The sequence below is a fragment of the Xenopus tropicalis genome, chromosome 9 (genome assembly GCF_000004195.4).
Source record: "Xenopus tropicalis strain Nigerian chromosome 9, UCB_Xtro_10.0, whole genome shotgun sequence".
In the NCBI taxonomy this organism is placed as follows: Eukaryota; Metazoa; Chordata; class Amphibia; order Anura; family Pipidae; genus Xenopus; species Xenopus tropicalis.
The window spans coordinates 32756109-32828197 of NC_030685.2; the positions used below are offsets into that span (position 1 = coordinate 32756109).

The 72089-nt window shown below is 40.0% G+C and overlaps 4 protein-coding genes across 5 annotated transcripts in view; 1 reads left to right on the forward strand and 3 right to left on the reverse strand.

The window, feature by feature from the left end:
- Positions 1 to 1781, reverse strand: part of itpripl2 (ITPRIP like 2) — a 2067-nt gene extending 286 nt beyond the window's left edge. Inside the window, exon 1 of the mRNA XM_002932220.5 lies at positions 1 to 1781. This exon is cut by the window's left edge and continues 286 nt beyond it. Within this exon, the coding sequence (XP_002932266.2) occupies positions 76 to 1578 (1503 nt within the window). The 5' untranslated portion in view covers positions 1579 to 1781 and the 3' untranslated portion in view covers positions 1 to 75.
- A 13449-nt stretch (positions 1782 to 15230) lies between these two features.
- Positions 15231 to 29939, reverse strand: LOC100493204 (palmitoleoyl-protein carboxylesterase notum2). 2 transcript variants are annotated; one of them, XM_031893632.1, is made up of 12 exons: positions 29610 to 29939; positions 27362 to 27676; positions 27225 to 27277; positions 26460 to 26555; positions 25482 to 25542; positions 24653 to 24711; positions 24262 to 24361; positions 22287 to 22478; positions 22002 to 22102; positions 19941 to 20088; positions 18559 to 18606; positions 15231 to 16158 (listed from the first exon to the last, which is right to left on the reverse strand). In XM_031893632.1, the coding sequence occupies exons 2-12, from the start codon at positions 27658 to 27660 to the stop codon at positions 15855 to 15857; spliced, it is 1461 nt and encodes a 486-aa protein (XP_031749492.1). In that variant the 5' UTR covers positions 27661 to 27676; positions 29610 to 29939; the 3' UTR covers positions 15231 to 15854. The 2 variants fall into 2 exon arrangements, with proteins under 2 accessions (XP_031749492.1, XP_017953147.2); XM_018097658.2 differs by having other exon boundaries at positions 29599 to 29939.
- An 18490-nt stretch (positions 29940 to 48429) lies between these two features.
- On the reverse strand, positions 48430 to 55788 carry coq7 (coenzyme Q7 homolog, ubiquinone; the record flags this gene model as incomplete). The annotated part of the gene is given in 6 exon segments (NM_001016068.3): positions 48430 to 48969; positions 49172 to 49240; positions 49408 to 49547; positions 49619 to 49733; positions 50425 to 50621; positions 55708 to 55788. Coding segments are annotated over 6 exon segments (669 nt in total). The 3' UTR covers positions 48430 to 48891.
- An 8271-nt stretch (positions 55789 to 64059) lies between these two features.
- arl6ip1 (ADP ribosylation factor like GTPase 6 interacting protein 1) overlaps positions 64060 to 72089 on the forward strand; it is a 10373-nt gene continuing 2343 nt past the window's right edge. The window contains 5 exon segments of the mRNA NM_001016131.5: positions 64060 to 64197; positions 68223 to 68356; positions 69728 to 69847; positions 70646 to 70763; positions 71128 to 71212. Coding sequence (NP_001016131.1) covers positions 64162 to 64197; positions 68223 to 68356; positions 69728 to 69847; positions 70646 to 70763; positions 71128 to 71212 — 493 coding nt within the window. The 5' untranslated portion in view covers positions 64060 to 64161.

Genomic DNA, 72089 nt, shown 5'->3' on the forward strand with positions numbered 1-72089 from the left:
AGATACACCAAGCTTTATCAGTCAGTGACAGAATGGGTTGCAGCAGTGCCTGGTAGGCCTTCTATCACTGATTAGCTAATTAAAGACTGCATGTTTGCATCGGGGTAGCTCTCTGGGTATATTTCTAGGGCTGGGATTTATCCTTAGAATGTGAGGCATTTGAATCCACAAGTTAAGAAGCTGGAAAGAAGTGTGGTCCAAAATATCAGGGCCATAACCCTCTAACAAGTTAACTGGTTGGGCTTCTTTGAACATTTTTGGAAGAGAGATAAAGCTTGGGATGTTAATATTTCCCAGAAAGAAGTGCATCAGCCTTTGTTTCTGCAAGCATTCCTTCAAGAACAAAACAAGATCCTCCATTCTCTCCATGAGTAAGGAACCATCCCACTTTTCCACAGGGATTTTAAGAAGAAGGTAGAAAAGTGCAGTCTTCAAAACATAAGAAGAGAGAATGGCTTTCCACTGAGTGCAAACAAACGGCCTCAATGTTTTCCCATTTAGATCTCTTAGGCCCTTCATAATCTGCAAGCACTTCAGATGGCAGGAGTTTGCTGGTGCTTGATCCTTGAACCAGCTCATAAACCTTTGCTCTTGTTTAGAGAAGTTGATGCCCCAGTAGTTATCCAGGTTTATAGAATCCTGATTGAATGCTTTATTCCAGGGTTGGGCGGTCAGGAATACAGAGTCCCCCAGATGAAAAGCAGGGATAAGCCTTACAGACATAGAAATGTGGCAACACACGTAATCTGATCTGGGCAGAATTTTAAGGATGAGTTTTTCCTCACACACACACAGTGTGATGTGGCACCTTTCCTCAAAATGGTACCTGATGACATTAAGACACCTTTGTATCTTCCAGTGGAACCACTTTAGCACTAGAGCCGATGATAGTTGATGCTTTTGGCCTATCTCTGCACAGAAGCATTCACCGAAATGCTTGTAGGTTTTCGCCCACTCAGACTTTTTGGGTGCCGCCACCTGGCACATGACACCGCAGTGCAAAATGGGTTCAACGGACTCCTTGTTGTGTTCTTTAAAAAGGGGTTCTAACTTAAGACTTTGAGGTATCTTGAGGGGAACTAGGATGTCAAAGCAATCTGGGCTGTTAATTTTGTGCTGCTCATAAGCGCTGCCCACTTGCACAAAGTCTCCTCTGAATGTGACACTGCCATCATGCTGCTTGGCTTTGCCCACCTTAATCAACTCCCCCACAATCTGGCTGACATGTGCCTTGCTATGCCCCAGGACATGGGGGGAGAGCCTGATGTGCTGCTCATAGTAGGTTTCCAGCAGGTTTCTCCGGTGCTGTTGCTGATGGTGGTGCCCATCCAGGCTGCAGGGGGGACCATAGTGGCGGCGGGGGACGGAGCTGCACCACCTCAGGATGATGTAACAGAGTAGGAACAGCAGGCAAAACTTAAACCCCACTTGTAAGTGGTTGAATCCATTTTCCGGGCAGCTGCCCTCCTCTTGAGCCGCGCCATCTCTCCTCCAAGCCACAAACAAGCACCATATGCCTGTAAATAGGAAGGCGATCAGCAGCCAGAATACTTTCAAATTGAGGGAATAGACAGGCATTCTGTCAGGGATCAGTACATAGGTTGTCCATTTTAGGACATCTGTGTGCAGACAGTGCGTCCCGCTCCTTCCCCAGTATCTCCGTGTTATAGAAAAATCTTTATCGTGCCTCCCCCAGTTAGAGAAGTCCCACTACGTGTAACCGGCTGCAGCTTACTTTCTCTGTCCTACTCCCTACTCCCTCCCCCCCACCTCCCTTGGTTCTGCTCCCTTCTCTCTCCACCCACCTCCCCCTGTCCTGCTCCCTGCTTCCTCCCCCGAACTGTCCTATTCTCTGCTTTATCTGACTCCTCCCTCCACTCAGTTTCCTGATTCCTCCGGTGCTGCAAAGGGATTGTACCGGCTGCACTATACTTTCTCTTTTTGCTCCCTGATTCCTCCATTCTGTAGCATTATACTCGCTCTCTGATTCATTCCTGCTGCAACATTTTACCTGCTCTCTACTCCCTGATTCATTCCTGCTGCAGCATTACCTGCTCTCTACTCCCTGATTCAGTCCTGCTGCAGCATTACCTGCTCTCTACTCCCTGATTCATTCCTGCTGCAGCATTACCTGCTCTCTACTCCCTGATTCATTCCTGCTGCAGCATTACCTGCTCTCTACTCCCTGATTCATTCCTTCTGCAGCATTACCTGCTCTCTATTCCATGATTCATTCCTGCTGCAGCATTACCTGCTCTCTACTCCCTGATTCATTCCTGCTGCAGCATTACCTGCTCTCTACTCCCTGATTCATTCCTTCTGCAGCATTACCTGCTCTCTATTCCATGATTCATTCCTGCTGCAGCATTACCTGCACTCTACTCCCTGATTCATTCCTTCTGCAGCATTACCTGCTCTCTATTCCATGATTCATTCCTGCTGCAGCATTCTACCTACCCTCTGATTCATTCCTGCTGCAGCATTACCTGCACTCTACTCCCTCATTCATTCCTGCTGCAGCATTCTACCTGCTCTCTACTCCCTGATTCATTCCTTCTGCAGCATTACCTGCTCTCTATTCCATGATTCATTCCTGCTGCAGCATTACCTGCTCTCTATTCCATAATTCATTCCTGCTGCAGCATTACCTGCACTCTACTCCCTGATTCATTCCTTCTGCAGCATTACCTGTTCTCTATTCCATGATTCATTCCTGCTGCAGCATTACCTGCACTCTACTCCCTGATTCATTCCTGCTGCAGCAGTCTGCCTGCTCCCTGATAACCCTGGCCTGTCACGTCCTCCCCTGCAATATCATGTCCATAGCCCTTGCATTTTAGCTTTTAAACATACAGAGTCATTGAGCACAATCATACTGTATTTTCCTTTTTCCTTAAGTGTCAGTGGGCACCAGTGATTAATCTCCCATCACCTAACTTGACAGGAAATGAAAAAGCAATCAATTAATCTGGCTCCCTGAGCAACCACACCTTTCATGTGAGCTCACCCCAATATCCAGCAGGGTCTCTGGCCTCTACAAGCTGAATATCCGGTAGCCTTTACTGAGGTATAGATAGTAACCCGATGACCTGCAGTGTAGTTTAGAGATGTAGGGGCATGACAGAGTTGGAGGAGACTTAAGCCTCTCCTAGCTCCAGGTTTTAAATTGGTCATTTCAAAAAAATTCTTGGGCAGTGACTTTAACTAGGCATATAAATGATGCAGAGAATTTTCCCACCTATGCAGGTTTAGGGAGTACAGTAAAATAGGTGGTTGTATCCAGGAAACAATGGGTATATTAGGATGGTAGTTACATGATTAATGGGTGGCTTTCGGTATAACCCATTGGGGCCCGCTGTCATGTAAAGGCACAAGAAAACAGAAAATCATATGATATAATTACAAAGATTTTTTTCCTGGAATGTAACATTGCAGTGGGCACAGGTTTCTTATCACTAGTGAGGACAGCTCTTTTCTTACAGTAAATTAAGGATGGTGTGGAGTGAAATGTATTGATAGCTTTGTCATTTCCTATCATTCCTAACCCATTAGTACCCAAAATAAAAGTTAGAGGTACATTTTAATAATAAATAAAAATAAAAAATAATGATATCCTTATTAAAAGCAAAAAGATCTGTTTATTCCCAAACCCTAGAGTACACAAAACAGGTGGTGGGGAGCATCGCTTAATCAGGGATTAGGGAAAGGGTAGCAGGTAAAATATTGCAGCATGAACAAATCAGGAAGGGTGGAGGGAGCAGAGAACAGGTCAGATGTGATATGAGGGAGCAGGACGGGGAGGGAGGAAGTAGCAGGGTGGAAAAAGTATGCTGCAACCCAAATCTCTTATATGTAGGGGGAGAGCAAAGAGCCAAACTGCGAGGGAAGCAATAAAGATTTATTAGTAACATAGGGATTTTAGACTGAGTAGGCAACAGGATGCTCTTTCATTTTGTACACGTCTTAAAATGGACACAGAAAGCTCAAGCTCAGTGCAGAAGTATAGGGTGGCTGGGCCTAGACAACCGTTAACTCTGAGCTAAAAGACTAAAAAACTTTCCTAGCTCTTACTATGATATTCTGTGTGTGTGTGTGTGTGTGTGAAACTTCCTGTGTCGAGGGGGAATGGGGGCTGCATCACATTTTCTATGAGCTAAGAGGAAATTCCAAAGTGTGTGGTACCAGAACAGCTGGAGCAGGGCCGCTGTCTTGGGAGAGGGCCAGGCAGATCCCCAGGGAGGTTCCTCAGCGCCATGCTGCTGTGCAAAGGGACCTGCTTGTCTAACAGCAAATTAATCCTTAACTCTTTGGGGACTGCATCTGTTGCATGTGTGTGTTGTACACATGGGACTGTGTTTACTAAACACACTTTAGCTGCCGGTGTAGTTCTGGGTGCAGCACATAACATTTAGGTGTGCTGTGAGGAAGATAGCTATAAAGCCAGCCAACATTTGGTCGCAGGAAAGATCGTTACTACCCTCAACTAACATTCAGGGTTGATATGGAGGTGGAAACAGTAGGAATTCTACCCCTATCTCACAATGCAGCCCTAAATGCAGCTTGGGGGACAAAGGATTTTGATCAGGCGCCGTTGAAGCACCTGATCAAAATTTTTTGTTCCGCACAAATGATGAAACGACCGATATCCGAGGCTTTCGCAATATCGGTCGCCTCGTCAATCCACCATACATGCACCAATATTTTACGTAACCTAGTTTCGTACAATAATATCAGTGTGTGTATGGCCAGCTTTAGTCAGTAACATGGTGGGAGCTTTGATGGGGCTTTATGTTGTTTCTATGCTTGTCCGTGTTAAACATATTACTGACACAGGAAGGGCTGAAGTGCTGTAACACATAAATATTTCCATACTGGGGAGAATTCTGAGCTCTTGGTCCTGGTCACATCCTGTTTCACGGAATCCCAATAGGAGACTTATAATTACACAAGGATTTGCTGAGTGCTGTTTGGCTGCTGTACCTCGGGCAACTGTCCTTGATTGTAAGGACAGTTTGTGGCTAAATAGTCTGTTCCATAAAAATAAGTGTGTAACTGATAACTGAAGGTTTGAGGGCTTTAAATTTTGCTTCAGCAATTGGCTCTGTTAATGTAGGATAGTTCAAAAAATAAATTTATATATAGGTTTCTGTGCTGCACGGTAAAGTACACACTGTGTACTTGCCAACAGTAAATTCTGATGGTCACTTGTAGAGGAAGTTGCAATACCTGGGCCTAGCATACCCCTTCGTCGGGCCCGCCCTATGCAGAATCAGACAAATCAGACAATGGGCTGAACAGATGGGCATCATACAGTGTATGGCTGCCTTTGTATTATTCCTCTCATTAAGGCCAACATCAAGAACTAAAGAGGCGCTACCACAACCCACCCCAGAGTAAGGGTAGTTCCTGGGTTCCACAGCAATATGTGGATATGTAAGGAGAGTGTTTGGCTGGAAGCAGGCCTGAACTTGCTGGATTCTGTGGATTCTGGGGACTTTTATAAGATGCCATAGAGAGTAATTATTTATTGTTCTGGTGCACTAGTGCAATTAAACAACATAACTGATACGATCTTTACTTTTATTTTGTGACTGCAATAAAGTAATCATACCAATTGCTTATAAGTGGTTCTTGATTTTGCATTTTCCCAGACACATAAAATGTGGATTCTACTTAATTTGCAGTTGGTTTTAATTTTTTATTTTTTGTTCTTAAATTATTTAGCACATTGTTCAGCAGCTCTCTAATATGGAATTTCAGCAGCTATCTGGTTGCTAGTTTACCCTAGTAACCAAGCCGTGCTTTAAATGTGAAACTGGAGGATGAATAGGAGAAGGTCTGAGTAGAATGACAAGTAATAAAAAGTAGCAACAACAATATCGTAGAGCAATAGTTATTTGGAGGCTGCAGTCAGTAGATAGAAAAAGAAGACAAATAATTTTAAAACTAAAAGTAAAAGACCGGTTCAAAAGTTTCTAAAAATAGTACATTCTATAATATCCTAACCCACAAATGTAATAAAAGTTTGCCCAGGTGCAGTAACCCATAGCAACCAATAAGATGTTTGCTTTTAAAGAGCTGACCAGTAAATGTTACCTGCCGATTGGTTGCTATAGGTTACTGCACCTGGGCTAACTTAGTGACTTTTATTTCATCACCCCATAAATGGTGACTTAAAGGTGAATAACTCCTCCCCATTGTACCTCCAGGAAAGAAGATTTGTGCAGTGGCGTTGGTGGCTGCATCACTTACTTCCAAAATCATGCACCGAAGGTTCAAAGTCAGAAAGGTTTTCGTGCCATTTACAATCAAATGTGAAAATTTTGTAACTTTTGGATCGTATCACTATATTTTCGTACGATATGAATTTTCGCGCAATTAATGCACATCAGAAATTATCGCTAATAATATGAAATTTTGCCAATCGTACTTAAAAACATCCGAAATTTGGATAAATCAGCCCCCTAGTGTAAAAAACAAGAATGTGTCAGTGCATTATACTTAGGCCTTACCTAGAATTTAAAATAGGCCCAAACAGCCCACTAAATAGTGAAAATAGTCTAAGGCAGTGGTGGGCAAGCTTTTTGGCTCAGGGGCCACATTGACTTACCGACGGGCCGGGCTGGGCCAGCATCACAAATCATGGGGCCTCTCAGCTCCCCCCCAGCATCCTCCAGCTCCCCCCCCAGCATCCTCCAGCTCCACCCCCAGCATCCTCCAGCTGCCACCCAGCATCCTACAGCTCCACCCCAGCATCCTCCAGCTCCCTCCCAGCATCCTCCAGCTCAACCCCCAGCATCCTCCAGCTCTATTCCCCAGCTCCTCCCCAGCATCCTCCATCTCCCTCACCAGCTACGTGTGGCTTGAGATTGTAAGCTCTCATATAGATTGTAAGCTCTCATATAGATTGTAAGCTCTCATATAGATTGTAAGCTCTACGGGGCAGGGACCTCCTTTCTCTTGTGTCCTCGACTCTTAACTTATTGCAGCTGTATTTATCTTGTATTTATTGTTATACTTTGTTTGTTTGTTTGTTTGTATTAATGTATTCTACTGTACAGCGCTGCGTACATAAGTAGCGCTTTATAAATAAAGATATACATACATACATACATAGCATACATAGCGGCTACGTGCCGCTCACTCCATCCTCCCCCTGCTTCTGACCCCGGCTCCCCGCTGCATCCTTTATATAGTTGTGCCCCGTGCGTGCTGACGTCACGTGCACGCACGGGGCGCAACCAATCCGGGGCCATAATTCTTTTAAGGGAGCACGACTCGGCGGGCCTGATTGAAAAGGCCAGCGGGCCGGATGTGACCCGTGGGCCGTAGTTTGCCCACCCCTGGTCTATGGAATCTAACAGCAGCACCTCTGCCATTTGGCAGAATCTACAGATTGCCAGTCCTGGCTTGATTAAACTCCTCTTAATATAGAAGAAATGTGTCTAGAAAAAAGTTTTTTTTATTTCAGTTTCTCCAATACCCCCACCCATCTGTTCCACTTCCCGCTGACTTGTTTCCCAGGCTGTGCAGGGGAGCCAGTGACACTTAACACACTGCACTGTAGGATAGGAACCAATCAGCAGCTAGGCTGACTTGATAGGGAACTGAAACTTGTCTTTGCTTGTGTGACTGCAGGGCTGTGATTGGCTATCCCCTTCCTACTGAGCTTCCATTAGGACACACCCACTTCTCATTTGAAACACAAACAAGGACCATAGCAGTTCTATAGGAAGCTCCAATTAAAGGGCCATTATTACAGATAATGATGATTTTTAGGATTCCACATTTTGCCAGCATTTATTCACAAAATTGCGGCAAAAAAATCACTTCAAAAATTTTTGGCACCCCCAAGTGACTTAGCCTTTCCTTCTCCTTTAAATCTACAAACAGCCTACACACACAGAGACCCTTATTCAGCATACATTTCAACAAGAATACAGGCTCACACAGGCAGAACTGTCTGATAAAAGTTCTGCTTTGTTTGAGCTGAGCTTAGGAGAGGAGGTTACAAGAAAAAAAATGAAGCAGACAGCTAGAGCTCAGTTTCTATGGGAACCAGTAATGCCGTCTCTTCACTGGCTGCTAGACTGGGGTAGTTTAGTAATCTGAGTTTAGAACAACTGAGCATGTCTGGCAAGCCAGGAATCAAAGCTAATTCCTGAGTGAGGGGGGGACGAGTGGGTTACAGGAGGAGAAGGAAATATAAGTGATTAAGGGGATGCTGCAGCCTTACTATTAACCTCTGGGCAACCAGTGTGGCAAGTACTGAAAGATTTCAAAGAGGCTGTTCCCTGATTAAATTTTTGAGTGTGGGGTTTACATGTCCTTATTAAAAATATGCAGCCTTCATGATTATTCATGATTTTTAATTTAATAATATGTTTTTGAACTGTTACCTAAGGCTAACTAGCCCAGTTCTCTTGCTGATCTGGCTGACTACTTCAAAACTAAAAAAAATATTACTATATAAATATAACTATATAAATATATGATGTTAATTAGGATAGTAACATCACAGTACAATGCATTTTGGGTTATGTAGCTCCTGCATGCTGTGGAGAAGTTGTTACAATTTGTAACATCAATGTTTTAGTCCCCCCTCCCCTGCTCGGATTTCAAATGAGAAGAGAAGAACTATTTTGTAGCTGGATTGAAGAATTTTTGAAGAAGCAGATTACAGTGATGAATATTAAGGGTTTCTGTGTTGTGTGGGGCTCTTTATCAAATTCTGGTTTGGAAACTAAAGAGTAGTTTTGTAGTATTAATATCACTTTAAAGCCTGGTAAAGGATACTCTGCAATTGATTTAAAAGCTGATTTCCAAATAGACTTGATGTTTTGCCAATAATGATCTAATAATTATCTTTATACTATATTTTTTTGTATTGCATCTTTACCAAAAAGGAGCTCAGAGGAAACTCTCATTACAGTGTTCCAGCTGGTTTCCTTGTAATGCACAATAACTGCATTATTGCTTTTTAGCGCATTTAGAACATTTATGAAAGAGGCTTTGTTTCCTAATGGCAAATTGATTTTACATCATGGAAAAAGTTATCCAAGTAGTTAGTGTGAAGACCAGTATTGTATTTATTAAATGAAATGCATATGCAGTAAGGGCTCCACAATACGCTCTTACTTGGCAAATATCTGGGAACACTCTTGTTTAATAATATCTGCTGCATTTAGACCTTTTCTGGCTTTCCAAATAAAGCATTTTCCCACAAGGAAAAATAGGCCTGCAGCGCTATTATTATTCTGTTTTTAATGGGACATAGTACATAGAAAACAAACAAGACTGAGGAATTCTCAGGGAAACAGCAAGTACATTTTGTATTCGTTGGGGTAGTAATCCATATCAGCCTATTATATAAACCTACCCATTAATTTTCAAGATTCTTATATTTTAGTATTGTATTTGTATCACATTTTATGTGTTATCCTCAGTATTGGGACTAAACTGCACAAAAAGTCAGAAAGGAACTGACTCGGTGGGGCCCACAAGGGCTGTAGACCACTGCATTTTTTTCCCAGTGGCCCCGTCCAACCATGGTTGTACTTTAAGTGGTGTATCTATTGGGGGTGCACATAAGTATTTGGTGGGCAGCAGGACCAGAATTTTTTTTTTGGTGCCTATGTCCAGAGGACGGGGTTGGCCCGGGTACACATGCTGCACCCAGCTTGGCCACATCTGGTTACACCACTTTGTACATTCCTACAAGCTTTCCTTATTTACTGGGCTTGATTTAGGGGTAGGCATTAGAGCCGCAATTCCCAACCAGTGGCTCAGGAGCAACATGTTGCTCACCAACCTCTTGGATGTTGCTCCCAGTGGCTTCAAAGCAGATGTTTGATTTTTTTTTTTTTTTTTTTTTTTTTAAGTTTTGGTTGCATAAAAACCAGGTGTACTGCCAAGCAGAGCTACCTGTAGGCTACTGGTCCACATAGAGGCTACCAAATAGCCAATTATAGCCCTTATTTTGTACCACCCTGTACATTTTTCATGCTTGTTGATGCGAAACATCCTGTGTCTTTCTCCATTTGTAGTAGAAACAGGGTTCAGAATCACTAGGCCCATACTACAAATGGACCACAAATAGCAACTAAATCATAAATCTATTATTACTGTAATTATAAGTATTACTCATAAAACTATGGTCATACTCTATAGCAGGGATCCCCTACTCGTGAGCCACAATCAAATGTAAAAAGACTTGGAGAGCAAAACAAGCATCATAAAAGTTAATGGAGGTGCCAAATAAGGGCCAAGATTGGCTATTAGGTAGCCTCTATGCACACCATCAGCTTACAGGAGGTTTTATTTTGTAGTAAACCTTGTTTTTATTCAACCGAAACTTGCCCCCAAGTCAGGAATTCAAAAATAACTACCTGCTTTGGAGGCACTGAGAGAAACATCCAAGGGGTTGGGGAGCAACATGTTGCTTCTGAGCCACCAGTTGGGGATCACTGCTCTATAGGCTGTCTATAAAAAGGGCAACAGACAGTGATTTCAGGGATTGGATCCCTATAAATGTGCAGTTGGCTGGAGAATACCTTCCAAGACTCCTTACTTGCTCTTTACCGAGTCCTCATTTTACAGAATGACAAATCTTACAATAACAAATGTATTTGTAATATGTTATGTTAAAAACATATTTAAAGAACAAAATGTGAAATATGCTGTTTGTAATTCAGAATCTTTTAAAACCTCTGAAAGCTGGCTGCACAAACATCTTCCAAATAGCCTGAATAATATGGAGCAAATCTTCATGGAAGAACCACGTGCACAGCTGTTACCTATGCACCCCAAAAACATATTTAATGTTTTTCTTTAAAAGGGTTGTTTACCTTTAAATTAACTTTTTGTATGATGTAGAGATGATATTCTGAGACAATTTGCAATTGGTCTTCATTTTTTTTTAATTATTTTTACTTTTATTTGGCATTTCAACAGCTATCTGTTTGCTAGCATCCAAATTACCCTAGCAACCAGGCACTAATTTGAATGAGAAACTGGAATATGACTAGGAGTGGGCCTGAATACAAAGGTAAGTAATAATAACAGTAACAATAATATTGTAGCCTCACACAGAAATAGATTTTTTGCTGATGGTTCGTTTAAGCCCAGCTGCATACTGGAAAAGGGCAGAAGGAGAAGGCAACTAATATAAAAAATAAAAAAAAATAAAGACCAACTGAAAAGTTGTTTAGAATTAGCAATTCTATAACATAGTAAATGTTAACTAGTGAGCAACATATTTATTTAGTTTTATTGGATTTTTTGTACAAATAGGGAACAAGGTCTAAATGTATTTGCAAGGCACTGCAAACTTTTAGGCAGGTTTATCCAGATTGAAAGCAGATTCCTAAGGGATTCCTAGCAGTTTGGGTATTATCACACTTGCTAACACTTTCCTAACTCTCATGAGGAATTGGCACATTCATCAAAGTCTTTTTGCTTTTTACAACTGTGGCAGTTCATGATTTGGCAGTGCTGTGCTTCATACAAACTACGGTTACTAGCCCCTGCCCATATGTATATTTGTGGTTCTTGGCTGAAATTCCATTTGCTTTGTGAACACTCTCTTGTACGAAAGAAATTTAGTCTAGGTCTCTGCTGACGGAGGAACACCGCGAATCTGTTTAAACTAACAGATTCTGCTGCACTGTAAAATATCATACAAATGGCTTTGGAATTTTACAAACCTCAGTAATGCCGGTGCTTGGATTGCATAGAAAATGTGATCTCATTGCTGAACAATGGTAATGTATGCCCTTGAGCTTACTGTACAAGCACATGTAAGCTTTAAATGTTCAGTGCTGTTATTATTTAAAAATGATTGCTTGTTGTTGGAGATTCAATAGAGATCTGGGTACCATGCTTCATACTTTCTGGGAGTTCAAAATTATGGGGTAAATACTTGGGTCTGGTGTACTCTGTGACCCTGCCAATGTCCTGCTGTTCCATGGAACTAACTCCGCATCTTCCTTTAGTCACAACACTGAACTCTCATTTGCTTAATGCCATCAGGGTTGGACTGGCCCACTGGGATACTAGGAAAAAACCCGGTGGGCCCCAGTCCTAATGGGCCCCGACATGCCTGCCTGGTCCTGTCTGACTGTCAAATATTAACCTGCCTGGTAATGACTGCATTTCTTTGGTCCCCCACTGCTCCCAAACCAAATTACCTCAGATGTGCACTGTGCGCACTTTTGCCATGGTTACATCACAGCAGTGCAGTGTTGCCTTAGGGAGCCTTTCTGAGATTTCATTTGACTTGTGGGCAACTTTAACTGTGGGGGACAGTTTTTATGCGTGTAGGCAGTAGTCCAGTGGAACTCCTTGTCAGTAGCTGATTACCCCCACAGACTCTATGTACCTGCACACTTCCTAAACACATCTTTGCTCATATAAACGTTTTACTGTCTGTCCCAACACCTTATTATCCCCTCCTCTGCATGTCAGTCATTCTTCCCGTAGGTCTGCCACTTTCATTGTTGTTCATTTCCTGTTGTCCTATCTACCTTTAATTTTGTATGTAGTTAAAGAAGTTCTCATTGTACATTTTCTGTACTGGGTAAAGATAAAGGTGGGGGCTAAAATAGTCAATTTTGGTTTTGCCTTAGGGCCCATATATTGGCCTGGTTTGTGTACATTGTTGGGAGGGGGGTATGGGTGCAGCGGGTGCTTTAATGTTTTTGGTGGGCTCTTGGTGTGATAATCTCTGGTGGGTACCATATATCCCAGTCTGACACTGAATGTTTCTGCTCCCTGCACATTGGAAATCACTTCACCCTCCTACAGTTGAATTCCACAGTGCTCCCCCCACACACCCATCTTGCTGAATCCCTTGTTTCCCCACATATGCTTTACACTTCATTTGCCTTTACTAGTTACCAATGTTTGTTGCTCTTTTTTTTATTCCTTTCTTTCTGATGAAAAGGGACATAACACAAACAGCAATTGCAAGTGTTTCTTTGTATTTGCTGGGCAGGTTTAAAAATTTACACTTAAAGTGCAACTACACTTTTATTGAATGGATCACTTCATAGATGAAGACTATCAGGGGCAGGCCAAGCTGACCGAGCACCCTAGGCCACCCAGCCAGCCACCACCCACACTCCACCCTCTACCTGCCCCCAAATGCACACGCATGTGAAAGAACGTGCATTTGCATGAAAATGAACACGTTTGGAAGAGTGCACAGTGTCAAGTGTGTCAAGCATAGAGTAGGGGCAGGCAAAAGAGGTACCTGCCTAGCACCGTGACCTAGGTGTGTGCCCCTTCTGCCTACCCCTATTTCTGGCCTGAGTACCAGGGTAATGAGAGCATGCTATAGCTAGAACTCTTGTAGTAGTGATTGGTATTTGTTTAAATGGTGTGGAAGCTCCAGTCAGAGATGCCACAATTAAAATGTTGTTAAGGTGATGCAGTAATTAGTGCTCCACCTACTCCCTGATGAATTGTGGTTCAGAGCAAAGAGCAAGACACCTACTAATAACATTTGTAATGTGTAATGACATATATCTATATTTACAACATAAAGGAGAGTAGATCAATGTTAGTACCTGTTTATACAATTGGCCCTTTACACTCCAAAAGAAACAATGTATGAAGGGATTCATTCAGTGACCAAGATAAAATGAACATATCTTACTAAAGTCATATAACATTGATAAATAGAATGTACAAAACAGCTTTTTATACCAATGTGAGTAGTTTAATAGCTGCTGTGCATGATTCAGTGACATATACACAACTATATTCCTTTGTCTGTCACACCATTCTTATCAGAGTGATAGAGAGGGGCAGCCATTAAATGAGAAAAGGCACAGTTTACATTGCAGATAGCAGCTAAAGTAGCAGATAATCTCAATGCTCTGTTATTTGCTATGAAACTTTTTTCCATCTTGAATGCCCCAATGGCTACTACAGCAGCTTATTTGTATAAACTATAGTAGTGTTCCTAAAGCAAACACACCAGTTTTACCAGTGCAGGGCAATAGTACATTATATTTTAGTTACTTTAAAACACTTTAATTTTTGGTGTTGTTGTTCCTTTAAACATTATTTCATTTTTATGTTATTTCTGTGATCCTAGATGGACGTTCTCAGTTGCTTGTGAGGGCTTATTTAGTGACAAATTAGGTGAAGACACCACAGAGGCTATTTATCTTCACTGCATTTTGTATGTCCTGGTCAGACCTTTTGGATATACAGGGATTTTTATTAGTAACATAAGTTTATAAAGCACCAACATATTCCACTGCACTTATATACAGTATTTTTATTTATACTTGGAATCTGCCATATTGTTTGACCTGGCTAAGGCAGTGTTTATAGATACCAATATAATAAGCTAATAGATGACATTAACAAAGGGTTTTGTTGCAGTTGCAGCTACGTGGAATGCCTTGCCAGACACAAACAATATGGCAGTGTCAACTCTTATGAATGGATTCAAGTTTGCTCAGGATTGCATAGTATAATCCAGGGCTGTGAATGCCCCAAGTCATTTTATAGCTACAAGCCTAAACATGACTTCACGGATGTCTTTACCTGGCATAATCTTTTAATATAATATGGCTAGCACACATAGCTATAGAATAATAAAAAGTTGAACAGAAATACTATTAGATAGATTCTCATCTTTCTGACATTCTGCCTGTGTCTATAGTTTAGTGTGCAGAGCTGCTGTATGACCATACAATGGGCTTAAACACTGAGTAAAATTCTGAATCCTCTGGCTAAACCGCTTCTTATAGCACCAAACACTGCACTGTAGATAGAAGGACAAGGGCTTGAGATGCCCTCTTTAGAGTAAACAAGGTACATTTGACTGGAAGAAACCCACAATAGTTTGTCTCTGACTTATATAAACCATTTCCCAACCCTGCTTAGGTTTACAGTATAATGCAGGGATCCCCAACCTTTCTTACTTGTGAGCCACAGTCAAATGTAAAAAGACTTTGAAAGCAACACAAGCATCATAAAAGTTCATGGAGGAGCCAATTAAGGGCTAAGATTGGCTGTTAGGCAGCCTCTATGCACACTATCAGCATACAGGGGGCTTTATTTGGTAGTAAATCTTGTTTTTATTCAACCAAAACTTGCCACCAAGTCAGGAATTCAAAAATAACTACCTGGTTTGGGGGCACTGAGAGCAACATCCAAGGGGTTGGTGAGCAACATGTTGCTCCTGAGCCACTGGTTGGGGATCACTGGTGTAATGCAACCCTTTTCTCAACTTGTTCCATTGTGAAGTGATGGTTTTTGGGACTTGAATTCCTTCTGCTTTTCAGAGAATCTGACTATCAATTATGGATTGAAGAGAGACGTCAAGTCCCAGAATCCATCACTTCACAATGGAACAAGCTAAGGGAAGTGGGGTGGAGAACTGGTCCCTGGAGCACAGGCAGACTATCATGGTTTCCTTTGTATATGTGGAATCAGGTATGTCTTTGAAAATAAAATACATTTATATTTATTTCTAGAAGAGTGTTTATGCACCTTTTCTCCATCAGTTCATGTCAGGGGGTATATTTTCCCTTTAAAGTAAACATCAGCTGACCTGGCACACATGTGACTATAAGGAAGAGGATTAAGAGGAAGAAGGAAGAAATTGCAAGTAAGCACAGCAAAACTAAGGTTGAGTCACATGCTGTACAGAATTAAAAAGAACACTATTTTTATCTATGTTAGTGGATATTTTGCCTTTTAAAATTTTAAATTCTTAACTTTTACTTACATTCAGCTTAGACTCACAACAAATACATGATACATTACTAAAGTCATTTGCTGTCTATTGGGCCTGGTTGTTAGAGGTAGTGACCTGTTATATAATATTTCCATTCTTAGCCAGAATTTCTCAACATTGACATGAGTGGACCCAGATCTCCTTTGGGCTCCTGTCCTCTCCTCTGACTTTCTAGGCGAAGCTTGAGGAACATTTGCAGTATGCTCACTTCCTGGCCAGACGTGGAATCATAAATGGCTGGGCATGTGGGGTTGCAGTGTGGCCACTGGCAGTTATCGATCAAATGAAAGGGACACCCACGGATGGCTGCTTTAGGGGCTCTGTTTTCTTGCAAACTTCTATCCCAACAGTGCAGAGCTTTGGCTAAAGTCACGCTCTTCACTTGAAACTCCAACCAGTTACTGCCAGGACAAACAAAATATCAGATTAAAAGAAAGCAACTTAATAATGATACCTGCTGTTACTTAAATTCCCAATTTTTCTCTCTCTTAGCCACTCATTAAAATTGTGAGTTAGCATTGTGTTTGTCCTGTATATATCTTCAAAAAGTATCTATAATGAGCTGATAGATAGCCTTTAGGCTAATGTCTCATGGAGAGATTAGTCGTCCACAGTTAAATCTTGGCTACGGCGGGCAACTAATCTCCCCAAAATACTTTTCCACCACCAATTAAGTGAATTGCCAATAAGAAGGCATACATATCACTTCGTTTTTCCGAAGTTACATAAGGGCAGTGGCAGATGGGGAGATTAGTCGGCCCACAACAAATCTTTGTTACCATGGGCGACTAATCTGCCTGCAATGCCTTCCCACTGGCAAAAATGTAAATCTCAGGTGGAATGGCATATGTGCCATTACGATTTCCGAAGTTGCCTTGAGAGGAAACTTTGGGCGACTTCGGGAAATTGTAGCGACGCGTATAAGATCTGACTACTTTTGCATTGTTCTAATGTTACACATAGGCCAATAGCTGTTACTTTAACAAATTTAAAATCACTTTTTACATTTTCATCAAGTGCCCCAGGATCCCCCCCGCTGCCACTGTTTTACTATGGCTTTCCTAGGCCTCTATTGGACAATACTATGGCATTTATGGACACAAACAAATTCATCATCTCTGCACACAAGCCCTGAAGGACTCAAGCCAAATAGCTGTGTGCTTGCTTTATTATTATTTATAGTTACTATAAATGTTATTGCATGATCAGTATGCCCTCAGAGCTTTCTACTCCACTTCACCATCTGCAATTGTACTGTAAAAGAAACACTAATATGATCTCCCAATGTTATTAACTTCCATATTATGAATTCTGTCAAATGAAAGAAAATGTAATTCTAAGCAACTTTTCCACTGTAAATTTATTAAATATGTTCATTGGGATTTCTAGCAATTTATACATGTGACTGTCATTGAAAGCAGCATTTGTGTATCCCTTTCTGCACTGCTGGTGCTGTCCCTTGAAACAATGTAGCAGAAGTCAGCCTTGCACAATTCCACATAGGTCTGTTAATCAGCTGGCTTCTGCTACACTCTTTCAAAGAAACAGGCACCCAAAAGGAACAGGCAGTTATTTCCTTTAACAGGAGCTACATATCTTTAAATAACTTTAAAATCATTAACAGTTTGTATTTGTATTTTGGAAAGTTTCGTAGAACTACAATTTCTTTTACTATACAAAGTTTGTTTTGGCTTTATAGCCCATTTTAATTATTACTAAGGGGAAACCACATGATGCTGCAAAAAGGTGCCCCTGCACCCATTACTTTGCACCCTGTAGATGATATTTGGAATAGCTTATTAGTGGATGTAAATGTGTGCAGATTTGCACTTAGCACTTCTTATTGCATTCGTAAATGAGACCTACTGTCTGACACTGACATGAATCCAAACTGGATTCCAGTGTGCATTCTCTTGGTCTTAGATGATGTTGCCAAACATAATGGCTGGCAGCCCTGATATGCAGCCCTGGATTTGGCCAGCTACAGGGAGTTTTGCATGCAGTTGGAGAGGGGGTGCTACTGGGCTAAAAAAATTATGAGTGTTTTTTTACCTTTTGAATGCTTTTAGGAGATAGAAAAAGATGTACTAGTGATGATGAACTTGTGATGAACTAAAAATGTAAACCCTTTTGTTAATCCCCAATGCAAACGGCAAGTGGGTATACAATATTCAGGCAACTCTTTCCATGAAGGAAAGTATCATTTCAGTATCAAATAGAAATTGTAAAACTGTAAAGTTTGCTGTTTTGTTTTTTTTTTTACTAAACATTTTGTTATGTAATTCCCAAAACTATTGCTCTCTGAGCTGTTACTTTTATTACTTATCTTTATATTCCGTTCCTCTCTAATTCGTATTCCTGTTTCTCAATTAAACTACTGCCTGGTTATTAAGATAAACAAAACCCTAGCAATCAGATAACTGCAGAAATACGAAACTGGAGAACTGCTAAACATAAAGCAAAATAACTGAAATACCACAAAAAAATAAAAATGAAAACCAACTGCAAATTTTTAGGATATCAATGTCTATGGCATACTAAAACTTAATTGAAAAGTGAACAACCCCTTTAGAACTAGCCAAACATTGGCAAATTGGTCCCCTTTAATTGTTCTAGAGTAACCATCTTAAGATATATTTTTTGCACTCCATTCTGAATCACCTCTCTATATTATAACATGATGTTTATATGAAATGTTCCATGCAGGCGTTAAAACATAGTAATTGTTATTCAGGTATTGTTGGTGCTTTAGGTATAAAAAGGAACTACTATAGCAATTCCTTTATTGCTCTTTGACTTACCTTTTTGTAATGAGTGTGTGGGAGAGGCAAGCTGGGGCAAACACAGCCCTGTAAATGCAATTGATAAAGGTAAAATATTAATTAAAGGTGCGGTCTTATAATCAGCCATTAACCAAGTTGTACTGACAGAATGGTGAAAATCAATGTGTTTTGTGTATCACATGTTCTTCATTTCTGACCGGGTTGCACTAATAATTCAAAGCTTTCATATCAAACATAATGCACTTCAACTTCATATAGCTAAACTCCCAGCATGCTTGCTGAGGATATGTGAAACTGCATTGCCTTTTTGCTGGAGGGCTATACATTAATATTATTAAACTGGTGCAATGTGATTGGATAACTGAGCTTCTGAGTTTCAGACAAAATTAACAGGCCCCATTGGTACCAAGAAATCAGTCCCAATCACATTTGAGCTTAAGTAGTATTATAAAACTGAAAATCATGCTTGCTAATGACTTTTGTACACTCACAAAAGGGGAAGGTTACATTGTCCATCAATACCTACTTGATTTTTGTGGGGTTTGGAAATCCACTTGTGTATAACTGGATTGTAGCTTTAAAGCAGTGATCCCCAACCAGTATCTTGTGAGCAACATGTTGCTTCCCAACTCCTTGGATTTTGCTCCCAGTGGCCTCAAAGCAGGTGCTTATTTTTGAATTCCTGGCTTGGATGCAAGTTTTGGCTGCATAAAACCCAGTGTAAAGCCAAACAGAGCCTTCTATAGGCTACCAGTCTACATAGGGGCTACCAATTAGCCAATCATAGCCCTTATTTGGCTTGTTCAGGTACCCTTTTCATGCTTGTGTTGCTCCCCAACTTTTTTTACATTTGAATGTTGCTCACGGGTATAAAAGGTTGGGGATCTCTGCTTTAAAGACTAACCACTGGCTATATGCTTTCTGCGTAAACATTGTGCACACAAACAAGCCAAGGGCACACATACATGTAATACACATACATTAGCCAATTAATGGACAGGGTTCTGCCTTTCATTCCCACACTTCTTCCTGTTACAGTTAGAGCTGCATTATTTCTTGTCAGGTAATATTTGAGGGACTATCACACAATGTGGCTCCAGGGAAAAAGATGTAAAAGGGCAATGTTTCCTGATTTATATACCAGTTTGGTAAGATTATTTAATAGGTCACTAAATAGGATATAAACTATCAGTTAGTTAAGTTTACTATCTGAGGGCATAGTTTTCCTTTAGGGGCAAAGGCCATCATGGAAACAAAAAATTAATTCCAACAAATATTTGCACTTTTCTATTTTGGGCAGTTCTGATATAGCACAAAGCAGTCAAGAGAGTCAGAATGTTGGCTGAATGCCAGAGATATGGGACTTAAGTCTTTGAAGTAAAAATAGGCTTATCACTTACGGAACTTCGCGTAGCGATTTCTTAAACTCGCGTCCAATGTTCTGAATGCTGTTCCACTGATTCTCTGTCATGGACTGGAATTCAGTCTGGATGTTCTCTATTCTTAGCTGTTCCTGATCATACAGCCACTGCACTACAAATATTGGAGCTACAAAAAAAAGAAACAATAATGGTATTAATCCATGAATGAGATTTCCTTACTTAACTGGAACAGATATAGAACTGCCTTTCAGAATCCTTACTTTATTAAAAAAAAAAGAACATTTATTAAAATGGTAATTAGGGCTAAGCAAGGGCTCATCCCACTTGGATTTTATCTCCTTACCTTCTTAATGTCTAAAAAGGGCAAAATAGTCCTGACCACTCCTTATCAACTCCTTAGCGGCTAGTTTACAAAAACCATAAATACAAAGTTGTCTGTATCTGATGACTGACTGCTACTCATTGGATTAGGGCTGAAACACCTAGAAATACGAGTTACACTCTAAGGGCTCTGGCACACGGGGAGATTAGTCGCCCGCGACAAAACTCCCTGTTCGCGGGTGACTAATCTCCCCGAGTTGCCATCACCTGCCATCCCACTGGCGAAAGTGTAAGTCGCCGGTGGGATGGCACACGCGGCAGCGCGATTTCGTCAAATTGCTGAAAAAGCCTTGCGCGGCAACTTCGCCGATTTGCGCGAAATCGCGCCGCAGCGTGTGCCAGAGCCCTAAATGGTAGTGTGTTGGGGGGATCCTTAAAGGAACAGTAACACCAAAAAATGAAAGTGTTTTAAAGTAATTGAAATATAACGTACTGTGGCCCTGCACTGGTAAAACTGGGGTGTTTGCTTCAGGAACACTACTATAGTTTATATAAATAAGCTGCTGTGTAGCCATGGGGGCAGCCTTTGAAGCTGGAAAAAAGGAGAAAAGGCACAGGTTACATAGCAGATAACAGATAAAACACCATTGTATTCTACAGGGTTTATCTGTTAGCTGCTATATAACCTGTGCCTTTTCTTCTTTTGAATGGCTGCCCCCATGGCTACACACCAGGGTTTATATAAACTCTAGTAATGTTTCTGAAGCAAACACAAAACTTTTACCAGTGCAGGGCAGCAGTACATTTTAGTTTAATTTCTTTAAAATATATACATGTTTTGGTGTTACTGTTCCTTTAATTGAGAAGGATCTGGGGATTTTTGTAGATAACGGTCCCTGCCAAAAGCCCCAGCTCCCCTGCACATTCAGAGAATTCAGCCAGCAGGAAGTGGAACAGATGGGTGGGACTAATGGGGGTTTGGTGGAATTGCTCAATAAATTAGTCCAAAACACAACTTTTTTAGACACAATCTTTCTATATTTAGAGGAGTATAATTCACTGATACATTCTTAGTTTGTATATGATATGTCTCCTTTATCCTAGGCAACTTTAATGAGTATAGTAACACTTCCCAGTACTTCAAAAAATTTACACCCCATGGTTCCTCAATAGGAACTGCCATTAATATTTGCATATTAAGCATAGATATTTACATTTTATATCTGAATAAATGGCTTTTAGGGGAAAATTGTGTTTTCAGAGCTTAGGGCCAAAATGTTGTACAGTTTCAGAGCCAGGAATATTAAAGCAGTTTGCAATGGCTTAAAGGACTGTACGGATGAGTTTAAAATCATTGTTGGGATTCTTCAGCTCATTATTCTCTTTAACCTAATGAATATTTATATTTTAGTCTATGTAGTTACCATTAATCACTAATACAAGCTTGTATACAAAGTTGTGTTACGGTGCCATGCCTATATTATCAAGGCTATTAACAGACGATTAAAAGGGTCCAGCTTAGGCTTTCACATAGACAGACTAAGATTGCTGCATTATTATTAATAAAGATATTTAGTATATTTTCATATCTATTACCCTTGATTACCTTGGAAAGAATCATATTCTGGCCCCAGTTAATTGTTTGGGGCAGTGTAATTTTTCAAGCAAATCTCCTTGTTTTTCCTGTGTATATCATAGTATTGCTATTTACAGCCCCTTCATAAATAAGCCCTACTATTATAGCCTTGGTTAACTTACACTTCATAGATGCAAATACCCTTGGACCATAGAAACACCTCCATTCATCCCCCTTCTTAAGCTGCTGTTTACAGTTCTCTGGAAGAATCCCATTCCAAAGCCTATATGGGACGAGACATTAAATACATCTATAAAACTAAAAGCAGATCCTCGCAGTGGAAAAATATATACTGTTAAATTCAAGCATTTCATTGTTAACTTTAACAATGTAAGTTTTATATATGGAAAATATAATTAGAGGAATGACAGGAAACATCTGCTAGAGCTTTCTAACTTGACACTCACTTAAGACCTTTCTTTATAGCTTCAGTCAGGGCACACTTTGAGATATCCAGGCAGTCAGATTGCTTTGCGTGTTTTGAGTCAAGGAACCACCCAGAGTCAACCAGTCCTCGAACCTGAATAGATTCTGATGTTATTTCTTCAACAAGGGCAGCGACACGGTCGATATTTATAAGCACCCCTGTACCTCCAGCACTGAAACATATAAAGATCATCATCACAGGAGATGTTGGGTGGAGATGGTTGAAGTCATATCAAATATAACAACTGGAACAGCTGCAGGGCCCAGTTAAACAATCACAGGAAGCAGAGCACTATTGCTGGATATAGTAATAAATTTATTTACTGAATATAATTATTGAACTTATAGATATTTTCTCTATAATGCAGATTTAAGAAGTGTAAACCATGCACATAAAAGGGATTAACATTTGTTATGTTGTGTCACTAACCTATATATTTTTGTACTGGTACTGGTTGGAGAGGCAGATGGCCAAATAAAATCATTAACCAGTTGGTCATTGTCAGAAAGGGTAGCTAAACTGGTTGTAGGGAGCCTAGCCAAGGTGCTGTGTAACTACTAGAAGATGTACTGAGGCTAGACAACCAACTATATGCAAAAGATCTAATAATAATTGAAAAAATAGGGACCCAGCAGAAATGTAAAAGGAGCAGGCAGACCAACAAGTCACAGAAATAGACAATGGTTTAGGAAGGCAGCAGGCAAACAAAGACAGGGTGAAGTCAGGTGAAAGACAAATGGAAATAAGTAACAGGCCAGGGGTCAGAATACATGGGCAGGGCAGGAATGGACTAATGGATTGTAGGATACATGGGCAGGAACTCATAAGTCTTGGTCTCAGGACATAAGTTAAAAAATCCAACACAGGTAATAGGAAGAGCTTAATATCAGGCTTAAATAACTCCTTAATTGGGCAATTGCCTGAAGCTGATCATAGGTGTTTTCAACCAGCAAAAACAAACAGGGTAAAAAGTTATTCATTCTGACTGCAGCACCAAATGTGTGAGACATCCTGTGGCTCAACATGGAAGAGAGATGGGCAGTAAATAGTAGGTAATTTGTTTTAGACCAAATCTGTTTCGAGATCAGGAACTGTTTCGAGATCAAATATAAATGATGGTGTCATAGCAGTGTGTGACAATGTGTCTGCAACTCTTGAAAGAATTGATTCTGGCAAAAACAAATGGCGCATTTGCTATAAGATTCCTCTGGGGAAACCAATACTACCACCTTTCAGCCTGTTTGAGTCCTACATATGTACATCGTGAAGAACAAGATTGGGGTAACCATTACTCAGGGGCAACAACCAACCTATATATATATATATTTGACTAATTTTTAAACCTGCCCGATCGAGATCTGGCTGATTTAAGGCCAGATGTTGGTCGGGTAGGCCCGTCGTTAGTGCCCATACACGGGCCGATAAGCTGACCGATATCGTCACCTAGAATCGGCCCATGTATGGACACCTTTAGGGGGCATCTGTGACATTATGAGGCTTCTGACACAGAAGCTCTACTGGTTGATAGATGTGTACAGAGGCGGACACATATCATTATTCATATCAGAGTTATATAAATAAGACATTTAAATTAGTAAAAGCTCTAATAAAAGTCTAATTATATTCAAGTCATTCAAGTCAAAATTTCATGAAAGTGTTCATGTTATAGAATGGGACAGCTATTCTTCATTACATACAGCTAAAAACAAACTATATATAACACTTGTACTATATTAATGAGTTTGCTCATGATGAATAAGGAGCATTCAAAGGAAAGATGCAATTGCTTTTTTTTTTTTATGAAGATCCAGTATTTTTGTTCTCTGTAAATAAAATTCGACATTTCTGAAATGAAAGCATATGTATGTAGGCGGTATTTATAAGGGTAACTGCGATAGTACATTATGTAATGTTTGTTACTCTGCGTTTATATGCCCAGAAACTGAAGAAAGCACCTAGATCCAGCCAGAATAACAGATTTTGCTTGTTTCAGGCCCCTTGGCACTAAATCTCGAATCACTTCCTGAATAATCACGGATCCCATGAATGCATATCCTGAAAAAAATGACACAAAAACAATTTTCAGACCAATATGGCATGCTCTTAAGGTGAGTAATATCTGTACTGTTATAAAAAGGAGGAAGTTCCAGTAGTTTAGCCAAGTGACTAAGCAGCATCAGTGCGCTCACACAACCATTCATATTAATTGGCAGATCCTCTCTTGCTAAAAATTGTAAAAAGGAACTCATCATCCTAGGCAAAACCCACATACAATATTCCATATTCTCATGATCAAACATACACTGAATGAGAATGAAATTACATGAATGATAATAAATGACATACCATCCTGAGTTTTGGATATATTTCCGCTCCATACATCACTTGAGCAATATGGCACAAACCTAGATAACATAAATCATGATAGTTTTTAAAATGATGTACTTCTCTTCTAGACTATGGTTATTCTCTATCAGCTGGCTGCTAGGTGGGGCAGGTGATATCATGTGACTGGCTATATAACCATCAACAGTGTCTGAGTACTATTCTATAAAATATGACATCTGCAAGTTGCAGTGAAATGATTATGTGCATTAAAGCTTCATAGTTGGGGGTGGGGGGAGCGAGAGGGGAACCCTGTGCTTAGAGCAGGCAAGGACTGTGGATTCTGGCAAATGCCAGAGGGGCTGCTGTAACTTGCCTCAGACAGCCACTATTTGGTGGGCTGGTAGCAGCAGTGTGGGCCTCGGTGTTCTTGCAATGCAAGGCCAGTTTTTAATCCCAGTCCAGGCCTGGCTTACACCATAATGTCACCTCTATCTGACACTGTTTTGCATCAATATAGACATTGTGCCTATTACTGTGGCTGAGGGACAACTGAGCCCTGTATTCTGTAACTGCCATTGAACCCATGCACTATTAAAAATCACATACACCTGAAGGCCATGTAATTAATTACTCATGTACTGCAGATTTTGAGCCTGTATTCTAGCAAAGCTGACGTTGGTTTCAAGATGACTACATTGTATTGAACCCTGGGTGCAGCTGGATGTAACAGTAACATTAATGTACTGGCCTTTGAGATGGATGAAATGCGGCGACACAGAAAGTGATATTCAACTGTAATGTGGATAGAAGAAATAATTAAAACACAGAAGACAATGAGAAGACTTACACTGCATTTACATTCCACCAGTAAGGGTTTTCATCTGGTCTGGGGGATATTATCCCAGAACCTGTCAGGAATTACCAGAAAAAAAGTGAAATGAAATAAATGTCTTTCTGACTGTATAGAGCAAAATGATAAGCGTAATGCTGCTGCTGCCCTGTTTGTATTGCCATTGCACCTTCTGCTTTTATTAATGCCAAAAAAGAACCTTATGCATTTAACAAGCTGCAATGTGTAAACAACATTAGGTTAAGAAACAATTACAGTTGCAAGCAGGTTAGTAAATATAGAAGTTTGTATGCAGAGATAGGGCCAGCTGCTGGAAAAGTGTAGTTGTAGCCACTGAATCAGTGTTAAAAGTAACAATTACATTATTTAGCGCACAGAACATGGCTGTCAAGCAGGAGGACTGTGGGTGGGATATGACCCTACAAGATAATTTGATTCTGCTCACGGGCTCCACAGACTCCTCTTTTGTGACATCAACAGGGTCAGACTGGGAAAAAAACCTGGTGGGCCCTTGCCAACCCAGTCCACTCCCCCCACCAACTGCAGGTGCTGGAGTATCTCCCCTCCGTTGCGGCCATAAGGAGGAACTGCAGTAGCCCCTGTGAGCCATGGAACCCCCCAGCAACAATAAGGCCCTCAAACATGGGGTATGTCAAATAACTGTCCCACTATGTGTAAAAGAGTGCACATCACTGTCACAGAAAATGGCGCTACCAAACTGACTAGCACTACACTGTATGCTGAATTTCAGGATTTATAGAAAAGTCTTGTTCCCAATGAGGGATCTCCAACTTCTATCACTTCTGACCCACAGAAATTTTGCAAGTGCCTGTATTTATCGTCTTTAAATTTAGTTTGTAGTGCAACACTATCTGTAGTGTGCCAGGTTGCCCACCGCTGTTCTAGAGGTTGGCAACTAGCTCTAGATAACATAAAATATATCGTAAAAATGGATACCGTAAAAATATCCTTTACCTTTTCGTGTCTGTGGCCAATTAGATGAGCTCATCAGTCTCTTGACATTGTCATATCTGATACCACAGGTCTCTTTGCTGTAGCAACACCATCCTCCTAATGATAAAGGAAATAAGATTAATAAACTAACCCTGATTATTAATAAGATGCCAGTTTCATAGGGCACTGGGGCCTTATTATTTCTAAGTGCTTAGATATCTCTAACACATTCTAAGCATTAGAATTCAAAGTTATTTGATCAGCCAGGCATCTGATATGGGTTGGTAAATTACAAACACACTGTGGACTGATGAAGTGGATGTTTTTAAGTGGTGGTTCAAAAATAACACATTTTTTTCAGTTTTTTTAAATGTTTTTTTGTTTTAAAGCTTACTTTAAAATTAGTACCCCCAAACAAATTTTCCCAGTAACAGTTTATTAACCATAGCCATCAACTCTCTAAGGTGTGTGTGTCCATACACGGCATTTCCAGACCAAGTTGGCAGCTTACTGGCCATTGTATGGGCTATTTCTGATCCTGTCCAACCAATATCTAACCAAATATCTAACAAATCTATTGTGCAGTTTTGAAAATCCTGTTGGACAAGGATTACAACAATGCATTGATTATTATGGGTATACTATTTCAAAACTAAGGTTTTTTAAGGTATATTGGCCCTTTAAAGAAGAGTCTTTATATGTATGTGTTAATATAAAAAAATTTTTTTTAAAGAAATAATGTTTTGCCATGATAAAAAAAACCTTCAATGTGCTTTAATGGAATACCTTCCAAAAATATGATCCATCGTTTGCTTCCTTTGGCCTCTCTTAAATAATATCTGTAAAGACAAAAAGGAGAGTGTTTGGATGTGTATGCCTGGTTTTCATGATGTCAGGAAACATTCATTAGAAGTAATTCTCACCCTGCTGTAGTCCCATCATTGCAAGTTACCATAGTGTTTTTTAGGAAGTGGAGCTTCATGTCTTCTTGTGACTTCTGGTCATGCTGAGGGATTAATGTAGGATTCCGGATCTGGACTAACGAATGTTCTACCGAATGCAGGTCAGCAGGGGACACCAGTGTTGCACGACCTTCTGTATTTAGATGGTGGTTTTTCCTTTTCTGAAAAGGAGCTTTCATACTCATTTTATGAGAACGCTTTGTTTGAGGCCTCACTTCTTTGAGGATCAGCAGAATTGCAAAGACCTCTAAGATCTTCATGTTTCTCTTCCTAGAACTGAAAGGTTATTGATATAACTAATAAAGCCCTTGTTATAACAAGTCTGTAGGCAAAAAACTTTCAAACAACCACACTTTTCATTTCATCATTTGTACCCAGTTTCCAAAAATAGCTGGTCATATGGGGAAATAAATAATTAAACTTGCAACATCTAAAAATATAAATCTGTAAATAAAAATGGAAATGTCTTTTTTGATTTATAGCACTATATAGTGGTATATTTAAAGTCTCTTTAGATATTCAAAGTGATCTTATTTATGTGTTTCCACTAAGACTCAAGGTTCAGGGATGCTTTGGGTTCAAGCTTTCTTTTGCTTCCTGGCATTTAGTCAGGCCTCCCTCAGCTCATAACTATAGGCCACCTTAAAGGTGGCCCCACACGTGGCGATTCGCGATCTTTCAATCATTTAAGATCGTTCAATCGGCCACTAACCTTCAGGGCTGAAACAGCAGATAAGGAGGTAGAAACAATAGGATTTCTACCTCCTTCTGCCGATTCAGCCCTGATGGCAGATTTTGCTCAGGCGCCTTCTATGGCGCCCGATCAAAATCTTTTAACCGGCCCGATCGGCGAGTCGACCGATATCAGCAGCCTCCTGCGATATCGGTCGACTCGCCGACTTGCCATACACGCACCGAATATTGTACGAAACGAGGTTTTGTACGATATTATCGGTGTGTATGGCCAGCTTTAATTTCTTTTGGCCCCCATATGGGGACCAGTCCCATAGCTCACATTATGTGGCAGTGCATTCTACATCAGATTACAATAATTAGCCTTGTAGTATCAGCTTCTATAACAGAGAATCCACGTTTTTTGTTTAATGATTTCTGATGACCCATAAATTTAGCTTTACAATAGCAGCCCAGACCTCTCTGAGAATAAGCAGTGCCACTGACACTCAAAAAATGGCCGAACAAGATTAAAGATAGTGAGCCCCTGTGGTAAATTCAGTATATAAAATACAGCATGTCTTGCATTATCTTTTATTAGGTTTTAGTTCTCCTTCAAAATCTGCAGCAATGATGTTTCTAATAGGTAAGGCCTAGGCATTGGCCATCGGAAACACTATTTGTAGTCCTTTAAAATGCAAAGGCAGCACCTTTAGCAGGTGAGCACATAAAACAAATTAGATTTGGTAAGAGGAGGATAAAGTGATAAGGTACATTTAATGAAATAGGCACTTGCAAGGGGTATTGATGTCTGTTTCTAATTTACATTAATACCCACAGATAGCCATAAACTGAAGATATTAACCCAAAGGCTGGCAATAGTAGGCAGTCGTACAAGTAAGCAAGTGCATTTATAGGTGTGTTTGATATACTGTATAGAGGTGGTTATACAGCATGTGGATTAAGCAGATTTTCATTGATTCATCTCCCTGTGGATATTTTTTTCATAACGCAGCAATTCCTGCTACCTTCTTTGTTAATGTAATATAGGAGCACTTAAATGCTCTTATTAATAGGTGACTTGCCACCCTAAGTTTTCCTTTGCCAATAAATAAAGTTTTTTAGATAATATATATGCCCATGCCACCTGTTTACTGACAGATATAAATATAGAAATACATATAATGAGCAAGCAAAAGAATACAGTTAATGGACAATATCATTCTCCGTGGTATGAATAAGCAATTCTTTATGCTTGCGTAATTAAAAATAATAAATTGGTGACTTATAACTGATTTTAACTAGCCAAGCAATAATCCAGGGTGACAGCAGAACAATCCTATGGAAAGAAATGTGGTTCAGTAGATTTTAGACATGGTGTTCAAAATGACTGAACTGAAACCACAGATCCCAAGCATTCCGAAGAATATATATGTATATGTTATTTAGCTACATGTTACCAAAAACTGGTACACTTTCATGCCATAAACACTGTTATCATATTTGATGCAATATAGCAATGTTACCTTTATGTTACCTTTATTCTTCTGGGTGACACCACTGAAGCTCCTGGGAGCGCTGAAGATGCAACCATCAGAAAGAAGTTCTCCAGTGTAAAAGCCAAACCTTCCCCGGTGAAGGGCTGCACATATACACATTTATTTTGGATGGCAGCTGGATGACTCATGGATCTGTAAAGGGGATTACAAGCCTAGTTCCTTCCATCCCTGAAATGCAGGACATCTAAAGACATCAAAGAGATGAGTGTGACCACAGCTAAAACCCTTAACACCGCCATGGCTGAAAAGCAAGGAAAGTCAGATGAAAGTTTAACAGGATTTCTTAATGACACCGTTTTGTAAACACGTTTCTGATCTTCAAAAGGACTTAAGGCATGCTCCCACTTATGAAGATAAATATGCCCCCTTATTATTTAGCTTAATCACTGTTAAATAAACACTTTCACATTTTACATTGAGGATGTTTAGTACTGAATAATAGTAACTTGACTTAGGTTTATGGCACATTGGGCATTCTGACTGGCTCTTGTTGTAGCAGATAATGATTTACTATCTGGTAGGATATATAACTGCATAACTAGTTTGAAGTTACAATAACCATGAACACATCTGTAGGTAGCACATGATTTTTAATGAAAATGTTTTTGTACAGAGATCCTGTTTATCCATAGAAATGTTGTTTAATATTTTACCTATGACTAATACGTAAAGCAATAATAAACATCCCTGATGAGTACATCAGCAGTAATCAGTATCTCAGATCAGGTTATAAGTGATATACTTTTATTAAAATGATAGATGGACAATTCCTACTAACCACAGCCCAGAAGAAAAACACAGCCTATGAAATCTATACTTGAATGGTGCAGTGACTTGAAAGGGAGTCATGTTTGGGACAGCTGCATTTAGAGCTGGTGAATCTCTCCCTTGAAGTTTTTATGATGGGCTTTACAGGATCTTAGCACAATGAAATTAGAAGAATGTATTTTTTGGCAGGATTTGAAACACATACAGCAACATATATGTAGCTTGGGCAAAGCCAAAGGATAGCACCATGCTTAACACTACTTTGAAAATATATCCCATCCTTGTACGACTATGACTCTTTCTTCTGCAGCATGGGATTTTACCCCCTGATTACCTGGCTAGATTATTGCATGTATTCATATGCAAGGAGCAATGTTACACTGGAGTGAAGCAACAATAAAATGTTCTTCACATTTTGTATGAGAAAAAAAGTGCATTCGTTTTTATTACAAAAAACGTGCTCATGTGTTAGTTTTGTATTTTCAAACAACAGTATAATACACAAGAGCTATGAATAACCTAGAATTAGATCTTTATAAATGATGCTTAGCAAAAGTCCTTATTATAATAGTTATTTTCAGAGCCTGCCTATATAACCCAAACCACACATCTCACTGAAAGTTGTCACTTTAGGGTTCCTTGACACTCATAAAAGCTCTTGGCCTTGAAATGCCAATACAATAGAACCCCCATTTTACGTTTTTCAGGGGACCATGGAAAAAAGATGTAAAATCAGGGAAAATGTAAAATCAGGGAAATGTGTTAAGGACACATAAATGTCAACAATTTAAAGGAAATAAGTACAGAAATAATTTTTTATTTGCACAGTTCCTTTACGGAACTTCACAGGTTTTAGCATAAGTGCTGAAACAACTTTTTACAGTACTGTAAAACATTTTGCATTTAATGCATGTCTTTGCTAAAAGTTTGAATATCACTATAAATTAATAAGATGTGGAAAAGAATACTGTACAGCCCTGTATTGTTCCATCTAATACAAAAATCTGTACTCTTTTAACAAAAATCCGCACCTTGTACAGCCGTTCCCCATACTTGTGCAACTCTCGCGGTATTTTGTAAGCTCCCAGATAGGCGCACTTGCGCAGTATGAAATATGAGGTGATAGTGGTGACACTGACCTTCCTAAGGTGGCACCTGTAATCGCAAGACATGGGGGAAACTTTAATTCCTAAAGTTAGCTGTATTTTCACTTTAAAACTAAGCGATTTGCTAGGGAGAGGCATGATAAAAACAGTGTAAAACTCGGGAAATTCATATGTAAAATCCGGGAACAGAGCCCATAGGAATGCATTAAAAATGGTGGGACCACAAAAAAACGGTGTAAAAAGCGGGAAAACGTAAAATCCGGGGACATAAATTCGGGGTTCTACTGTATCAGGTATAACTGTCATTATCTTTGTGCAATGCCTGTTATTTGCAAACTCATTTGGTACACACAGACCTGCAATCAAGGGGGTACTGCAATCAGGGACCCCACAGCAGAAGGAGGGGTGGAGCTGGATTGTGGGTGGAGTTTTTTCTATAGTTGGGACATGATCCGGATGCATCAGGGGCATGGCCATGCATGCAAGGGCCTTTGTTTTTTCACTGGGGCCCTATTTTACCTGTTGACAGGGACCCCCACCCATTGGGCACAGGTGACCCCTGGGGAAAGGGCCCTGCTAACTTAGTAGTATAGGATCCCATGATTACAGATGGCGGCCCATGGCTGAACAAAATTATATATGCCCAGTGTGGAATAATGGCAAGCAAAGAAATGTAAGGTTATAAAGCTAATGTCCCATGTGGCTGATTCTCAGCCTGCAGATGAACATAGGCCAATAATCAACCTTCACATGATCACACACCCATTGACTTCTACAGAAGCTCCCCAGGTTTTAGCTGATGAATTCATCTTTTATTCTAATTTTCTAAAAAAAATGTAATCGATAAATCTAAACAGTTTAGAATTTAAAAAAAAAAAATAGAGATTGTAATGTGATATGTGTTATGAATGAATTGAATATCCCTAGCTATCTCTAGATATTAGATTTCCAAAATTTTGGGCCAGCCACCCTAAGGAGTGCCCAAAAATGGATGGAGGGGTTGAAGTGTGAATATCAATTAAGACAAATGTGAGGATGAATGCTAATTTTCCTTAAAAAAATTTAGCTTTCAAAGGGGTACTTGAACCTAAAAGTCTGAAAACCTTATGTAATTATAGTGCAACAAGCTTTACCACTGCACTCTTTGCTTTGCAGTCAATGTATTCCCTCCCTTTGGAAATCAAAATGAAAGATCAATGGCAGGGGGTTTAAAACTAAAGATAAGCAATTGCAAGACAAAAGAAGAACAATAATAATATTGAAGCCCCAGGACTGCTACACGGGGCAGATTTTCATTCTGCCCATAAATGCAGAATCCATCACTATGCTCTAAAAATCCTACTGATGTTCCTGCACCCAAAGCTAATGTGTCATCCTGGGTGCAGGCACACAGAGCAGATTTTGGCACAAAAAATGCTTAAATTAGTTTTCTTACCATACTAGGAGCTTAGCCAGTATGGTAGCATGCTATTTGTCATTTTAATAGGCACCATCACCCCATTCCACCCACCCCATAAAAACAAATGGGGGAGGTCAAAAATACAAATTATGGAATGTGAGTAGGTGGGGGGTCCAGGGGTTCCTACTAAGTACCAACAAGTACAACCAACACAGTATTTTGATAGTCTGCACTTGCTGTGATTAAAGTGCACACTAATAGCAGGATTGCCGTAAGGGATTGTGGGGCCCCATACACCAGCCTGGCCATCCACCTGATCTGGCTTATTCTTACGACAGCAGCCCTTAGTGCAAGAGGCATTAAGAGGGACAGCTGCAAGGGCCACAAAGCATAATGCCTGACCTTCTGTCCCTTTTCTCGTTTCCCTATAAGGTACCTGTTGACATTTAACAATGATCATGTTTGCAGATGCTCTTTTATTCAGGTACATTAATGTATGCTATGGTACTGACTACTCTGTGTTACACTCTGTAATTTCCAGGCTACTGCTATGCCTCATGAAAGATCAGTAATAATCTGTATCTGAGACACTGGCTATAGATATATTCTATAATAACCAGCCATTCTGATTTTCTATGCAACAAACAGGAAATAACTTTTCCTTCTAATGCTCTTTCTAAAAGGGTACCATCTGCTAGACTGCACTGACGCAGCCATAAAACAATATTTATACTGACACAAAATAATGTGGGCCGTGTATTAAATACCAGCAAAGGCCAACAGTCACGTGGCAGTAATAAATAGCAAGTTGGTGAGAGTGTGATAAATTCTGTGCATCTCCTCCACATCAGAGACAACTTTCCAGCACCGTATTGTATGATTTTGCAGCTTGGTGGTGTGGGGGGTATAAAGTTACCCAGTGGGACATTGACAGCAAAGCATTTTCAATGTATGTTTATGACAAAAGTCTTATTCCCAAAGTTTAGGGTGCCCAGATTTAAAATTGCAAGCACAGTTTTAAAAATTTCCCTGTAGTCAGTTGCATGTAAAATCCTGTTAAAGGTACTTGAGTCAAAATTGAAGTTCCATATAGTTTCCCTCGGTGCCACTCAGTCCTTCCCACCATTCCAAATCAAATGCAGTTGTTACTGACACAGGGGAACCCTAAAGCCACTGCCGCTCCAAACTTTCAATGCACTATGGGGAAAAAACATGGCATTTGCGCTTCAAATTGCACTTTGCTCACTGCACATGCGGTTGTAAATGACCCCTCTGGTTATTGCACCATTGTAATTAATTAACTGTTTTGCTTATGGAATATAAAATGTTTACCAATATAACACTGAGTCTAGTACAGCCAAATAAATGTTTTCAGCTGTTTTTTTTTTTTTTTAAAAAGCAGGGTTTCTTTATTATTTTAGGATTTTTTAGCATTATCCCTGAAAACTGAAATATATTGGTCAAAACAGGGTGAAGCGGTATTTGCGCCCATGGCAAGTCTATTTGGCCGCCACCCCTCTTACTGCCTGCAATACTCCCTCTCCACTCTTGCTCCCTGCCAGACGCTCTTTCCCAGCTCCTCATCACACGTCCCCCACTGCTTGCACAGTACCAACTGTACTGCCTCCCCAGTGTGTGCTGCTACAGAGAAAAAGCAGGTAAAATACAAATGCTTCAGTCATTTACAGGGCCAGGACTAGGAATAGGACTAAGCAGAAGAGCACCCCTCCAACCCACCCTTGCGCCCTAGGCACATGCTTCTTCTGCCTAACACTAGTTCCAAGTGACAGCCTGGCAGTAGAGCATACTGTATCATTAAACAGCCATTAAATGGTTAAATAAAATACAGATCTTTTCATGCAGAAGACAAAATGCTCTGCCACCTGTAGCAACATTATTGCCATTTGCAGTTTAGCAGTGTCTGCATGACTCCTCCAGTCCATTATTTCTTACTCAGCTTGAAAACTCCTGCCAGAATGCAGCCGCTGGCATTTACTATGAACTCTGATAACAACTAAATTCTAACCCTCCATCTCGGTGACTGTTAGTGGCTCCCCTGCCAACATCGCTGTGAGATAGCAACAGACAACAACAAACAAGAGTTCTAAGCAAACATTTCTTACCATACACAAACCAATCCCTAACAGTAAACAACAAATACAGAAATCCATTAAATCATTGTAAAGAAAATTGTAATGTGGGTCACCTTTTGCTTGAAAATTGACTTACTTTTAATGACTAATAAGATTATGTACCTTAAGGGCTGTGTCACACGGGGATGTCATATCGGGGAGATTAGTCGCCTGCGACAAGGGAGATTTGTAGTGGGCGACTAATCTCCCCGTGTGCAACAGCCCTAAAGGGGTCGTAATTTGCTGTTCTAGCTGGGGGTGAGGACCAGACTAAATGATGTTTTGCTCATTGTTAAAACTGAGAAATGTCAGGAGATGCTTCCTGTATCAGCAAACAAAACTTCAATCTGTCCCTCACTTCCCAGGCCAAACAGCAGAGGGTGTGCCTGTAACACATTCATGATAGTAGCAGTATATCATGACTAATATAATCTTCAAAGAATTGATAAATTGCAAAATCTGGGCAAATTTACTCTATTTTATACTGATGAGTATAAGGGCTCTGGCACGCGGGGAGATTAGTTGCCTGCAACAAATCTCCCTGTTTGCGGGCGACTAATCTCCCCGAAATCACGCCGCCACGTATGCCATCCCACCGTTGATTTACATCTTCGCCAGTGGGAAGGCATTTCGGGGAGATTAGTCGCCCGCGAACAGGGAGATTTGTTGCAGGCAACTAATCTCCCCGCGTGCCAGAGCCCTAAGACTAGAGCCACAATTATGTTTTAAGGAGACGAAAAGGTCTAATCAGTGGGGGTGCCAAAATATTAGGCATCCCTCAGTGATTGTAATCACTTACCTGATAACCTGGGCCGATGCTCCTGTTAGGAGAAACCGGCCTGGGGTACCTTCTTTCTTCTTCTGCCCTTGTACCACTTGCACATGCGCAGTAGAGTGAAAAGCAGAGCCAGGGTATCAGGTAAGTAACCGTTGGCGGGTGCCTAACATTTGGCACTCCCAAGTGATTGTAACTTTCCTTTTCTTTAATAATATAATCAATGTAGTTGCAGAAAAATGTGTTAAATATTGTGCAATACACTCCTTCAGGGCCCACTATGTTTCTCTGGCTCTAGTTACTGACTACCTGCATTGCTTTCTGGAGTAGGATGTGCTTCAATGTTTCCCACGTTACTGACGATGAGAAATTTCAGGTAAGACTACTCCTATTTCAATGTTGCTCAATCTTTTTTTTTCAGGGAACCCAAATTAATTTTTTGTTTAGAAATTGCTGTGCAGCTTTGGATCACTATTTTCTATTGAACACTGTTTCAATTGAACATTTACTATTGAACGTTCACTTTGTTCAGATGTACAGTATCATGGTAACTCACTTTAAAAAGCATGGGTACTTATTTTTGGGTTCTGATCCATAGGTTAAGAACAATGCTGATACAGTTAAGCTCTGGCACGTGACTTGAGTAATAATTTTATGAGAACTGTTATTAGCTATAAGTTGGCCTGCTAGGATATGCAGCATAGTTCCTCTGTTGTACTAGTGCAGAATGGTTCATCTATTCCAATAACATCAAACAAAGCAGGACCAACAAAGAAAGGCATCCATGGCAAGCCCATGGGGTGGCCTGCCCTCTCTCGCCTACTCAGCAACTCTTCCATCTTCCACCACAGCACCACAAACCCCACCTCTTCCCAATGTGAAAATAAACACAGGGCTGGAGTTAGAGGCAGCAGAGGTACATGTCTAGATAGCACCTCTCCACTGTGGTGCGTGCCTTTACTGCCTTCCCCTAGTTCCAGCCCTGCATTCCAAGATAAATTATATAGAAGCCTCCTGTACCTTATACAGTTTATACCTACTGTATAACCCAGTCATACAGATCTGATAGGCACTATTGGCTGTGAGCATCTCAGTCCATCACAGTCTTAGCCAAGATTACAGTGAGCAAGAAGTCTAGAAAAAGTGTAACATGTTTATAGTACCTAATACACTTAATAAAAACCCAAGAATCTGGTGTAACATATAGGATCTGGTGTAACATGAAAGCATTTTTAATTTTACTGTTCCACAATATATAATGGAACAAATTATACTTGCATACTGGATACTTTTATTCCTTCCTGACCTGTTTCATATAGTGAATAAAATGGTGTACGTTGTATCTGAACGTACAGTTTACATATGTTTGTACTTACATCTGTGTCTTGCCTTGTACTTCATTATTGCTTTGGAGGAACCCACTAGATTCCCAAAAGAATTTGCAAGTAATTATCTCAAATGACGTTGTTATCTGTGCAATGTAAAAGCATACTTGACATTCAGCCTGTTACCCATGTAGAGTTTTTGTTTGTTCACAATTTATTTTGTAGTGTATATATATATGTGTATGTATATATAAAGACCAGTGTTGCTATGATATCAAGCTGAAAGCTCCTCTATTATATTTGGACTGGTGAGGTTCCAATGAACTGAGCAATCGGCAATGTAAATAGAGAGAGTTGCCTAGGGAGTAAATAACCTGCAACCCATTTTAAAGCCCTCTGCTGTCTATCTCTATCTCTTGATTTAATGGTTTCATTATCCATTAGGCCCCTAGGCCCAGTACAGTGTTTTGTCCCTTTTTTGTTTTTGTTTTCTCTTTTGCATAGGTCTATGATTAAGTGCCTTTTTTGGCACAAAACTTGTAAGCTTTTTGTGCATGCCTACTTTTCCTTTTTAGATGTTAAAGGGCACCTATCACCCTAAAATTGCTTCCCCCAACAGAGGTTCAGGCTAATAGAGCCTGCACTCCAGATTGGGGAAACAACAGTTTAAAAAAAAAAATATCAGTGCTAGGCTGCCTGAACCATGAGAGAGCTCTCAGTACAGGCAGCCATGTTGTGGCATTCACATTCACATAATGAGCAAGTGCCACAACTCGCTCGCTATGAGTGTGCATGTGATGTAGGCTGGTGAGTCGCATCCACCGCTCCTCCATCACAAGCATATGAAGCAGGAAGTCTCGCTCATTATGCTCATGCATGCTAAATAACATGGCTGCCCACACCGGGAGCTCCCTCCTGGTGCAAGAGCTGCTTTTTTTAAAATTGTTTGTGGCTCCTTTAGCCTGCCCCTCTGTTAGGAGTAGCAAAGTTAGTGTGATAGGTGCACTTTGATAATATAATCCAATTTGCTGTTGTTCTGGGGCATGCTATGATTATTATGTTAAATATCTCAAGCAGCTTGTTTATTATTTAGGATGAATTTCAATAGTAGCCTTATGAGATGCTGCTATATATTATGTAAAGACTCATTACTCAAGACAGCACCAGGTCTCAAAAATTCAAAATAATAAACCCCAGACTCATAGAGGGTGTATGTAAAGAAATTAGCTCTGTTGTGCCATACAGGGTTAAATATAGCCAACTATGACAAATTAACAAAAAATTAGCAGAATGCACACGGAAATTTAAATGAAATAATATTCACTTTGAGCCTAACATACAAAACACACCAAGGAATGAACACTCCATGACCCTTGAGTTGTAAATATAAATAATAACCATTGTATTATATTGCATAAAATAACTACAAACAAAGGAATTTTAAATACATTTAGGTATCATTTTAAGGACAAGTTATGTTTGATGTTTGGCCGACTCATTGTAAACAAGCTGACTGACAACTGGCTTTAACATTTTTCAGTCATCCCTGTGATCCCATCAAGAGGGGCTATTTTTATAGTAAAACAAATCGTCTTCATTATACATTCACCCTATTATGAAAAGGTAGCCGGGTTAAACTCACTAAGCTACGGTAACATGTGGAACTTCTTCATCCTGACATATTATTTGCCAGCAAATATGACTGCTGCAGTAAAGCTGTCATCGCTATAATAATCTGACTTTCAACTCTGATACAGGGATTCTCACCTCCAATGGACTTCAGAGCAGTATAGTAAATGTTTCTCATTGCTAACGGCTGCACAAAGCGTCAATTGCAATACTGGTTATATAGCAAAGTCAAGTGGTTACACTAGCGTAGGTAATAAGGTATTTGTTAATGGATGGCAAAGCAACCCATGAGCTTTATAGGGATGTTCCCAAACCTTTTCTTTCTTATGAATATTTTATACAAAGTATTATGGTTAAAAAAAAAATGGTTAAATGCAAAACAACTATGCATGGAGAAGTTTTGATCCATGTGGTTCTCCTTAAAAGGGCCACTGTATTTTTCTTACAAGCTGAAGGCAAGGAGATAATAATAGTCACACACTGGGAGGAAAAATGCAGCACAGACTTGTTGCCTTTACTACCAGTGCAAAAATGAAAATTAAGTAAAGAAAGCTTAGAGTGTGGTGGCATAGCATATTTCACAGATGCAAAAACAGCAGAAAAGTGTCTATTTTGGCTCCCTTAATTACTCCATCAGGAGCTCCTTGTGGCTGCCCATGGCCATTGAATTTTGAGTCAGTGCACATGGGTGCCAAAACCTACTGGTAATATACATTAATCATTCATAGCTCATCTCCTATATCCCATATTCCATGTGTGCCAAAGTCACAAGTGCCACACATCCTGCTTGAAACCCACTGTTTATTAAAACATTGAGTGCCTTTATTAGTTGCCAATAAGGAATGGGTAACAAAACCACAACTGTTTAAACTTTGCAACTTTATTATAATAGAAATCTATAACAGAAATCTTTAACGTGATATATACAAATTAAAAAATGCACATTTTTTAACAGGGTTGCTGTACCAGCCCAGATGTACAGACTTTCTCTGGTGGTAAAGAATTCTTACCCAGAAGCAGAATCTAAGTGCTTGGTTGGTATTTTTCACCTTCTTAATCCAAAGGCCTGGGGCATGTGCACCATGACCCCAAAACATACTGGAGAGCATTGGTTTTTACAACTGCAGTACTACTTTGTGTTTATTCTAGTTATTTGGCAGTAGTAAGATCTTACCTTGAACTTTCTGAATCCAGGATTGTCCAAATACCAGCAAATTTGCTGGTATTTGGACAAATCCTGGATTCAGTGTGCCCCAGTCAGACAACTACAGTACTACTTTGGCTCTATTCTATTTTTTTGGCAGTAGTGAAATCTTGACTTGAACTTGCCCTCAGCCCCAGACACAGTCTGTAAGCATGGCAGCACAACCTTCGTTTCCTTCCTTGAGTTGAACAGTGCATAATCTTTACGCCTTGTAGCATATTGTAGGAGAATTTCTGTGTCTTACAAATCAATATGGAATAGATATGCACCGAATTCACTATTTTAGGATCTGGCCAAACCCCGAATCCTTTGTGAAAGATTCACCCAAATACCGAACCGAATCCAATCCTAGTTTACAAATGCAAATTAGGCCAAAGCAAGGTTAAAGAGAACCGCACGTCAAGCCCACAGTGAAAAATCTTCGATTTCCATGTTTATGTGACAAAAAGTCATGTGATTTTAAGAATTTGGATTTGGTTCGGCTAGAGGCATGGATTCATATGAACTGAATAATATGGATTCATGCAGCTTAGTTGGGATCAAGTAGAAGGTACTATTTTATTATTACAGAGAAAAAGGAAATTCATGTTAAAAATTAAAATTATTTGCTTCAGATAGAGCCTATGAGAGATGGCCTTCCCATAATTAGAAGCATTCTGAATAACAGATTTACAGATAATGGATCCTATACCTGAAAAATCATTTAATGTTAAATAAACCCAATAGGCTTGTTTTGGCTCAAGGGATTCATTATATCTTAGTTGGAATCAAGTACAAGGTATTGTTTTATTATTATTATTAGAATAAGGAAAGTAATTAAAAAAAATTGAATAATTTGAATAAAATTAAGTCTATGGGAGATGGCCTTCTCATAACTTGGAGCTTTCTGCATTATAGGTTTCCAAATAATGGATCCCATACATGTATATATAAAATCAGAGGGAAAATAACATTCACCCTTTGCTTTGTTAAATATGCCCCAAAGAGACCATTACGTGTAAAACATATTGGGCAGGTTAATGATGTGTCAACAGCCATTTCAAAAAATAAAATGTACAAGTTCTGGTAAATTTCATGATATCTGAGCATAATCTTAATTTAGAGACATCTGTTGGTTATCTTTGGTACTGCATGGTTTTGTGTTTCTCTGAATATTACTCTGAAGGAGATATGAGACCACATTGTTTAGTACTATCAGTTGGTTAGATATCTTCCTTAAAACAAATATGAAAGTAGGCATTTCTCTTTGTCTATTAACCTCAGAGTGCTGCAATTAAAATAGCTCTTGTGCAGCTATATACAAAGTGAGTTATATCTGAGGCATATTTTATGATTTTCACACTCAACTGTTTCCTGAACAATCAAGGAACGTGGACGTGGGCACTGGCTTTGTTCTCTGAAGTTCTTATCCTCCATTCTGAGCACTGCCTTAAACAAAATGAGTGAGAAGGTAAAGAAGGTTTTTAAAGGGGGGTCTTTAAAGGCTAGAATATGCTATTTGGTTTTTGTACAAAGATTTTGTAATCAATGTAATTCCTAACACCACCGTGTCCACTATTAATGCAATTTTTAGATGGAAAGCGCACTCACAGGGTATGTTAAATGCGCATGCGCTTACTCGTTAACTAGTTGTAGTGTCTGTGCAGGAGCAAGGCATTATGGGAACTTCTTTACACAGCTCAGCGTTTTTTCTTCCTGTTTGGCTTCAGATCTTTTGAACAGGTGAAACATGGGGAGACTTAAGGGCACTATTGAGACAACTGAAGGTATGCCTGCAGCTTGAGATTAACTCTTTACAAGCCTTTCCTTCTCCTTTAATAGTCACTTCTTATAAACAAGATATATCTTTATTATTTTCCATTAGCCACTGATAGACAGATTACAACACACACCAGTACACAGATAAGATGGTTCAAGACAAAGATAACTTACACAATATCCCAGAATGGAATGCTGAAAAATGTGAGAGAAAAGTGAATTTTGGAGTTTGGAGTGTGAAATCCAATTTATAAACAGCAGAGATCCACTAATTCCCAAAAACTCTGTTGGAGAAGAAAGATCGGGTCATCAGACTTATACCATTCATTAAGATCAGGGATCCCCAACCTTTTTTTACTCATGAGCCACACTCAAATGTAAGAAGAGTTGGGGAGCAACACAAGCATAAAAAAGGTTCATGATGGTGCCAAATAAGGGCTGTGATTAGCTATTTGGTAGCCCCCGTATTTGGTAGCCTAAATGAGGCTCTGTTTGGCAGTACAACTGGTTTTTATGCAACCAAAACATGCCTCCAAATGAGGAATTGAAAAATAAGCGCCTTCTTTGATGTCACTGAGAGCAACATCCAAGGGGATGGGGAGCAACATGTTCCTCACAAACCGCTGGTTAGGGATCACTAATCAGGATGAAAGAAATAGCCACGTAAGTTCTCTCTATCATTCTTTAGTATGTGTGTGTATATGTATGTATGTATGTATATATATCTTGATTTTTATGTAGTTAGATTAAACATTTCATGGTGCTGACTGTAAGAAAGCAATGGTATAGTTGTGTACTCTTTGCCAAATAAGTGGTTGTGAGTATCATTTTCATACTCCACATTTATGAGCTAATTATGAAATTTCTTTTTATTTCATCAATTGTATAAATTGTTTATAATCCATATCATTCTAATAGGAAAAAGACCCTCATCTATATGCACGTTTGAAGCTCTGGATATGGAAAAAGCAGCACATGATTAAAAGCACCTGCACTTCCTGTGAAATTCAAATTAGGGGAATTACCTGTTGAAAGAAGGTACTGTGACTGAAGTTTTCATTTTTTCTCAGTGTAATAAAACCCTTCATGGAAAACCATGAATGTTTAAACAAAGGTGTATTGATTCATGTTAAAGATACGAGATTCTGTCCCGTTTTGGTTTGCTGCAAAATTGGGGAAATGGCAAAAATGTGTGAAATACATTGAAGTCAATTGGCGTTTTTTTCATGCCTACTGCGCAACTTCTTTTTTAAAGTGCAACTTCCTTTTGTGGCCCTTTTTTCAAAGTAAAACATTATGAAGGAAATCATTTTTATAAATTAGAATTATTTGCTTAAACCTGTACTTCATTCCAAGTTTGTTGCAGTTAAAAAACATGTTTTGATATTGTTTTACACCACTTTAGGGCTCTGGCACACGGGGAGATTAAGTCGCCTGCGACAAATCTCCCTGTTCATGGGCGACTAATCTCCCCGGATTGCCATCCCACCAGCGAAAATGTAAGTCGCCGGTGGGATGGCACACGCTGCGCAGGCGATTTGCGTGGCAAACTGGATCACTTACCATAGACAGCAAAATGAAACCTAATGCTAGCAAAAAAATAGAAAGCAACTGAAACAATCATTACATATTATGTAGTATTTAAAAAACCATGAAACTGAAAAAAAGGTTTAGAAGGTGCACAATGGTTTGCATGGTGGAAGAAGAACAATGCATTACTGTCAAATTTGGTGGAGATTCCATCATGCTGTAGGGCTTTGTGGTTAGTTCAGGGACTGGGAACCTTGTTAAAGTCGAGAGTCGGATGAATTCAACTCAATATCAAAAAACTCTTCAGGATAATGTTCAAGCATTAGTCACAAAAGTTGTTACGCAGGGGTTGGATATTCCAACAAGACAATGACCCTAAACACAGTTCGAAACCTTAGTTGGCATTTATGCTGAGGGAGAAGTACAATATTCTGAAATGGCCATCACAGTCCCCCAACTTGAATATCATCGAAAATCTATGGGATGGTTTGAAGCAGGCTGTCCAGAACTGGAGAGATTTTTGTACGGACGAATGGTCAAAAATACCACCATCCAGAATTCACTCATCACTCATGCTATAGGAAGCGTCTACAGGCTGTTACATTTGCAAAAGGAGGCTCAACTAAGTATTGATGTAATATCTCTGTTGGGGTGCCCATATTTATGCACCTAATTTTGTTATGATTCATATTGCATCTTTTCTATTAATCCAATGAACTTTATGTCACTGCTGAAATACTACTGTTTCCATAGGGCATATTATATATTAAAAGGAAGTTGCTACTTTGAAAGCTAAGCCAATGATAAACAAAACTCCAAAGAATTAAGAGGGGTTCACAAACTTTTTCATATGACTGTATCTATATGTACTACTATGTTAAACATCCCCTGTACTATGTTGAAACACATAATAGCGGGAATAGGGTAAAATGGCCATAAATGTAACAATAGTACTGTGTGAAATGGAAAAAAAAAAGTATATAATTATCCAATATCCATTTACTATCTGAGCCCCTGCCACCGCTCCTGCTTTTGGGTCACCGCTGCGTGCACCTGGAACAGATGTCACATGCTGCGCTAATATATACATATATATATATAAATCTCGAACAGGGAGATTTTTCGCGGGCAACTAATCTCCCCGTGTGCCAGAGCCCTAAAGGTTACATCATGTTAAAAGTTAATTTTAAGGTAAACACCTAGTAGTCAGTTTTAATATATAGGCTACTGTGCAACTATCTGGTGTGCAGATTAGTTACTCGTTAATCAGCTATTTAACGCAAGTAAAATAAATGATTTGCCAGCATTCCAGAAAAAAATAAACACCAATTAATCTCACATGCTGCAGAGGTGTTTTATTATCTGCTGAAATTAGTAGTATGTGGCAGCATAAAATCATTTCAGCGAGCAACCAAAACTGGTTATTTGCCAGCTTAGCAGCATAGAAAATTAAGAATGTGTGTTTCTGAACTGGGGCTGCAGGCCTTTTTTGATTAATTTATATGGCAAAAATAACTTTATTTAAAAGTAACTTCCTGTATTCTGTGAGATCAGCTGAGTGGATGGTGTGGCTCAGCAGTAAGAGAAGGAAGCAACATTTGCAAAAGATAGAAGAAAAAAAAGAAAACAAACAAGGCGGAAAAATAAGGAAGGAAATTGGTCACTTATGAGTGCTTATGACTGTGGCGATATTTGTAATACCATTGGGCTTCCTATGTGGGCAGAGGGGTCTATAATAGAGTCTCCAGATCACTTGAAAATTAAGGGTCATGTCTGATAAATACATGTATTTAAAATAAATGGCAATCATTTCAGCCCTGCTAGCTGGATATTTTACAAGTGTCCCTGAATTTTCTAGTGATCTGGTCACCCTACTCTATAATATTTAGAATATTTTCAGTATTTTTTCCTATAGGACTATCACCCAAAATCTGTTTTTTTCATAATATTATTGAACATTCCTATGGTTGAATTTGAGAAGACTACATCCCAGTGCTGCTAATTTAATTTTTGGTTTGGGGAACCCTTTGGGCTATTTTTATGTCCACAATAGAATTTGGTTCTAGCTTAAGCCACACTTTCCTTAATTCTGTTATGGTCTGTGGGACTTCTCTCCAGAATCAGGCTATTAGTATATTGCATAAGGAGATAAAACATTCTAATAAGCCAATGAAATTGTTGCATCAAGATGTCCACTGCACTCACCCATTATCAATATATAGGGCATTAAGACATTTTATGCCCTAAGCTTCCAAGAAATGGCCTCCCCTTTAAGCAAAACAGGGATTGTTTGTCCATATATTGCAATATACTTCAAGCTGGCCAACTACGTCAAAGTCATCCCCGGTCTGGCCAGTCCTACACTCACTTTCATCTGATTCATTAAGAATTCTACTGTTTCAATATACATTTAACAAAGGGACTGAGTTTTACCTGCAACTTGCTTGCTTTCTAGGTTAAAACACCCAAATGATTGCCATCCCTGGTCTGACCAGTCCTACACTCACTTTTACCTGATACCTTACAAGGGGTAAGAGTTTTACCTTTAACTTTCTTCCTTTCAAGGTTAAAACCTCCAAGTGGAAGCATGTGCTAATCTTAAAGTCATATCTTGAAAATATATTGCTGCAAGTTTGACTCAGCAAATGCTAGCATTATTAAACTGTTGGAAAGAAAGAAAAGCCATATTGGGAAATAATGGAATAAATCCCTGACACGATTAGGTGGCTACCCTGAAATGCCTTGAGCAGCTTATTTAGTGAGTTTGTTTATACATGGGTTTAGCTTCCAGGTTTTGGCCCTAGTTTTTGACTGTGGCAGCTATTAAATTAAGCATATTGATCACTTAGCGCCTTTTCAACAAATGAGCTTTCGTTAAATGTGTAAAATAGATGCAGCATTTCTAATACAAATGTTTGTTGGTCTTTAGTTCCCTTTCAACTATTTACCATCCTTCTTGTCCCAAACCCCCATGCTCCTAGGTGACTAATCTTACCCTTTTTGGGACCTTGGGATACAGTCAGGTCACACCTCATTTTTTTTCTTCTCTGGTGAAAGATATTACTTACAAATGAACTCACAATTCATGTGCTCACTGTATTTATGTGCTAGCTCCAAAAGGAAATGGTCTCCGGAAATAGTATATGCTGTCCATAATCGAGTTAATTTTTGTTGCTGCTTTGCATAAGCAAATGTGTGGTAACCATCTAGTTAAAACTACATTTTCCTGGCATCAAAGTGAAGTAGTAAAATATGGTTGTAGTTCAGCACTGCATGTTTGTTTAAGATAGTAAAAGGACTGGAAAGGCAATAATGGCAGCATTTAAGAAAGTGAGATGTAACAAGCAGCATAGCATCCAGACCAGGAACTGGGATAGGGACCATATGTAACCAAATATCATTATACATTTACTGGATAGCTGCAGAATGATTACATAGTTTGTGAATGTCCTGTTGTCACAACATATAACCCAGATCTAGAACAAAGGACAGTGTACAATTCTTTCTGGCAAGAAGAAGTAGGACATTGTCATCACCCCCCTTAGAAAAAGACATTTAACCTTGAGATTTAGAGGAGGGCAAGAATAACACAAATAGTCTACAAGACATGCATACTTCAAGCCATATTCATTAAATTTATGTTAAAGAAGGCAATGTAGTTTACGATCCCAGAGCAAAGGATGGATGCCATTGCTCCACCTAAAATATTCTTATATACATCTTGATCCTGGATTATCAAGCAGTAAATTTACAGAACTTGGGTTTTGACTTTTTTTTTGTTCTTTTGGCTGCCACCAAATATTTTGAATCTGCAGTAGCTCAGTGGTCAGCAGTGCTGGAGTCCTGGGTTCAGTTCCAACCAGGGTTACTATCTGTTTGTTCTTGCTGTGTCTGTGTAAGGTTGAAGGAGAACTTAAGCCTAACTAAAGTATGGCAGAAATGTTGTACCTTATGTTTTGGGCTTCTTTACCAACCCAAGGCAACAACAGCCCTTGACCTGTTTTTTGTTTTTGTTTTTAAATGCCCCCAAGTAGCTCCCCTTTTTTCCTACTAATTCACTGCACATGCTCTGTGCTACTTTCAGTTACTGAGCTTAGGGACTGACGCACCATATTCTGTAACTATAGAATATATGTCACAACATAAGGCTGATTTGTAAAACAATACAGATTATTAGTGCATTGCAGCTCTGAAACCAGGGCTTCAGAAGTTAATAATCAGCTCTGCAGCATCAGCTTATAGTAAAGGCAAACCTTATTTTCTGCTTGAAAATTTGTGATGACCCCTAAAGCTTAGCTCTTACAAACAGACCACAGTTTGTTAAGATAGGGAACTGTGTGTCTTCTACAGTGTTTATTTGCTCACAACACAAGGATGCAGTCTTAGTCCCTACCATTTTTCCTTATATACCTCTGACTGCTCATCTTCTGTGGATAACTGCAAAGTCTTCAAGTTTGCAGATGACATGACAGTGCTCAGCCTCATCCAGAATGACGATGAAACACAATACAGACAGCTAGTGAGTGATCAAGTACAGCAGAAAACATGACCTGGTTCTCAATACAGCAAAAACAAAAGAGTTGATCATAGATTTCAGTAAAAGACATTGTCAACATGAACCCTTTAAAATGGAAGATGCCAAAACTGAGCAGGTCAAGAGCATCAAATTCTAAGGTCTACATATCGCCAATTCCCTTAAATGGACTGACAATACGAAGCCCATAATCCAAAAAGCTCATTAGCATCTTCATTTCCTTAGAGGATTGAAGTAATGTAGTGTCACTAAGTTGGCAATAACTTCCTGTTATAGAGCCACAATCAAAAGCATTTTAACTGCCAACATATTGGTGTGTTATGGCAGCATCACACAACAGGACAAACGCTCTCACCAAAGAGTGGTCACAACTGCTACACGGCTCATCACTACTAAACTTTCATTATTATCTTATCCAGACACTGTCAGATGTAAGAAAAAAATTAAAGCCATTACAAGTGACTCAAGTCACTTGGACATAAACTATTCATCTGGCACAAGCCCAACTATTCTCTTAGGCACAACAGGCCTTTCTGTAATTTGGATCTCCATAACGTAAATCAAGTAAAAAATCATGTAAACATTAAATAAACCCAATAGAATTGTTTTGCCTCCAATAACGATGAATTATATATTAGTTGGGATTACGTACAGGGTTCTGTTTTATTATTTCAGAGAAAAAGGAAATATTTTTTTTACATTGGAATTGATTAAAGTGCAGTCTATGGGAGATGACCTTCCCTTAATTTGGAGCTTCCTGAATAACGGCTTTCAGCATAATGAGTCCAAAACGTATATTATAATATATACTTGAACTCACTACACTTTATTATTGTACATTGTTACAAACTAAATGTGTCTTACTACCCTATGCTGCACAGTATTGCTTTTATAGAAACCTGATGCCTTGGCAGGGAGTACTGACAAACAAATGCGCATCAAGCAGGCTTTCCTGACTCCTAGTGACCGTATGGAAAATTGCAGTGGCATGAGTTATTTGATCGTATTGATAGAGAAAATTCTATCTAAACTGGCATAAAAAAAACAGACTAACTCAAGCTCATAGTTCATTTAACAAAGTCCTCAAATCAATGGCATTTTTACACGCGCTCAGATAAAAATATTGCTGCTCGACACCCCAGTTGTATGGCATTCTTCAGCAGGAAGTAGCCCGGAGCCTGTGAAAAAAGAAAGGATTCATTCTTTGAACTTTTCCTGCAAAATGTTTTTATGCACAAACTTAAAGGCAGGTAATTAATTTATTCTGGGTTTGTTCCTTCTCATCATACTACTGTGGACTGCACCCAATTTGTGCTCAATTCATTCTGTGATTACAAATGTTGTACTGTAAACTTAACAACATAGTAGAAAAGGTCTTACCAGCTCTGCATCATGTTCTAAACCGGTATCATGATGCTCCAGCTCGTCATCCCGGCACTTCTTTATAATCTTAAAGGCAAGGACATTCATTCAGTCAAAGTACTTGAGTTAAAGCAGCAACGTAGCAGTATATCATGCTGTTACAAAGACATGGTTTGTTGAGTCTCATGACAGGCCAGCAAATTAAGAAGGACTATATACCACTGAGAAGGAACACATTTTGGTATAATGTATACCTGAAGTAGGGCTCTGTGTTTTTCTGGGTCACTTTCCATTAGAGTTCGGATCTGACTGTTAAAATGTTCAGATATAGATGCTTCCACTGCAACAGTACATGCCATAGCCCCTTTCTTACCAAGAAGTGCAGTCCCCGCACCTGCAAAATTCCCCCAATTAATTACGATTCGCATACAACCACAAATCAGCAGAGGTGAGAAACAGGCTTACCCAATGCAAACCCAGCCACATTCCACAACGGCATTAGTACAGTAGGCCGAACTCTATGTGAAACCATTAACTCGCTGAACTTTTTCAAGTGCTCTTTTTCTTGATCCCACATGTGCTGTAAGAAATGCAAAAATATTCATGGGTATATATTATCACATATGACTACAAGCAATTAAAGTGCAGTTTCTTTTTTATGTATGTGCCGAATTATTAAGGTGATGGGATATGCTATTTTTCAGCAGTGAATTATGTGCTGGTTAGTTTCAAAAGCCCCAGAACTGCAGATGGGAAGTATAAACAGAGTTACAAAACTTGCAGCTACAGATTTTTTGGATCTGGTGGAATGTTGACCTTTGATGACTATTCATGCTCTGTGCCAGTATTTGAGCTATGAATGTAAATGAGTAGTAAATGTACTGCCTTGGTATACAGCATTTCCAACTTCCCGGTCAAAGTAAGTGTTCAGAAGTTTTCACCACTGCCGACTGAGCAAAGCCACCATGCTTGAGTAAAGTGACATCACATTTCACATCATGTTTGTAATTTTGGTAAGAATTATAATATACACCACGATATAAGCGTGTGAACCCATACAGAAGCTGCAATGATGCCTGTACTGGGATATTTGAGCAACTGTAGCTTGGTATATAAAAAGATAAAAGTCATTTGAGCCTTTAATAAGGTAGTACAAGACCATGGAGTGGGAATTTATGGAAAAAAAAACTTCATAATCAAGTGTGTTGATTCTTCTGCAGAAGCATCATTTTTTGACTAAGTACTATTTTTTAATAAACTGATATAATTACCTGTATGATGGGCCCCACTGTAGATCTGCCCAATACGGCCATCTGTCCAGCATAAATACGATTTGCTCCATATTCTCCAGCATGATCTACTCTAATAATACGATCAAGCACAGCTTTCTCCTCATTGTCTACCAAGTTACTAGCTCTGCACTGTCTGACAGTTGTGATGTTCACATGGAAGCTTTGTAATTTTTCACCTGTCAAATAAAGCAAAGAAACACATTTACACATTTGTTATACTTAATTTGCTCTGACCTCTTATATAGCAGAATATAACACAGCATATTTAGGTTTCATTAATTGACACTATAAAAATAAAACATAGTTGAGATATAACTGTATATTGTGAATATACAAAGAATGAGTAACTTCCATAAGTACTTGTTTAATGACATAATTGATGAATAGTGCATTTTCTGAAGACCACACAAAATTTTAGGTGCTTTGGCACCCATATTATTAAGCAGCCGGAAATTGCCCCTTTTGCCAGCTTTGAAAATTGCGTGAAAAATCCTGTGCTTGTGCCTAGGCTGTCATGTTTTCAAGTGACAATCTCCTAACAAGCATAAGTGATTTCAGGGGTTATTACAGCTGCCAATGGGGGCAACCTGGGGTTGACATAGAACCACCTTGTAAACTATGGAAAACTGCCACACAAAATGGCCATGACAATTTTCCTTAAAGAGACAGGAAAAATAAAATATGCCTACATGTAAGTAGGGATAACTTAGTGTTTTCCACAATAAATGTTTATTATATGGCCACATATATATTTTTCACAGGAAGTACTTTTTTTTTTTTTTTTGCATACTTGTAGTTCTAGTTTTGGGTGATTTTCTAAACAAAGAGAAATTGACAAAGTTTCCATATAGAACAGTAGTAAATATCTTACTGCAGATCCAAAATACCCTTTTTAATAATCTTTTATTTGCTGCTAGTTAAAAAGTCAATATAGCTTTAAATAAAAATATCTCAGGAGGCGACAAATATCTGAGAAAATTAATTACACATATTTCCTCTGCTGCCAAACAATAACCAAAGTTTGGAAAACACCACACAGACTGGATAACCTGTTAATTATGGAAAGACTCACATCAAAACTTACAATAAAATTTGGACTCCTTGGATGACCTACCAGAATATTTTTCCTAATCCACTTTACTGACTACAATAACCCTTTACAGGTAGTTTTGGTTTATCATGTATTCCCTTTAGGCCCATGAGTAATATAATGACTTGTAATATGACTGTTCTCGCCCACAATCTACTATCTCCTCAGTCTTTCTCTTTATTTTTTTAATGTCTAATGTTTCGAAAATCCGACAATGGCTATGCATTCTGTGAGCCCCTAGTAATTACATCCTTGTAATCTGTTCAATAGAAATGCAAAATAAACATTTAAAATAAATAAATAAAATAAAAAGTGAACATAGCATGTACAAAAAAAATTCTGAAGAGCATCTGATAAAATGGTTCTAGGGATCAGTCAAAAAAAGCTAATGATTAGATGTATACCTCAATGGGGAATGTGGCAGAAGAGACTGAATTACACATTCAAGCTCACCATAGACTCTTGCTGGTCCATTTCTGTGTTACAAATGGGTGTTGACTTTGCCCAAACAGTGCTTCCCCAGAAGCACAATAAGACAAGGTAGCTAATCACAGATCTGCTGTCACACAAGGAATGTTAAATTGCAGTTCCCTGTCAGGTCTTCTGGCTGCCCACCCACTAGCTCTAATAAAAACCCTGGAAAAGCATCCATCAGAAGAAGAATGGCTGACTGGTCCTAGCAAGTTTCGGGGAAATCTTAATTTAATAAGGCTAATAATAGCTTTTTAGTGCTCATCCGAACATTTCTGCAATTTGCCTTCGTTATTTTAATTTGCTTTCAAGACCGTCAATGACCATCTGGTAACTTTGGTCGAATGGACAGAGAACAGTAGAAAATGACGTTTTTGAGGAAAGGAAAGTTGTGATATTTCTCTGTTTAGAACTGTCTATAGAGAAACATCTGATGACTCATCTCTGCTCACTTTAAAGGGGAACTGTTACCAGAGTGCAACTCCGACATATTCCTCTCTAATTACATACCATTCATGTGTGCAATGCAAAAGGCAGTAATGTAGAAGTAGTATACCTGCACAACAAATTGCAATTTCTTTGGTGGTGGTTCAGAAGCTCCCTGGATACCTGGCATGGTATCACTATTGGAGTACAAAGCAAATTAGGAGCTGCATACACACACTTGCATAGGTGCTTAACCTACTTATTCTACTTACAGTATTTAAAGAAAAAGAGTAATGTTTCGGACAGTCAAGTCAAACTCTGTGGCTAAAATAAATGGGTTAAGCACCTGTGACATGCAAGGGTGTGTGTGGCTTCTTATTTGCTTTGCAATGTAAAAGTCACCAGTACCCAGTGAAACTGTGATTAACACACACTTACTTGTCTAACACTTTTCTGTTGGAAAAAGCAGATGTTTAGTAATACATGCTGCGTAACTGTAAAGCTTTCTTTAGCCCACCCTCTTTGCCAGTGACCTAAGCCCACATCCCCTTGACCTTTAGTCCCATCCAATAGACTTACAGATTTACTATTAAACATGAATGGAGAAACTGGTGGGCAGTAATAGATCATAGGCGTGGGTCCTGGCACACCAGCTGCTGCCTTAAATCGCTGATCACTACAAAATATCATTTAGCAAAAAAGGTGTCCTGACTTGCCTGCACTGAGTCCCAATGTAGCGGCCAAATGTCAAAGGCGACTTGTAACTCTAAGAAAAGATTAAAATTTCCTTTCTGCTGGGTTAGTCAAAAATAATATACTTCAAGTACACAATATAAATTATTTAAATCTTGTTTCCTTCAATCTTGTAATTACACAACTAGCAGGCAGGCACCATTTTGTTAGTAAGGAAAGATTTGCATCATGCCAAAATCTTGTTTATATGCCAGAATGGGGGCACCTGATGCCCATGCTCAGGCTACAAAATTAGATGGTGAGGAGGGAGGGGGATAGCAAGTGCTGAATGGAAAGTAAAAGTAATAGCTGCCCCGCCTCTATGCCTAAGGTGGTTGATAACACAATTCCTAACAAACCTATTGACTAGACAAGAGACTAAATAACTATTGGCGGAGGCTATAATTAACCAAGCTGTAACTATATGTGATTAGGATTATTTGAAAAATACCGTTTGACAATTTGCAGGAAAAAAAAAAAAAGAGTATCCTTCATTATCGTAGGACATGTTCTATTAGTCAGACTGCTATAATTTTGTTAACAATACCCTTTAATTTTCTAAACAGAGCAACGTCACAAGACATCTTTTCTGAATACTTTTTCTAGTGATTGTCTCCAGTTGGCCTGAAATGCTCAGCAGGTGGAGTTGTTGTTTCACATTCATTATATCAGAAGCATTTAAGGAGACATATAGGATAAATGAAAAAAAAATACCTCTAATCTTGCAGACAATTATGAATAATATATAGTGCTGGTTTCACTTCAGTCTAAAAGTTGATACTAGCTATAAAAATGGCCCCTTTATTGGAGCTCCCTATAGATCTGCTATGGTCCCTGTCGGTGTATAAATGAGGTGTGGGAGTGTCCTAATGATCCCTACCAGAAGCACATTAGGAGGGGGATAGCCAATCACAGCCCTGCAATCACACAAGCAAAGACAGGCTTCAGTTCAGGTTAACCTAGCTGCTGAAAATCAGCCTGAAACACATTCCTTCTATATTAAGGTGCCCATACACGAGCAGATCCGCTCGCTTGGCGATGTCGCCAAGCGAGCGGATCTTCCCCCGATATCCCCACCTACGGGTGGGCGATATCGGGGAGCATTTAGATAAAAAAAGAATAATCCGATCGTTTGGCCCTGGGGCAATGGAGCAGTCGGATCGGGGACCCCAGATTTTCTAACCTGGCCGATCGAGATCTGGCCAATTTCAGGCCAGATATCGGTCGGCCAGGCCGCTCTGCTCTCCCCATACACGGGCCGATTAGCTGCCGAATTGGTCCAAGGGACCGATATCGGGAGCTATAGTCGGCCCGTGTATGGGGACCTTTAAAGGAGACATATTGGATAAATGGGAAAAACGCTTATTTTGCAGGCAATTATGAATAATATACGGTGCTGGTTTCCCTTTGGGCTAAAAATTAATCCTCTCTGTAACAATGGCCCCTTTATTGGAGCTCCCTATAGATTGTATCACTTCTCCGTCCAATGTGAAATGAAGAGTGGGCGTGTCCTAACGGTCCCTGCCAGAAGCACAGTAGGAGGGGGAGAGCCAATCACAGCCCTGCACTCACACAAGCAAAGACAGGCTTCAGTTCCCTATCAGGTCAGCCTAGCTGCTGATTGGTTCCTATCCTACAGTGCAGTGTATGGAGGGCTGCCAGCTCCCCAGCTCATCCAGAGAATTCAGCCAGCAGGAAGTGGAACAGATGGGCGGGGCTAGTGGGGTTTTTGTGGAATTTCTCAATAAATCAGTCTGAAACACAACATTTTTAAGCACAATCCTTCTATATTCTAGAGGAGTATAATTCACTGGTACATTCATCATTTTTATAGGATATGTCTCCTAGACAAGTACAATTCATTGGTGCGATTCATTGAAACAAAATAGTTTTTTTTACACAAAAAGTCCCCTTTAAAAACTACTAATTACATTGACATCAGTTGCAAAAGTGCATAGCAGAGTGCTCTGTGCAATTTTACATCTTTTGGAGGGCCACCATTCATTTTTAAGAACAAGGAGATCTGGAAACCACTTAATTTATACTTTTTTTTTTTACTTCAGCACCTCAGACAGAGCAGTGTGCTTAATAAGTACTGATTACATGTTATGTTCTACAGATGGTCTTTATCACAATGGAGAAAGAACAATGAGTGGAGCGTTCCTACAAACCGTTCCTGCCCCATATGGGTACATCTTAGATACATTTATCATCTCTAAACAATCATTTACAATTAAACTTGTTTAAAAACCTTTTAATGTCTTTAAAACACACACAGGATAAGTTATATCGAATAAACATGCGAAAATCTTCTCTTGATAACTTTGCACAAGCAGCCATTTAAGGGGGTCCTCCAGCCACAAACTATTTTCATTTTACGCAGCTCTCCAATATACATTCATACAAGTACAATATACAAGAACTGCTTTTGAATGTATAAGCCCCAATGTTCTGTGTACGTGAACTCTTTACTGTATGATATAAGCACACGCAGCAGATTAACTGCAGAAAAGTATCAATATCAAGTAAACTTGCAGAAATACCTTGACGCCTATGAAACACTCTGGAACTTAAACCCAGTGTCCTGAAAGATATTCCCACAACCCTCGCCATCCCATTTACTGTGACCTTTCTGGCGCACAAGCAAATCCGTCACGAAACTCTCCGCGCCTCTCAGTGACGTCACGCAGATGGAAAGGGACTACATTTCCTATTCTTGGAACGCAAAACTTCACACTTCTCAATATCGGCCTGCAGGGGGCGGGAGAACATGGTTATTGGGTGAAATAGTAGTCTGGGTACCATACTGATCACGCTGCAGAACAGGTTGTTTGATTTGAATCCTGCTGCGATATTACTTGTATATTTATAAGCGTTAAAAGTGCCCACTGACTTGGAACGTAATGGGTTACCATACTTATAATACCTCAGTACCTTTCCATGAATTCTGCTCAATAATGAATTATTTACTGTTGTTTTACAATCAGCAGAGGGTTAAATCTTTAAGAAAATCATCACTTGAACGTCCTGAAACCAGGGTCTGGCTGTCACCGCAGCAGGTGTGTTTAAGGGCAATGGCACATGGGATGAGCGTCTGTGGGCAACAAAATGCTCCTAGTTTCCTTTTTACTGGCATAATGTATATAGCTGACAGGTAAACATTGCATTGGGAAGTACCCCATAGTTTCATGTTGAGGTAACTCTGGGCTACTTTGGAAACCAGATGAGATGTGTATGTTTCACGTTACTGTCAGTGGAAGAGAATCTAGGAACATTATGTCGGCTGTGGTAGCACAGACTTATTCATGAATGACAAAATGTCTTGTGTGCCGTGGCCATGTCCTGTGCGCAGTGGCTTTTTTCAGAACACCATTATATCCATAAACCGATTATTCAGAAACCTGTTTGTCATGGGAAGACCATCTTTCATAAGCAAATGCAAGTTTTTTTCCGTCTTAGTAGCCCAGAGCAACCAATCAGAAGGCAGCTGGTTTTGATCTGAGGGCGCTGTAGTTCATATATTGTCACATTACAGCCACAAACATGAATCAATTTTATTGGAATTAAACGTGAAAGACCAATACAAAGTGGTGTACACGTGAGAAGTGGAAGGAAAATCATACATGATTCCAAACATTTTTTACAAATAAATAACTGCAAAGTGGGGTGTGCGTAATTATTCAGCCCCCTTTGGTCTGAGTGCAGTCAGTTGCCCATAGACATTGCCTGATGAGTGCTAATGACTAAATAGAGTGCACCTGTGTGTAATCTAATGTCAGTACAAATACAGCTGCGCTGTGACAGCCTCAGAGGTTGTCTAAGAGAATATTGGGAGCAACAACACCATGAAGTCCAAAGAACACACCAGACAGGTCAGGGATAAAGTTATTGAGAAATTTAAAGCAGGCTTAGGCTACAAAAAGATTTCCAAAGCCTTGAACATCCCACGGAGCACTGTTCAAGCGATCATTCAGAAATGGAAGGAGTATGGCACAACTGTAAACCTACCAAGACAAGGCCGTCCACCTAAACTCACAGGCCGAATAAGGAGAGCGCTGATCAGAAATGCAGCCAAGAGGCCCATGGTGACTCTGGACGAGCTGCAGAGATCTACAGCTCAGGTGGGGGAATCTGTCCATAGGACAACTATTAGTCGTGCACTGCACAAAGTTGGCCTTTATGGAAGAGTGGCAAGAAGAAAGCCATTGTTAACAGAAAACCATAAGAAGTCCCGCAGTTTGCCACAAGTCATGTGGGGGACACAGCAAACATGTGGAAGAAGGTGCTCTGGTCAGATGAGACCAAAATGGAACTTTTTGGCCAAAATGCTATGTGTGGCGGAAAACTAACACTGCACATCACTCTGAACACACCATCCCCACTGTCAAATATGGTGGTGGCAGCATCATGCTCTGGGTGTGCTTCTCTTCAGCAGGGACAGGGAAACTGGTCAGAGTTGATGGGAAGATGGATGGAGCCAAATACAGGGCAATCTTGGAAGAAAACCTCTTGGAGTGTGCAAAAGACTTGAGACTGGGGCGGAGGTTCACCTTCCAGCAGGACAACGACCCTAAACATAAAGCCAGGGCAACAATGGAATGGTTTAAAACAAAACATATCCATGTGTTAGAATGGCCCAGTCAAAGTCCAGATCTAAATCCAATCGAGAATCTGTGGCAAGATCTGAAAATTGCTGTTCACAAACGCTGTCCATCTAATCTGACTGAGCTGGAGCTGTTTTGCAAAGAAGAATGGGCAAGGATTTCAGTCTGTAGATGTGCAAAGCTGGTAGAGACATACCCTAAAAGACTGGCAGCTGTAATTGCAGCAAAAGGTGGTTCTACAAAGTATTGACTCAGGGGGCTGAATAATTACGCACACCCCACTTTGCAGTTATTTATTTGTAAAAAATGTTTGGAATCATGTATGATTTTCCTTCCACTTCTCACATGTACACCACATTGTATTGGTCTTTTACGTGGAATTCCAATAAAATTAATTCATGTTTGTGGCTGTAATGTGACAAAATGTGGAAAAGTTCGAGGGGGCCGAATACTTTTGCAAGGGACTGTAAGTCCCACTAGCTATTGCCTTAATTGGTGAGGCTAACTTCCAGAAGTGTAAGTGAAGGGCCACAGTAAGGCCCTAACTAAGCCCTAGTTAATGCTGGGAAACAGTTTATCTTTCCCAAGTTTCTGGGCCCTATATTTTTTTTCTGGGCCCAATCGACTTCTATATATATGTAACTGCTTGAGTCCATTCCCCTGTGAAAGCTATTCCCCACTGAGTTTTCTTCCTATGGCTATCTCCCTGTGATTTAGGCCAATTTCCTCTGGATGTAACTAGGTCCTAGTTAGAACTTGTACTAATGAGTAGGACTAAGAAGTAGAACAATAAGAGTTCTCAATGATTACCAATAAAGAGTTAAAGTGTCATCAAATAATACATAGCCTACATATGTAACAGACTTTTGCATTGGGTAGCAGTGGCCCTTGGTGAGTCTGGTTCCAGAGAGTAATACTAGCCTTCAATCAGTAGCAGAAATGATCAGTGAATTATCCAGCCCACAGTGAGTGACAGAATGTACTACTGAATATTACTAACCCGTGGGGAGTAAGGAAAACTGTCTAAGAATAATACTTGCCCTAAGTTACCTATACAGCAGATCAATAATTTTATAGCGCTTACTAAATAACAGAATCAAAGAGCAACAGCGAGCTTCCAGGATTAGCAGCTGTGAGTAACATTTGATCCTGAAATGAGCAGATCCAGAGACCAGCCCATGTCCCATATATACAAAGCCTGGGTGCTAATACCAAAAATATGCACTGGAACAAGGGCAGCATTCCTAGGATTTAAAGAATGAGCAAAATGTGAGCAAAATGTAATATTATTATTATCATGTAAAAATAGAAAGGTTTATTACTCAACGTTTAGGTCTCACACACTCCAGATGAAGGTTTCTGTGTGAGACTGAAACGTCGAGTAATAAACCTTTCTATTTTTGCATTGTGAGTAAAGTTAAAGAAACAGTAACACTAAAAAAGTTTTAAAGTAATAAAAATATAATGCACTGTTGCCCTGCACTGGTAAAACTGGTGTGTTTGCTACAGTAACACTACTATAATTTATATAATAAGCTGCTGTGTAGCCACGGGGGCAGCCATTCAAGCTGGAAAAAAGGAGAAAAGGCACAGGTTACATAGCAGATAACAGATAAGCTCTGTAGAATACAATAGTGTTTTATCTGTTATCTGCCATGTGCCTGTGCGTTTTCTCCTTTGAATGGCTGCCTCCATGGCTACACAGCAGCTTATTTATATAAATTATAGTAGACTTTCTGAAGTAAACACACAACTTTTACCAGTGCAGGGCAGCAGCACATTATATTTTAGTTACTTTTATACACTTTCATTTTTTGGTGTTACTGTTCCTTTAAAGGGCTTATACTGTCCCTTCATGAATCTGAGTTGGGGCTCCAGCGGGCAGTAAACAGTACAGCTGTGCTCTGACATCTAGTGGCTCTATTTGGTATTACATGCCAGTGGAAAAATGGAAGGTGCAAGTTGGTGGGGTGATGCAGGACAGGCCGGGGCTGCGGTCAAGAGCACTTTTATACCCAAGGAGGAAGTCAAGGCTCCGGAGAGCATGTCTGAACTGGGAGTCAAAATAGGCCCTGGCATTTCAAGAACACAGAGGCCAACCCCCCAGCTCAATAATTTGTGACTGCCTATGGGATCTTACAGCAGTCCCTCTGGCATTTGCCATAAGCTCTAACCAGAGTTCTACTGTATGTGTTAATAATAGAATGACACTATTGAAATAATACTGGCGATTTAAAGGAGAAGGAAACTTACAATCAGTATTTTGCCCCCGCCCCCCCTCTGATTGTAATCACCTGATACCCTGAGCCAGGATATTGCTACCAAGCAATCCTCTTCCTTCTTCTGCCTTTGCGGCATTTGTGCGTGCACAGCACAGTGGGTTCTAGGACATTTATTAATGTAACTTTAAATGCTTCCAAACGTATACAATGTACTTTAAGCACTTTACATTTCATCTCTCACAATGCTTTGCATTTAAAGGAGGCAACTAAAAAGCCCTGCAATCTTATAGGCAATAATGAATAATATATGGTGCTGGACACATTCCTTTTAAATTTAGAAGAGTATAATGCACTGGCACATACTTGTTTATTCACACAATATGTCTCCTTTAATAGGTTAAAGGTCATACTGCACAGCTTTATGGTCTTTGTACACTTGATAAAGGGCATCGAAATATGAAATATATCATGTAACCACTACCCAGAGTAACTTTACTGCAGTCAGTCTGCGGGTATCCTTCTTTCCTGCTGCATTATGCTACTTGCTAGAGGCTGCAATCGTGTTTAAAATGGTCAGTCTGTCTGTCCTTCATAAAAAGTTTTTTTAGCTCCTTGTTTTTCCCATCCAGCAATGCAATATGGAATTTTTTTGTAAGTGGCCAAGTGTTATAGGAAACATATGGGATAAAAATGAAAAACACACTAATCTTGTAGGCAATTATGAGTAATATATGGTGCTGGTTTCATTTTGGGATAAAAACTAATACTAATAATGTAAAAATAGCCCATTTATTAGGGCTTCCTATAGATTCTCTCAGGTCCCTGTCTGTGTTTCAGATGAGGTGTGGGAATGTCCCAATGGTTCCTACCAGAAAAAATAGGAGGGGATAGCCAATCACAGCCCTGCAGTCACACAAGCAAAGAAAGGTTTCAGTTCCCTATCAGGTCAGCCTAGCTGCGGATTGGTTCCTATGCTACAGTGCAGTGTGCTGAGTGCCACCGCCCCCCCCCCTGCACAGCCTGGGAAAGGAGGCAGCAGGAAGTGGAACAGATGGGTGGGACTAGTGGGGTGTTTGGAGACATTATCAATAAATCAGCCCAAAACGCTACTTTCTAAAGCACATGCCTTCTTTATGTACAGTGGATATAAAAAGTCTACACACCCCTGGTAAAATGTCAGGTTCCTGTGCTGTAATAAAATGAGACAAAGATTTCAAAACTTTTTCCACCTTTAATGTGACCTATAAACTGTACCACTCAATTGAAAAACAAACTTAAATCTATTAGGTGGAGGGAAGAAAACCAAGAAAACTAAAATAATGTGGTTGCATAAGTGTGCACACCCTCTTCTAACTAGGGATGAAGCTGTGTTCAGAATTAAGCAATCACATTCAATATCATGTTAAATAGGAGTCAGCATACACCTGCCATCATTTAAAGTGCCTCTGAGTAACCCCAAATAAAGTTCAGCTGCTCTAGTTGGTCTTTCCTGACATTTTTTTAGTCGCATCCCACAGCAAAAGCCATGGTCCACAGAGAACTTCCAAAGCATCAGAGGGATCTCATTGTTAAAAGATATCAGTCAGGAGAAGGGTACAAAAGAATTTCCAAGGCATTAGATATACCATGGAACACAGTGAAGACAGTCATCATCAAGTGGAGAAAATATGGCACAACAGTGACATTACCAAGAACTGGACGTCCCTCCAAAATTGATGAAAAGACGAGAAGAAAACTGTCCAGGGAGGCTACCAAGAGGCCTAGAGCAACAATAAAGGAGCTGCAGGAATATCTGGCAAGTACTGGCTGTGCGGTACATGTGACAACAATCTCCCGTATTCTTCATATGTCTGTCTATGGGGTAGAGTGGCAAGACGAAAGCCTTTTCTTACGAAGAAAAACATCCAAGCCAGGCTACATTTTGCAAAAACACATCTGAAGTCTCCCAAAAGCATGTGGGAAAAGGTGTTTTGGTCTGATGAAACCAAGGTTGAACTTTTGGCCATAATTCCAAAAAATATGTTTGGCGCAAAAACAATACTGCACATCACCAAAAGAACACCATACCCACAGTGATGCATGGTGGTGGCAGCATCATGCTTTGGGGCTGTTTTTCTTCAGCTGGAACTGGGGCCTTAGTTAAGATAGAGGGATTTATGAACAGTTCCAAATACCAGTCAATATTGGCACAAAACCTTCAGGCTTCTGCAAGAAAGCTGAACATGAGGAGGAACTTCATCTTTCAGCATGACAACGACCCAAAGCATACATCCAAATCAACAAAGGAATGGCTTCACCGGAAGAAGATTAAAGTTTTGGAATGGCACAGCCAGAGCTCAGACCTGATCTGTGGGGTGATCTGAAGAGGGTGATCTGAAGAGGGCTGTGCATAGGAGATGCCCTCGCAATCTAACAGATTTGGAGTGTTTCTGCAAAGAAGAGTGGGCAAATCTTGCAAAGTCAAAATGTGCCATGCTGATAGACTCATACCCAAAAAGAGTGCTGTAATAAAATCAAAAGGTGCTTCAACAAAGTATTAGTTTAAGGGTGTGCACACTTATGCACCCACATTATTTTAGTTTTTTTGTTTTCTTCCCTCTGCCTAAAAGATTTCGTTTTGTTTGTTTTTCAATTGAGTGGTACAGTTTATAGGTCACATTAAGGTGGAAAAAGTTCTGAAATGATTTATCTTTGTCTCATTTTTGTACAGCACAGGAACCTGACATTTTATCAGGGGTGTGTAGACTTTTTATATCCACTGTAGATAAGTACAATTCATTGGCACAATATTGTTTTTCACACACTATGTCCCCTTTAGGGCCATGGCAGACAGGGAGATTAGTTGCCCGCGACAAATCTCCCTTTTCGTGTGCGACTAATCTCTCTGAAATGCCATCCCATGGGATGGCATACGCGGCACCACGATTTCCTGAAATTGCAGAAGTTTCCTCTCAAGACAAATTCCGCGGTGTCGGGAAATTGCGGCGCCGCGAATGCCATCCCACCGGCGATTTATATTCTAGCCGATGGGATGGCATTTCGGAGAGATTAGTCGCCCACGACAAGGGAGATTTGTCGTTAGCAACTAATATCCCCGTTTGTCACGGCCCTTAACTGTACCTCCTTCGGATTTGCAAATGTCGGGTTTTGCATCATGAGTCTCTGGATGAGTGAAATAAAGCAACAGGTATAGGCTGCACTGCGTTTGGCTACCAGTCACACACCTGTATAGCCCTTAGTCCATCGGCTGCTCCCACTGTGCCTGAGGCCTGTTCAGAGAATTAGGGCCACATTAGCAACAGTAGGAGGGGTCTGCCTGCAGAGCAAGGCACCTATAATAGCCCAGAACAAGAGAGCTACTGCAATGGATGCTTGTTACAGGAAATGGATCAGGCCCTCAGCACTCCAACCAGTCACAGTAGCCGAGCTGGAATCCTGTTTGGGGTTCTGCTAATTGGGGGCTCTGTGCTGGGCTTAGGGGTGATGACACCTCAATTAAACTGATTGGGTACTCTGTAGGGGGATATAACTATGGTTATAGCAGACTCTGCGACTTGAGGGGGCCTAGAAGTTATACGGGGCGCATGGGGCACTAACTTGCTCCATGTTTACTTGTTTTAATACAAATGTCAAAAGGCAGCCACATTCCACCTCAAAAACTCATGCAGTTTTGCCCATGATCTGTGGAGGGCGCTGTGAGTTTCACAGTTGTGTAGCTGTTCAAGTCCTAGGTATGTTCTTTCACCCGCATCAGAATTTTCCCCACAAGAGGTATGCCAATATGGGCATGCAGTGCCGCCGCCTCACCGAGTAACGCAGTGTGTAGCTGCGCCTCTCCTTATTGTCACTCTGCCGAATGGATAGCACATGGATTTGCAATGCCCTACACGAAACCTTTCCTTTTGTTTATCACACCCCTCAAGCGTCAAAACGGCTATTCAAAAAATTTCAAACATTTGTAATGTAATTTGGCAGATTTATCATACAACATCGCGATTGGCCGACTGGTCTGTGTTTTTGCTTAATCCCACCAATCCTAAATCTATTGCTTGTGCTGTTGCTAGGCAGCCTAGTTCTCGTGAAGGATGCCGGGAGCCGCCTTATATGTAACAGTGCGTTAGCTGCTCGCTGCCAGTGTGAGAGTGCGCTCTAGCAGGGACTGTGACAGACAATGGCGGAAGGGGACAACAGGAGTGCCAATCAGCTGGTAGGTGCCGTAGCGGTGATTAAACAGTGCGGGCTTTCTTGGTAAGAGGTTATACGCAGTACCATTAATATAATATGCTGACAGTCTTCCAAATGCTATGCTAGTTACTGCAGGCCTGACTCGGCAAATCAATAGGAACCTCCCGTGTGAATGACAGGCTGTGCGGGCTGGTTAGTGCAATGTGTGTGTCGATTTAATCGCTTGCAAAACCTCATGTTATTCTGACAGAACAAATACTGATAATCAGTGGAACCGCAGTAAGGACGTATTGTGCCAAGGGCTGGAAAGGGAGGTTCTTTGCTAGAAGAACGTACGATTTGATTCCAGGATGTCTGCCCTGTGGCCCTCCAGCTGTTGGACTAGTGCTAGTTACAAGTCTGTGGCCCTTCTGCTATTGGGCTAGGGCTTGTTACAAATCTGTGGCCCTCCAGCTGTTGGACTAGGGCTTGTTACAAATATGTGGCCCTCCAGCTGTTGGACTAGGGCTTGTTACAAATATGTGGCCCTCCAGCTGTTGGACTAGGGCTTGTTACGAGTCTGTGGCCCTCCAACTATTGTACTAGGGCCTGTTACAAATCTGTGGACCTCCAGCTGTTGGGCTAGGGCTTGTTATGAGTCTGTGGCCCTCCAGCTATAGGACTAGGGCTTGTTACGAGTTTGTGGCCCTCCAGCTATTGGACTAGGGCTTGTTACGAGTCTGTGGCCCTCCAGCTGTTGGGCTAGGGCTTGTTACAAGTCTGTGGCCCTCCAGCTATTGGGCTAGGGCTTGTTACGAGTCTGTGGACCTCCAGCTGTTGGGCTAGGGCTTGTTATGAGTCTGTGGCCCTCCAGCTATAGGACTAGGGCTTGTTACGAGTTTGTGGCCCTCCAGCTATTGGACTAGGGCTTGTTACGAGTCTGTGGCCCTCCAGCTGTTGGGCTAGGGCTTGTTACAAGTCTGTGGCCCTCCAGCTATTGGACTAGGGCTTGTTACGAGTCTGTGGCCCTCCAGCTGTTGGGCTAGGGCTTGTTACGAGTCTGTGGCCCTCCAGCTGTTGGGCTAGGGCTTGTTACGAGTCTGTGGCCCTCCAGCTGTTGGGCTAGGGCTTGTTATGTGTCTGTGGCCCTCCAGCTGTTGGACTAGGGCTTGTTACGAGTCTGTGGCTCCAGGTGTCGGACTAGGGCTTGTTACGAGTCTGTGGCCCTCCAGCTGTTGGGCTAGGGCTTGTTATGTGTCTGTGGCCCTCCAGCTGTTGGACTAGGGCTTGTTACGAGTCTGTGGCTCCAGGTGTCGGACTAGGGCTTGTTACGAGTCTGTGGCTCCAGGTGTTGGACTACGTCGCTAGGACTGTGTAGCCGTAGTTGTTGGATTAGGGCAGTGGTTTCTGTACTTTTTTGGGTCAAGCACATATTTGACACCCAGTATTTGGCTGCCGCCCCATCAGCTCATAACAAGGTTATTGCCATATGTAATCTTTACTATTAGCTATTCTGCCATAGTTCCAAGAATATCTAGGGCAGCAAATAGTGTTCTCCAAAAACACTTACACTAATTGACTTGTAAGTTTGGCTTCCAAGGTTGAAAAATATGCATTCTACCCAAATCTCTACTAACTGGCATATTCTGGGCCCCTGTAGCCGAGGCTTTGTGTACAAAATCAAGCTGGGCAAAAGGCCATCCACTTCTATCTGCACACTGACAGGTACACTATGGGCCTGAGCGGATTTTGGCACAGAAATGCGAAAGTATGACACCCGCTTTGTGTGTGCATGTGTAGGCCAACAACATGCCTGTCGGTGCACTTACAGCAAGAAGTAGATCAGCATACATTGGCTTTTTCTACAGCATGGGGTGCCACTAGTCTAACGGCTGGAGGGCTGCTGGATGGACACTTTACAATTAGCATTGGCTAAATGACCATTGTCTTAGTCTTCTAGTTGACATTATTGCAGGACAGCAGCTGTTGGGCCCCCGGTTGGACATTTATTTAAAGTATTTTTCAAAATTACATTTCTGTACTGAGTTCACTGTGGCTCCAGTATTTGGGAACTTGCCAAAAGGCTGATCTATTGCACTTCCACCTCCCGTTGCCAAGCTGTCGGCTAACTGGCCTGAAATTTTTATGAGGCAGTAGGAAAAAATGCAAGATCTTATGACCATGATAATGCAAAATGCATCAAACTCTTCTTCTTCTTGACGCTAACCCTTTTCTAAGTTAAAACGAAAACTGGACCAGGTTGTGTTTCCTTAACTTGAGGTCCTACCACAAACCCTTTTTTAATATTTTGAGATATTTTGGTGTTTTTTAGTCATATTCTAGTAAAAGGTGTTGGGTGGGGGTATTTTATTGCAGCATTGACTCATGGCAGGCTGATTGGACTGGCCTTTGAAGCCTCTAGGAAGGGTGTTGCCTGTTATCAGCTGATTAGTGGCATTGGATGCAGAGAATCGGGAAGCAAAAGAAATTCCAAATGATTTATAGTTAACACTGTTAACCCAGAAACCCCTGCATAATAAATGGTAACAATCAGACACAGGAGTAAATGTTAGTACTGCTATAACTAATACATAATATTATACATTTTACAGTACTGAATTTCAGTTTGAGGCTTTATTAATGCATATCAAGGTCATATGTTTGTAGTCATGTTAGAGAGATGTGAGGAGAAAGGAAAGATAAAGCTTCCTGTAATCCATTTATTGAGCAATTATGTCTGCTTGCCCAAACAGACATTGATTTCTTTATACTTCCTGCACAAGACCTATTATTGTTATTATTAAAGGAGAAGGAAAGGTTTAGTCATTGGTGGGTGCCCCCCAGTGATTGTATCATCATTACCTGATACCCTGGGCCGGTGCTCCTGTTAGCAGAAAACTGAACCAGACTGGGGAGCGAGCAATCCTCTTCCTTTCGTCTTCTTGCTTGGAGGAGTGGAAAAGCTAGCTAGCGCAAAGAAAGGAGGAGGAAGAGGATTCCTCCATGATGCTTGCTGGTGGAACTCCGAGTCGGTCCGCTTTCTGCTAACAGGAACACCGGCCGGGGTATCAGGTAAGTGTTTACACACACAGAGGGCTTCTTAACATTCAGTAACATCAGTATAATAATAGCTCAACAATATATCTTTCCAAGCAGATTTAACCACGGGCAAAAAATCTTACCATGTGCCATTGCCCTAATAGTGATACAATCACTTCACACTTATCCATAATAGTTATTGGGGGTCACCCGGACACAGTAGATAAAGTGTAAAGCATACACGTCCCTTGTAAATTGGTGAGATACCGTCTCAAGCTTAATAGAGTAATATTGGCCAGTTAGTAATTGTCAGCTAAACTCACCAATTAGGAAAGTTGGTCCAGGTACCTTAAGCCGTGAACCTGTATCCTCAGGCGGTAGAAGAAACATTCAACCTAAATTGCTTTCGCACACCAATTGACCACAAAAGATGTTTGTTAAAACATGACTTTATTCCATCCATCTAAAAGGTATGCCTGATGAGTTTCATAAGCAACCACACCTAATAATAGGCAAGCCTCCTTTAACCTTAGAACTTGTCTTTGCGTGTGCCATATTCTGTATTATAGTGATATTAAAAAGTCACCAAGGAGTTCCATTAACATATAAAGACACAAAGGCAAAGCTTAAGTATATTTCATCTTTTACAAGGTGACATGATATCCTCATATTTTAAAACAAAGGGTGCAATATTTGTTACAATACACAAGTTTCAGTTGATAATATATACCCGTTATCCAGAAAGCTCCAATTAGAGGAGGCCCATCTCCCATAGACTCCATTGTAATCATTACATTTTTTTATTTTTTTTATTTCAGTGCCTTGTAATTGATCACACCTAAGATATAATTAAGCCTTACTGGAGGCAAAACAATCCTATTGGGTTTAATTAATAGTTAAATGATTCTTTTGGAGACTCAAGGTATGGTGATTCAAACTACAGAAAGATACAGGTTATCCTGCACTGTGATTGAAATAAAATATTACATTTAATAATTCTATGACTTATTCTGAAATCTTTTTCTAAAGGCTGCGGAGACCGCCAGCCTTGAAGAGCATTTTCAAGGATGGGGTGAAGTGATTCTGGTGACCGATCGTGTTCTTCGTTGGGAGAAGCCATGGTTCCCAGCAGCTATAATGGGAGCTGTTTCTTTTCTATTTCTGTAAGTAATAGGTTTGAACATATTCTTAAAGTAAATATTTTGGCTTCATGTCTGTAATGATTTTTGACTTACCATAAGTAGTTTTAGTAGTGTAGAAATATTCTTCCAGCAGAAATGTGTTATTTAATAATAATCCAAATTGCTACTCTACTGTACTGATTCTTTTGGACAGCACAGCAGTCACAATATAATATCAATACAGAGAGGGGTACACATACAACTTATACTGCTATTGGTGCTTTATGCAGATTATAGTGCTATTGGTGCTTTATGCAGTTTATACTGCTATTGGTGCTTTATGCAGTTTATACTGCTATTGGTGCTTTATGCAGTTTATACTGCTATTGGTGCTTTATGCAGTTTATACTGCTATTGGTGCTTTATGCAGTTTATACTGCTATTGGTGCTTTATGCAGTTTATACTGCTATTGGTGCTTTATGCAGCTGACATGTTTTCAGTTGCTGTAGCCCCTTATCCAAGCATTTAATGCTCCTCTTTGTGTGGATATTATAGTATGGATTTTGCACTGGTGGAGCCAAGGGAGAGGGAGCACCAATACTGTTAAGCTTGTCTACAGCTGAGGACCAATTTAGTGTTTAAACCATCACTGTCACTTTCCATCCATTTTAAATGGGTGAATGCGTAAGCAGTTGGGGCTTTTCAGCTGGAAATACTTAAGGGTCAGGGAAATATTTATTAACCAGGGAAGCCAAAATATTAGGTACCCTCCAGTGTATTATATAGCTAAACCTGGCCATACACTGCCAATTCCACTCATTTGGCAAGGCCCCCAAACAAGAGGATCCAAATCAGGCTGATCCCAAGATCAGATCATACCCTGAGACCTACAAAGGCCCACTGAATAAGGACTGCATTAAAATGCTTGTGTGCTCGTCTAATGGGATTTTTAAACCTGCCTGATTAAGTTGGCTAGATATTGCCCCATAACTTAAGCCAATAAGCTGCTAACTCAGTCTGAAGTTTCTTTTTGGAAAAAAATGCACCAGGAAAAAACAGTGCAGTGCCACCGTTTTATTTACATTGCAAGGGTCCCTAGCTTGGGCTTGTACGTGTGCAGTAAAGTAACATTTTTCATTTTCACTTTACTGCCCATGAGCAAGTCGGATCTACTGACTCTTGGGAAAGGTAAGTAAATGGTGGCATTTTGTGTTTTTTCAGTCTTCCAGCTGTTATATTTTCCCATGCAACTTTGTATATGTACTTCAACTTGTCATTTTTTGGCAGAGCACTGTGTGCCCATTTCTCCTTAGGTGAAAAAGAGTAATTGGGTGACATCTGTACTTTTAATAAAATAATTTTGATTTGGGGTACATAGAGTAATCATGGTCTTAAATCTTAATTTTTCACAGGATGATCTATTACTTGGATCCGTCTGTCCTCTCTGGTATATCCTGCTTTGTCATGTGCCTGTGTTTGGCTGATTATCTTGTTCCAACACTTGCTCCCAGGATTTTTGGCTCAAACAAATGGTCAGTAAGAATGCATATATTTATACTTTATTTGATTCATTGACACTAGTATCTTGTGCATCTTGTCTGCATTTTATTTATAAGGTGTATTGCAAGTTAGCATTTAATTCTTCCAGCGCATATATCATTAGCCAGAGGACAAGCATCAGAAGCAGAAATTATGTTACAAGGCTGATTATTTATTCATTTCTGATGCAGAATAACTGGTGTCTATGTTGCCATTTAATGTGAATTAAGTACCAAGTAGCCTTGTAATGTGAATTCTGTGTATACTGTGTGTCAGTGCACAAGCTCAGTTAACTGCTAGTAGCCCAGCATGCTTCCATGATTTGAAGATGGAGACCTGCTGGGGCATCTTAAGGCACAGCTTATCACTGGAAAAATGGATTTTGTGGCACTAGGCTGAAACAAAAACCCCATAACATAAGATATAGTATGTCTAGACTAATTTTGTCTTTGAACTTTAGTTCTCCTTGAAGATAAGGTCTTCATGAGTGTGGCACCAGACTGTTCCTCTCCCCTTTGTGTTCTTTCAACCTAAAATGACAGAACTGTTGGCAAGTATAGAAGCACTAAATAGTATAAAGTAAAATTTGAGGAGGATATATTCAATGGGCTTCCAGTCTGTTAGGAATAGGAATGTGCATTTGTAACATGTTGTGTCAGTTAGACCCAATAACACATTCCAGGTTGTCAGAGGCGTCTGATATCCATTTAAAACCCTTTCTTGCGCTAATCATGCTTTCTAAAACAAAACTCTTCCAATGGCCTAATGTCCATTATTTCACTTGTTTTCAGGACCACTGAGCAGCAACAAAGGTTCCATGAGATTTGCAGCAACCTTGTAAAAACACGAAGGCGAATTGTTGGTTGGTGGAAACGTTTGTTTGTCCTGAAGGAGGAAAAACCCAAAATGGTAAATACTGGGACTATTGAGAATTACATAAATAAGAACAAACATAGCTGTAACTGGGTCTTACATTTTGTGGTTGAATGAGTGCAGCCATTCTTTCTAGAATATTTCTAAATATTTGCAATTGAACATGCAAAAAATATGTAATTGTTTGGGCTGCTATTTCTTATAGTTGGGTTACTCAAAATTTACATTTTGGCTGAATTCAGTATATGACAATTTTTATTGACAGATTAATTTCCTTACAGCGGGTTTCCTATGGCAACCTTTACATTGACATCAGTACCAAACCGTAATCAATATGAATGTATTATTTGTAGTAAAATGTACCCTGGCTAACTGAAAGCTAAATGGTTTTCTCTTGCAGTACTTTATGTCAATGATAAGTGCTCTTGCTGTGGTTGCATGGATTGGACAGCAAGTTCATAACCTATTGCTCACATATCTTATTGGTAAGTTTCACTCTGAGAGTTTAGATTTTATAATACTTCTATAATCATAGAAGAAACTGTTTTGCTTTAAGTGCAAAATAGCTGTGTATTTAAACGCTGTGCCTTTGCTTCAGAAACACTACTATAGTTTATGTAAACAAGCTGCAGTGTAGCCATAGGGGCAGCCATTCAGTCTGAAAAAAAGAGAAAAGGCACAGGTTATATAGCAGATAACAGAAACTCTGAAAAAACACCATTGAATTCTACAGAGCTTATCTGTTATCTGCTATGTGACCTGTGCCTTTTTTCCATCTTGAATTGCTATTAGCGGTGGCGAGTTATCTACTCTAATGCATTTGAGATTAGTCGCCACCGTTGGAGGAGATTAATCACGGGGCAACTAATCTCGCGTGTCATCGGCTTTAGTAGTCCACTGAGTACCTGCACAGTAACTTATTTATATAAACTATAGTACAAACACACCGGTTTTATCAGGACAAGACTAAACTGAATTACATTTTAATTACTTAAAAATACATTTTTTACCACCAATTTTTGGTGTTATGGTTTTTTTAAGGGATTCTGTCATACTTTTTATTTCTTAATTACATTGTTTACAAAGCAAATAATTCACTCTACCATTTAAAAGTTAGCACTACACATTAGAACTGCTTCCAGATAACCTATTGTTTCTCCAACTCCCATGTAACTGGAGGAGTCCCAAGCTGGACTTAGATTTCTTACTATTGAGTGCTATTCTGATATCTACTGGGAGCTGCAGGCTTGTTACCTTCCCATTATTCTGCTGATCGGCTGCTGGGAGGGGGTTGCACTCCAACTTGCAGCACAGCATTAAAATGTCACTGAAGTTTATCAGAGCACAGGTCACATGGCTGTG

Coding starts and splice junctions, on each gene's coding strand:
- LOC100493204 (XM_031893632.1), bottom strand. CDS start 27,660: ATGAAGATCTTAGAGGTCTTTGCAATTCTGCTGATCCTCAAAGAAGTG. Junction 27,278..27,361: donor AATGATGGGACTACAGCAGG/GTGAGAATTACT, acceptor TTGTCTTTACAG/ATATTATTTAAGAGAGGCCA. Junction 22,103..22,286: donor GCTATAAAGAAAGGTCTTAA/GTGAGTGTCAAG, acceptor CGTCCCATATAG/GCTTTGGAATGGGATTCTTC.